Source organism: Salvelinus alpinus, chromosome 30, assembly GCF_045679555.1.
Source record: "Salvelinus alpinus chromosome 30, SLU_Salpinus.1, whole genome shotgun sequence".
Classification (NCBI taxonomy): Eukaryota; Metazoa; Chordata; class Actinopteri; order Salmoniformes; family Salmonidae; genus Salvelinus; species Salvelinus alpinus.
This window is the reverse complement of record NC_092115.1, coordinates 18525486-18581120: the sequence shown is the minus strand read 5'-3', so window position 1 is coordinate 18581120 and position 55635 is coordinate 18525486. Positions and strand designations below refer to the sequence as shown.

At 44.9% G+C, this 55635-nt stretch overlaps 1 protein-coding gene and 1 long non-coding RNA gene across 3 annotated transcripts; one reads left to right on the top strand and one right to left on the bottom strand.

Annotated features, from left to right (window-relative positions):
- Nucleotides 1–21243: 21243 nt before the first annotated feature.
- LOC139560413 (uncharacterized) lies at nucleotides 21244–21625 on the top strand. The gene is made up of 2 exons (XR_011671933.1): nucleotides 21244–21354; nucleotides 21457–21625. It is a non-coding gene; the product is annotated as an uncharacterized lncRNA (long non-coding RNA).
- Nucleotides 21626–26805: 5180 nt separating this feature from the next.
- On the bottom strand, nucleotides 26806–44437 carry LOC139559937 (cytochrome P450 7A1-like). 2 transcript variants are annotated; one of them, XM_071376415.1, is made up of 6 exons: nucleotides 44302–44437; nucleotides 29751–29991; nucleotides 29019–29623; nucleotides 28228–28358; nucleotides 27909–28087; nucleotides 26806–27792 (listed from the first exon to the last, which is right to left on the bottom strand). In XM_071376415.1, exons 1-6 carry the CDS (start codon nucleotides 44397–44399, stop codon nucleotides 27493–27495), a joined length of 1554 nt encoding a protein of 517 aa, XP_071232516.1. In that variant the 5' UTR covers nucleotides 44400–44437; the 3' UTR covers nucleotides 26806–27492. The 2 variants fall into 2 exon arrangements, with proteins under 2 accessions (XP_071232516.1, XP_071232518.1); XM_071376417.1 differs by lacking the exon at nucleotides 44302–44437 and adding an exon at nucleotides 30700–30940.
- Nucleotides 44438–55635: the final 11198 nt, after the last annotated feature.

Below are 55635 nucleotides of genomic sequence, written 5' to 3'. Positions count from 1 at the left end.
GAAATTGTACAAACCTTTAACAGGATATATATAGGAGCCATTCAAATAAACTGTGTGCATAATTCAGTGACAGACATACAGATCTGAGTTTGCCACTAGAGAGCAGTATAACCACACAAAGCACGTTGATTCAAAGAAATCCAGCCACACTGAGAAGGAAGGTTAGATTTGTATTGATTAGGATGGACTGATTAGCTCGGTTTTTGTCATTGCCTTTGGCCAGCCATGGATGTGCTCGTGTCCACTCTAAACACATGATTTGTTTCTCTTCAGATTCTTCAATTCATGCCATAATGAACCTGTCACAATATTCTGTACATTGTGAACTTGATGTTCAACAGAATATATGGCCATATAACATAGTGAAACAGACGTGCTATGGACAGAGAGAGACATGCCCCTGATATTCTGCATATCCTCTTCCTTGCACTTTCAGTTACTAGTTCCCTATGATGGAACCACATCATCTGTTTGGCCTAAAGCCTGCATCAAACCATGTGCCTCTTTGTGGACAGCAGGCTACACCACATCCAAGTCTAGCTGGACAGTATAGAGAGATTGAATGGGTGGCCTTCTAATTAAACTGCTGCAGCCTGGTCTCATAGACTAGATTCCTACTGTGTCATTGACTTGTTTATTGTTTACTCCATGTGTAACTCTGTGTTGTTGTCTGTTCACACTGCTATGCTTTATCTTGGCCAGGTCGCAGTTGTAAATGAGAACTTGTTCTCAACTAGCCTACCTGGTTAAATAAAGGTGTAATAAATAAAATAAAAAATAATAAAAGATGTAACATAGTAAATGTTAAAACGGGACACTCATATAAGTATGATATATTGTTACCTTTGGTATGGTTAAATAAGACAGAAGCTTACTTAAAGCTGCAATATGTCACTTTTTAGGTGACCACATTCACATAGAAATTAGTGTTATAGAGCTGTCATTCTCATTGAAAGCAAATTTAAGAAGCGGTATACAGTGCATTCGAAAAGTATTCAGACCCGTTTACTTTTTCCACATTTTGTTGTTACGTTACAGCCTTACTCTGAAATTGATTAAAATGTTTTTTCCCCTCATCAATCTACACACAATACCCCCTAATGACAAAGCAAAAACACTTTTTAATAAAAAAATGAAATATGACATTTACATAAGTATTCAGACCCTTTACTCAGTACTTTGTTGAAGTACCTTTGGCAGCGATTACAGCCTTGAGTCTTCTGGGTTTGACCCTACAAGCTTCGCACACCTGTATTCGGGGAGTTTCCATTCTTCTACGCAGAACCTCTCAAGCTCTGTCAGGTTGGATGGGGAGCATCGCTACACAGCTATTTTCAGGTCTCTCCAGAGATGTTTGATCAGGTCCGGGCTCTGGCCTGGTCAGTCAAGGACATTCAGATACTTTTTATTTTTACCCCTTTTTCTCCCCAATTGGTAGTTACAGTCTTGTACCATCGTTGCAACTCCCGTACGGAGTCGGGAGAGGTGAAGGTTGAGAGCCATGCATCCTCTTGACACATTGCTCGCTTAACCCGGAAGCCAGCCGCACCAATATGTCGGAGGAAATATCGTACAACAGGCGACTGAAATCAGCGTCCATGCGTCCGGCCCACCACAAGGAGTTGCTAGAGCCTGATGGGACAAGGACATCCCAGCCGGCCAAACCCTCCCCTAACCCGGACGACGCTGGGCCAATTGTGCGCCGCCTCATGGGTCTTCCGGTTGCGGCCGGCTGCAACACAGCCTGGATCTGTAATTTTGTAATTTTGTAATTTTTATTAGGATCCCCATTAGCTAATGCCATAACGCTAGCTAATCTTCCTGGGGTCCAAAACCAATTAACAAGACATTACAAACAACCACAATCAAGACTTCACAAACATTCAACAAGTAGACAATACAGATAATTAAAATACCTGACAGGAAACACATTTAACATTCAGTTGATGCTTTCTATTTGCTGTCCAGTCATATGGTCAATCACATTAGATGTTCTTTTATTTTTGTCTTGAAGGTGGATTTACTTTTTACCTCAGAAATATGGATTGGTAAAAAGTTCCATTCAGCTTTGGCTCTATATGAAACTGTAGATTTAAGGCGATTTGTCCTTGGCTTGAGTTGTTTTAGCTGCCCTGATTTTGCCTGTCTGGTTTGGTGGTTATGCGTGTTGCTAGTATGTACTAATTGGACTGAAAAATACTGTGTTTTTTTGAAAAATATAACATTCCTAATGAAAATCAGAAGACTGGATAGTAATTTGTTTTTAACATGAAGCCATGAGAGATTCTGATGCATTTGGATAATATTCATACAGTTAGAGCAATGAAGAGCTAATCTGGCAGCCCTGTTTTGAGCCATTTGGAGCTTTTTTATATCTTTCTTTGCTGCAGATGACCATATAACTGGACAGTACTCTAAGTGTGATAGGACCAGGGATTGAATCACCTGATTCACTGTGCTAGATGTGACATACTCTGAACATTTTCTTGTAACAGCAATTCCCTTACCCATCTTAATAACAATATTATCTATGTGTTCTGACCATGATAAAGCTGAGTCCGACATGACGCCTAGTAGTTTAGTTTTTTTTCACTTGCTCTACATGTATTCTTTTCATTGACAAATTCAATTGGGGGTCATCAGCAAGCATATATCTTGAACCAAATACAATAGATTTAGTTTTAGAAATGTTCAACACCAATTTGTTCATATCAACCCACTCAGACACCATTCTTAGTTCACTGCTCAGTAAATCTGTTAGCTCATTACATTCTGATGCTGCACTATACATTGTAGAGTCATCAGCATACATGACCACTCTTGCTTTGTTCATTACTGAAGGTAAATCATTAGTAAAAATAGAGTAGAGCAGTGGGCCTAGGCAGCTTCCTTGAGGAACACCACAATGTATATCTTTACTATTTGAAAAGCTACCATTAAAGAACACGTTTTGCCTTCTCCTGGATAGATACAGTAGCTTTCCATCCAGGATAGAGCTGCAGCCTTAAAACCATAACATTTGACTTTTCCTAGTAACAGTTCATGATCAATTACATCAAAAGCAGCACTGAAATCCAGCAACACTGCACCGACTAACTTCCTGTCATTCATACTCTTTAACCAATCATCTGTCATTTGTGCAAAGGCCGTATTCGTAGAATGCACTTCTTTGTATGCATGCTGGAATTTTTGTGTGTAATGATTGATGCCAAGTGTGCGTATTGATGGATCCCAGGATCGGTGGTTAGTATACCAGCGATGTTGAATGCCGGAGGGGAGGAGCGAGAGTAGACGTGACAGTTCCAAACGTCTTCCATTTAAGAATGATGGAGGCCACTGTGTTCTTGGGGACCTTCAATGCTGCAGAAATGTTTTGGTACCCATCCCCAGATCTGTGCTTCGACACAATCCTGTCTCAGAGCTCTACAAATAATTCTTTCGACCTTATGGCTTGGTTTTTGCTCTGACATGCACTGTCAACTGTGGGACCATATATAAAGACAGGTGTGTGCCTTTCCAAATCATGTCCAATCAATTTAATTTACCACAGGTGGACTCCAATCAAGTTGTAGAAACATCTCAAGGATGATCAATGGAAACAAGATGCACCTGAGCTCAATTTCGAGTCTCATAGCAAAGGGTCTGAATACTTATGTAAATAAGGTATTTCTGTTTTTTATTTTTAACAGATTTGCAAAAATGTCTAAAAACATGTTTGTCATTATAATATATTGTGTGTAGCTTGATGAAGACTTTTAAAAATGTAATACATTTTAGAATAAGGCTGTAACGTAACAAAATGTAGAAAAAGTCAAGGGGTCAGAATACTTTCTGAATGCACTTTATCTGTTCTATGTGCGCTATTTTTATTCTTCCCGTTCTTAAGTTTCATTTTTGCATCTTGTACTTTCGGTTTAGTACACCAGCTTCAAACAGCTGAAAATACAATATGTTTGGTTATTAGCAACCAGGAAATGGTGGAGCGACTTCTGCATTGTGCATTTAATCCAAAAAATTAACATGGGTGGGCGGGCAAATAACTTGAATGTCTAGAAACCCAAAGGTTGCGTGTTTGAATCTTATCACGGACAACTTTAACATTTTAGCTAATTAGCAACTTTTCAACTACTTACACATTTTTAGATACTTTGCAACTACTTAGCATGTTAGCTAACCTTTCCCCTAAGTCTAACCCTAATCTTAACCCTTTTAGCTAACTCTTCCCCAACCTTAACCCTAACCTTAACTCTTTAACCTAACTCCTAACCCTAACCTTAATCCTAACCCCTAACCCCTAGCCAAGCTAACGTTAGCCAGCTAGCTAACTTTAGCTCTAGCCACCTAGCCATCTAGCTAACAATAACCACAAAAAAAATGGAATTCGTAACATATCATACGTTTTGCAAATTTGTAAAATATTGTTGCAGCCCACTTTTGGAAGCGAACCACTCGATTTCGTCCCTACGTTATATCGGCATTGAACATGTCACCGTCCCTAAGAGAGGGGGTGACCTCGACAATTTATTGTTAAAATGAGAGTCTGCCTGGATCTTTCATTTACAGACCCTTGCTCCCTTTGGTCTCAATGTAGACTTGGTCTGAAACCATTCTTGTGAATATTGTGACTTTGCTATTCATTGTAAATGTTTGTAGGCCTATGTATCCAAATTGTATCTATTATCGTATGCTATCCATTCATGTTTTTGTATGTTCTTATATCTGAGAATGAATCAATGATATCAGGCCACACCCGGCCATGACTATAGACACCTGTGTCCTTCCAAACTACATAAACTAGTGACCCACAGTGTTAGTCATTATAGCCCGATGAAGACATCTTGTCTGTTGAAACGTTGGTTATTAGGTTATTCAATTATTGCATCTGAGCTCCTAGAGTGTGCGGCTCTCCTTTTCTTTTCCAAGTGTTCTACTCCGTTAGCCAGCACCTCACCTAAACTGGTGTGCGTTTCTTTCGCCTCTACATTTATCTACTTCCCCAGAGTAAGATGAACTCGTGGATACTATTTTTATGTATCTGTGTCTAGTAAGAAGGAAGTTATAGGTAGTTTCGTGAGCCAATGCCAACTAGCTTTAGCACATTGACTGGAAGTTTATGGGTATCTACTAGCGTGCTTACAGATACCCATAGACTTCCAGTCATTGCGCTAACGCTAGTTAGCAATTGCGCTAGCATTAGTTAGCAACTTCCTTTAAACTGCACGCAGAGACATACAGTAAAAATGGTATCCACAAGTTCATCTGACTCTGGGGAAGTAGATAAAGGGTCTCATTGCAAAAATTGTCATATTAAATGTGAGTGGAAAAGAAATGCATTGCACTATGATGACCACATTGGGGCTGGGGCATCTCCAGCAGTACGATTTCAGTTTGATTTCCGAAAAGTGCTGTAGCTTTCAAATGATATGTCACTTTCTATTTTCTGCCTGAAATTGAGGGAGTGGGTACCACTTATGATCCGTGGACCTGGTGCCGGGCCCAAAACAACCGCTCAGAGTTGAACAGGATATGTTCATGTTCCTTTTGGGAGAAAACATAATATGACAAAAGTATTTTTACATGCTGTTAGTGACAACGTGGTTAATGAATCATTGATTAAGGGGATGGTCCTTGGCTACCCTATAACTTCCTCCTACCCATTAAAGGGGTGCACACCTTATATTTCTGTAACGGTTTTCTTCGGGAGAAAGAGAGGAGGACCAAAGCGCAGCGTGATTAGTGTTCATCTTAATTTAATGAATATCAAAACTGAACACTACAAATTACAAAACAACAAATGTGAAAAACCGAAACAGTACTGTCTGGTGCAGACACACAAAGACAGAAAACAAACACCCACAAACCAAAAGACAAAACAGGCTACCTAAATATGGTTCCCAATCAGAGACAATGACAAACACCTGCCTCTGATTGAGAACCATATCAGGCCAAACGACAAACCCAACATAGACACACAAAACATAGATAACCCACCCAACTCACGCCCTGACCCCACTAAAACAAAGAAAATACAAAAGAACTATGGTCAGAACGTGACAGTACCCCCCCCCAAGGTGCGGACTCCGGCCGCAAAACCTGAACCTATAGGGGAGGGTCTGGGTGGGCATCTGTCCGCGGTGGCGGCTCTGGCGCTGGACGTGGACCCCACTCCACCATTGTCTTTGTCCGCTTTCTTAGCGTCCTTTGAGCGGCGACCTTCGCCGCCGACCTTGGCCTGGGAACCCTAATAAAGGACCCCACTGGACTGAGGAGCGCCTCTGGACTGAGGAAACTCCTCCGGACTGAGGGGCAGCTCATGACTGAGGGGCAGCTCATGACTGAGGGGTAGCTCATGACTGAGGGGTAGCTCATGACTGAGGGGTAGCTCATGACTGAGGGGTAGCTCATGACTGAGGGGTAGCTCATGACTGAGGGGTAACTCAGGACTGAGGGGCAACTCAGGACTGAGGGGCAACTCAGGACTGAGGGGCAACTCAGGACTGAGGGGCAACTCAGGACTGAGGGGCAACTCAGGACTGAGGGGCAACTCAGGACTGAAAGGCAGCTCCGGACTGAAGGGCAGCTCCGGACTGAAGGGCCGCCAGAGCCGCCCGCCAGTCAGGAGCCGCCAGAGCCGCCCACCAGTCAGGAGCTGCCCTTCAGTCCGGAGCTGCCCTTCAGTCCTGAGTTGCCCCTCAGTCCTGAGTTGCCCCTCAGTCCTGAGTTGCCCCTCAGTCCTGAGTTGCCCCTCAGTCCTGAGGGGCAACTCAGGACTGAGGGGCAACTCAGGACTGAGGGGCAACTCAGGACTGAGGGGCAACTCAGGACTGAGGGGCAACTCAGGACTGAAAGGCAGCTCCGGACTGAAGGGCAGCTCCGGACTGAAGGGCAGCTCCGGACTGAAGGGCAGCTCCTGACTGGTGGGCGGCTCTGGCGGCTCCTGACTGGCGGGTGGCCCTGGCGGCTCCTGACTGGCGAGCGGCTCCTGACTGGCGGGCGGCTCTGGCGGCTCCTGACTGGCGGGCGGCTCTGGCGGCTCCTGACTGGCGGGCGGCTCTGGCGGCTCCTGACTGGCGGGCGGCTCTGGCGGCTCCTGACTGGCGGGCGGCTCTGGCGGCTCCTGACTGGCGGGCGGCTCTGGCGGCTCCTGACTGGCGGGCGGTTCTAGCGGCTCCTGACTGGCGGGCGGTTCTAGCGGCTCCTGACTGACGTACAGCTCTAGCGGCTCCTGACTGACGGACGGCTCTAGCGGCTCAGGACAGATGGGCGGCTCTGACGGCTCAGGACAGACGGGCGACTCTGACGGCGCTGGACAGACGGGCGGCTCAGGCGGCGCTGGACAGACGGGCAGCTCAGGCGGCGCTGGACAGACGGGCAGCTCAGGCGGCGCTGGACAGACGGGCAGCTCAGGCGGCGCTGGACAGACGGGCAGCTCAGGCGGCGCTGGACAGACGGGCAGCTCAGGCGGCGTTGGACAGACGGGCAGCTCTGGCCTGCTGAGGCGCACAGTAGGCCTAGTGCGTGGTGCCGGAACAGGTGGTACCGGGCAGGGAACACGCACTCCAGGGCGAGTGCGGGGAGCAGGAACAGAGGGTACTGGACCCTGGAGACGCACTGGATGCCTGGTGTGTGGTACCGGCACTGGTGGTACCGGGCTGAGGACACGCACCTCAGGGCGAGTGCGAGGAGGAGGAACAGGGCGTACTGGACTCTGGAGACGCACAGGAAGCCTGTTGCGTGGTGTTGGCACTGGTGGTACTGGGCTGGTGCGAGGAGGTGGCACCGGATAGACCGGACCGTGAAGGCGCACAGGAGGTCTCGAGCAACCAAGCCTGCCCAACCTTACCTGGTTGAATGCTCCCCGTAGCCAGGCCAGTGCGGCGAGGTGGAATAGCCCGCACTGGGCTGTGCTGGCGAACCGGGGACACCATGCGTAAGGCTGGTGCCATGTACACCGGCCCGAGGAGACGCACTGGAGACCAGATGCGCTGAGCCGGCTTCATGGCACCTGGCTCGGCCGATACGAGGAGCTGGGATGTATCACACCGGGCTAAGCACGCGTACTGGGGACACCGTGCGCTCCACCACATAACACGGTGCCTGACCAGTACGACGCCCTCTCTCTCCACGGTAAGCACGGGGAGTTGGCTCAGGTCTCCTACCTGGCTTAACACCACTCCCCGTGTTCCCCCCCCAAGAAATTGTTGGGGCTGCCTCTCGGGCTTCCTTGCCAGCCATGTTCCCTCGTAACGCCGGTTCCCTTTAGCTGCTGCCTCCGCTCTCCTGGCTGCCTCCACCTGTTCCCATGGCAGGCGATCCCTTCCAGCCAGAATCTCCTCCCATGTGTAACATCCCTTGCCGTTTAGAATGTCCTCCCATGTCCATTCCTCTTCAGATTTCGCCCGCTGCTGCCGCTACCGCTGCAGCCCGTTACCACGCTGCTTGGTCCTTTTTTGGTGGGTGTTTCTGTAACGGTTGTCGTCTGGAGGAGAAGAGGACCAAGGTGCAGCGTGATTAGTGTTCATCTTAATTTAATGAATATCAAAACTGAACACTACAAATTACAAAACAACAAATGTGAAAAACCGAAACAGTACTGTCTGGTGCAGACACACAAAGACAGAAAACAAACACCCACAAACCAAAAGACAAAACAGGCTACCTAAATATGGTTCCCAATCAGAGACAATGACAAACACCTGCCTCTGATTGAGAACCATATCAGGCCAAACGACAAACCCAACATAGAAACACAAAACATAGATAACCCACCCAACTCACTCCCTGACCACACTAAAACAAAGAAAATACAAAATAACTATGGTCAGAACGTGACAATTTCACCTTTTTTTAACCAGGTACCAGTTAAGAACAAGTTCTCATTTACAACCGTGACCTGGCCAAGATAAAGCAAAGCAGCGCGACAAAAAACAACAACACAGAGTTACACATGGGATAAACAAAAGTACAGTCAATAACAATACAAAAATCTATTTACAGTGTGTGCAATGGAGTAAGGAGGTAAGGCATTAAATAGACAATAGTAGCGAAGTAATTACAATTTAGCAAATTAACACTGGAGTGATAGATGTGCAGATGATGATGTGCAAGTAGAAATACTGGTGTGCAAAAGAGCAAAAAAAGGAAAATAAAAACAATATGGGGAGGAGGTAGGTAGTTGGATGGGCTATTTATAGATGGGCTGTGTACAGCTGCAGTGATCGGTGAGCTGCTTTAAGCTGATGCTTAAAGTTAGTGAGGGAGATAAAAGTCTCCAACTTCAGCGATTTTTGCAAATCGTTCCAGTCATTGGCAGCAGAGAATTGGAAGGAGAGGCGGCCAAAGGAGGTGTTGGCTTTGGGGATGACCAGTGAGATATAACTTCTGGAGCATGTGCAACGGGTGGGTGTTGTTATGGTGACCAGTGAGCTGAGATAAGGCGGAGCTTTACCTAGCAAAGACTTACAGATGACCTGGAGCCAGTGGGTCTGGCGACGAATATGTAGCGAGGGCCAGCCGACGAGAGCATACAGGTCGCAGTGGTGGGTGGTAAATGGGGCTTTGGTGACAAAACGGATGGCACTGTGATAGACTGTATCCAGTTTGCTGAGCAGAGTGTTGGAGGCTATTTTGTAAATTACATCACCGAAGTCGAGGATCGGTAGGATAGTCAGTTTTACGAGGTTATGTTTGGCAGCGTGAGTGAAGGAGGCTTTGTTGCGAATAGGAAGCCGATTCTAGATTTCCTTTTGGATTGGAGATGCTTAATATGAGTCTGGAAGGAGAGTTTACAGTTTAGCCAGACACCTAGGTATTTGTAGTTGTCCACATATTCAAAGTCAGAACCGTCCATAGTAGTGATGCTAGTCAGGCGGACGGGTGCGGGCAGCGATCGGTTGAAGAGCATGGATTTAGTTTTACTAGCGTTTAAGAGTAGTCGGAGGCCACGGAAGGAGTGTTGTATGGCATTGCAGCTCGTTTGGAGGTTTGTTAACACAGTGTCCAAAGAGGGGCCAGATGTATACATAATGGTGTCGTCTGTGTAGAGGTGGATCATGGAATCACCCGCAGCAAGAGCAAAATCATTGATGTGTACAGAGAAAAGGGTCGGCACGAGAATTGAACCATGTGGTACCCCCATAGAGACTGCCAGAGGTCCGGACAACAGGCCCTCCGATTTGACACACTGAACTCTATCAGAGAAGTAGTTGGTGAACCAGGCAAGGCAGTCATTTGAGAAACCAAGGCTGTTGAGTCTGCCGCTAAGAATGTGGTGATTGACAGAGTCGAAAGCCTTGGCCAGGTCGATGAAGATGGCTGCACAGTACTGTCTTTTATCAGTTATGATATCGTTTAGTACCTTGAGCGTGGCTGAGGTGCACCTGTGACCAGCTTGGAAACCAGATTGCACATCGGAGAAGGTACGGTGTGATTCGAAATGGTCAGTGATCTGTTTGTTAACTTGGCTTTCGAAGACTTTGGAAAGGCAGGGCAGGATGGATATAGGTCTGTAACAGTTTGGGTCTAGAGTGTCACCCCCTTTGAAGAGGGGGATGACCGCGGCAGCTTTCCAATCTTTAGGAATCTCGGACGATACGAAAGAGATGTTGAACAGACTAGTAATAGGGGATGCAACAATGGCGGCGGATAATTTTAGAAAGAGAGGGTCCAGATTGTCTAGCCCAGCTGATTTGTACGGGTCCAGGTTTTGCAGCTCTTTCAGAACATCTGCTATCTGGATTTGGGTGAAGGAGAAGCTGGGGAGGTTTGGGCAAGTAGCTGCGGGGGGTGCGGAGCTGTTGGCCGGGGCTGGGGTAGCCAGGAGGAAAGCACGACCAGCCGTAGAGAAATGCTTATTGAAATTCTCGACCTTGACCCCTTAACTAGGGGAATTCCATAATGTTTGAACTTTATTTCACCCAACAACAAAAGGAGGAAATTACTAGCTGTACAGAATTTATTCATAGCGTTTCAAATTTTGCCCCAGAGAAACCTCAAGTTCTAGCTAAATGAGCTCACATAGACACTCTCTCAGCTTGTGCTTGTGTCTCAGACCTCAACTCAATGACTGCATCTCTGCTCAAAGGGCACACTGTCTAGTGTTACTAAATAGCCCAGTCTAAAGTAAATAGGTTTACTTTAGACTGGAATAGTGGGAATGGTTAGCCTCATCTCAGATCTGTAGGCGGACCCCAATATATATATTTTTAAATAAATATGATTATTGTTATTATTTTGGGGGTTGGGGCACCCTGGAGGTAGGGGCCCTGCGCCAGATAGCAAAATATTTAGAATTACAGGAAATTACTTTTAAAACTGCAACATTTTCTCTCAGCCTCATGGCAAAATGTGTACTGCTGACAGTGACAGGTTTGAGTCTGAACTGTGGTGAACTCAACTGTCCTATTTCATAACCTTCGCTAACAACTCCTGCATCAGCTAGAGATAAGGAAACTTTTGCTCTCTGAAAAGCAAACATGGAATTCAACAGTAAGACCTACATTTCTAAGTAAATTCTGTCGTGCTTGGAGATTCTAGGATTTGCTTGTGCAACTAATTATTGGGATTTATCAAACTATCTTATGCAACATGTACATGCTTTTATTGATAAAGCAGAGCCATACTATATTTCTGCACTTGTGAACGAGCATTACAACCCTGCCTGAAAAATGTCATCCATTCACCTTTTATGGTAAAACAAAGCCCTCATTTGCTGGATGATTTGGAGATATTGAAACTGGGACATGGTAGTTTCTAAAAGAAAGCGCAATGGCAAATTTGATCACATTTATGTAGAGGTGTGGGCAGAATGTTTTACTCTTTTTCAGTGACTTAAAAAAAAAATGCATACCACCTTTACCTATAACGAGTGCCAAATACTGGCAGCACGTTCTGCAAGTTCGATTGCCTTTTCGAACAATTTAAAAGTAAATGCTACAGCACACTAATATGGAAAATATGAACTTGTTGTTCAATATTTTGTTTATCAATAGATTATTGTTACGAGATGTCGCCAAGCCAATAGATGGCTCTGCTGTTAAGTGTATCTGAGTGTGATACAATATAAAGTCAGCAAAAAAAGAAACATCCCTTTTTCAGGACCCTGTCTTTCAAAGATAATTTGTAAAAATCCAAATAACTTCACAGATCTTCATTGTAAAGGGTTTAAACACTGTTTCCCATGCTTGTTCAATGACCCATTAACAATTAATTAACATGCACCTGTGAAACGGTCGTTAAGACACTAACAGCTTATAGACGGTAGGCAATTAAGGTCACAGTTATGAAAACTTAGGATACTAAAGAGGCCTTTCTACTGACTCTGAAAAACACCAAAAGTAAGATGCCCAGGGTCCCTGCTCATCTACATGAACGTGCCTTAGGCATGCTGCAAGGAGGCATGAGGACTGCAGATGTGGCCAGGGAAATAAATTCCAATGTACGTACTGTGAGACGCCTAAGACAGCGCTACAGGGAGCTGATCGTCCTCGCAATGGCAGACCACGTGTAACAACACCTGCACAGGATCAGTACATCCGAACATCACACCTGCGGGACAGGTACAGGATGGCAACAACAACTCCCCGAGTTACACCAGGAACCCACAATCCCTCCATCTGTCACGCCCTGGCCGTAGAGAGGTTTTAATTCTCTATTTTGGTTAGGCCAGGGTGTGACTAGGGTGGGCATTCTAGTTTCTTTATTTCTATGTTTTCTGTTTCTATGTTTTGGCCGGGTATGGTTCTCAATCAGGGACAGCTGTCTATCGTTGTCTCTGATTGGGAATCATACTTAGGCAGCCTGTTTTTCCACCTTAGTTGTGGGTAGTTGTCTGTGTTAGTGGCCTGTATAGCCCTAGTCAGCTTCACATTTGTTTTTGTTGTTTTTGTTGGCGACATTTAAAATAAAAAGAAATGTACGCTGCACCTTGGTCCGGTCATTTCCCTGACGACGTTCGTGACACCATCAGTGTTCAGACTGTCCGCAATAGGCTGAGAGAGGCTGGACTGAGGGCTTGTAGGCCTGTTGTAAGGCAGGTCCTCACCAGACATCACCAGCAACAACGTTGTCTATGGGCACAAACCCACCGTCGCTGGACCAGATAGGACTGGCAAAAAGTGCTCTTCACTGACGAGCGTTACACCGAGGCCTGTACTCTGGAGCGGGATAGATTTGGAGGTGGAGGGTCCGTCATGGTCTGGGGCAGTGTGTCACAGCATCATCGAACTGAGCTTGTTGTCATTGCAGGCAATCTCAACGCTGTGCGTTACAGGGAAGACATCCTCCTCCGTCATGTGGTACCCTTCCTGCAGGCTCATCCTGACATGACCCTCCAGCATGACAATGCCACTAGCCATACTGCTCGTTCTGTGCGTGATTTCCTACAAGTCAGGAATGTTAGTGTTCTGCCATGGCCAGCGTAGAGCCCGGATCTCAATCCCGTTGAGCACGTCTGGGACCTGTTGGATCGAAGGGTGAGGGCTAGGGCCATTCCCCCCAGAAAGGTCCGGGAACTTGCAGGTGCCTTGGTGGAAGAGTGGGGTAACATCTCACAGCAAGAACTGGCAAATCTGGTGCAGTCCATGAGGAGGAGATTCACTGCAGTACTTAATGCAGCTGGTGGCCACACCAGATACTGACTATTGCTTTTGGTTTTGTTCCCCCCCTTTGTTCAGGGACACATTATTCAATTTCTGTTAGTCACACGTCTGTGGAACTTCAGTTTATGTCTCAGTTGTTGAATCTTGTTATGTTCATACAAATATTTACACATGTTAAGTTTGCTGAAAATATACGCAGTTGACAGTGAGACAACATTTCTTTTTTTGCTGAGTTTAGTACGAGCGAGCCAAGTAAGGCATTACTATGCACTGAAGGGAGCTGTATGCATGCTACTCAATGATGCTGAAGAAAATACTTTCTAATCAACATACATATTCCACTGAAGGGAAGGATCACAACGGCCATACATTCAATGGACAATGCAGACATCATCACGACAGTCACAAAGCCAACAACGTGGATCAGCAACATGGTTGTCATTGAAAAACCTGATAAACTAAGAATATACATGGACCCCAGTGCACTCAACAAAGCCTTACTGAGATCGCACTTCCAGATGCCCACAATAGAAGAGATTCTACCAGAGATATCCAACGCAAAGGTATTCTCAGTACTCAATGCCAAAGATGGATATTGGCAAGTCAAACTTGATGAAGTGAGCATCTATCTAACAACTGTCGGTAGGTATATCAAATCAAATCAAATGTATTTATTTAGCCCTTCTTACATCAGCTGATATCTCAAAGTGCTGTACAGAAACCCAGCCTAAAACTCCAAACAGCAAGCAATGCAGGTGTAGAAGCACGGTGGCTAGGAAAAACTCTGTAGAAAGGCCAAAACCTAGGAAGAAACCTAGAGAGGAACCAGGCTATGAGGGGTGGCCAGTCCTCTTCTGGCTGTGCCGGGTGGAGATTATAACAGAACATGGCCAAGATGTTCAAATGTTTATAAATGACCAACATGGTCAAAGAATAATAATCACAGTAGTTGTTGAGGGTGCAACAGGTCAGCACCTCAGGAGTAAATGTCAGTTGGCTTTTCATAGCCGATCATTGAGAGTATCTCTACCGCTCCTGCTATCTCTAGAGAGTTGAAAACAGCAGGTCTGGGACAGGTAGCATGTGAACAGCCAGTGAACAGGTCAGGGTTCCATAGTCGCAGGCAGAACAGTTGAAACTGGAGCAGCAGCATGGCCAGGTGGACTGGGGACAGCAAGGAGTCATCATGCCAGATAGAGGCATGGTCCTATGGCACAGGTCCTCTGAGAGAAAGAAAGAAAGAAAGAAAGAGAGAAAGAGAGAATTAGAGAGAGCATACTTAAATTCACACAGGACACCGGATAAGACAGTAGAAATACTCCAGATATAACAGACTGACCCTAGCCCCCCGACACATAAACTACTGCAGCATAAATACTGGAGGCTGAGACAGGAGGGGTCAGGAGACACTGTGGCCCCATCCGATGATACCCCGGACAGGGCCAAACAGGCAGGATATAACCCCACCCACTTTGCCAAAGCACAGCTCCCACACCACTAGAGGGATATCTTCAACCACCAACTTACCATCCTGAGACAAGGCTGAGTATAGCCCACAAAGATCTCCGCCACGGCACAACCCAAGGGGGGGCGCCAACCCAGACAGGAAGACCACGTCAGTGACTCAACCCACTCAAGTGACGCACCTCTCCTAGGGACGGCATGGAAGAGCACCAGTAAGCCAGTGACTCAGCCCCTGTAATAGGGTTAGAGGCAGAGAATCCCAGTGGAGAGAGGGGAACCGGCCAGGCAGAGACAGCAAGGGCGGTTCTTTGCTCCAGTGCCTTTCCGTTCACCTTCACACTCCTGGGCCAGACTACACTCAATCATAGGACCTACTGAAGAGATGAGTCTACAATAAAGACTTAGGTTGAGACCAACACAGACCATTCCATAAAAATTGAGCTCTATAGGAGAAATCCCTGCCTCCAGCTGTTTGCTTAGAAATTCTAGGGACAATTAGGAGGCCTGTGTCTTGTGACCGTAGCGTACGTGTAGGTATGTACGGCAGGAACAAATCAGAAAGATAGGTAGGAGCAAGCCCATGTAATGCTCTGTAGGTTAGCAGTAGAACCTTGAAATCAGCCCTAGCCTTAACAGGAAGCCAGTGTAGGGAGGATAGCACTGGAATAATAGGGTCACATTCTTTGGTTCTAGTCAGGATTCTAGCAGCTGTATTTAGCACTAACTGAAGTTTATTTTGTGCTTTTTCCGGGTAGCCGGAAAGTAGAGCATTGCAGTAGTCTAACCTAGAAGTGACAAAAGCATGGATACATTTTTCTGCATAATCTTTGTCCGGAAATTTCAGATTTTTGCAATGTTACGTAGATGGAAAAAAGCTGTCCTTTAAACAGTCTTGATATGTTCGTCAAAAGAGAGATCAGGGTCCAGAGTAACGCCGAGGTCCTTCACAGTTTTATTTGAGACAACTGTACAACCATCAAGATTAATTGTCAGATTCAACAGAAGATCTCTTTGTTTCTTGGGACCAGAAACAAGCATCTCTGTTTTGTCCGAGTTTAAAAGTAGAACATTTGCAGACATTCACTTCCTTATGTCTGAAACACAGGCTTCCAGCAAGGGCAATTTTGGGGCTTCACCATGTTTCATCGAAATGTACAGCTGTGTGTCATCCACATAGCAGTGAAAGTTAACATTATGTTTTCGAATGACATCCCCAAGAGGTCAAATATATAGTGAAAACAATAGTGGTCCTAAAACGGAACCTTGAGGAACACCGAAATTTACAGTTGATTTGTCAGAGGACAAACCATCCACAGAGACAAACTGTTTTCACTATATATTTTACCTCTTGGGGATGTCATTTCCGACAGATAAGATCTAAACCAGGCCAGAACTTGTCCATGTAGACCAATTTGGGTTTCCAATCTCTCCAAAAGAATGTGGTGATCGATGGTATCAAAAGCAACACTTAGGTCTATGAGCACGAGGACAGATGCAGAGCCTCGGTCTGACGCCATTAAAAGGTCATTTACCCCCTTCAGAAGTGCAGTCTCAGTGCTATGATGGGGTCTAAAACCAGACTGAAGCATTTCGTAAACATTGTTTGTCTTCAGGAAGGCAGTGAGTTGCTGCGCAACAGCTTTTTCAATTTCTTTGAGAGGAATGGGAGATTCGATATAGGCCGATCGTTTTTTTAATTTTCTGGGTCAAGGTTTGGCTTTTTCAAGAGAGGCTTTATTACTGCCACTTTTAGTGAGTTTGGTACACATCCGGTGGATAGAGAGCCGTCTATTATGTTCAACATAGGAGGGCCAAGCACAGGAAGCAGCTCATTCAGTAGTTTAGTAGGAATAGGGTCCAGTATGCAGCTTGAAGGTTTAGAGGCCATGATTATTTTTATCATCGTGTCAAGAGATATAGCACTAAAACACTTGAGTGTCTCCCTTGATCCTAGGTCCTGGCAGAGTTGTGCAGACTCAGGACAACTGAGCTTTGGAGGTACACGCAGATTTAAAGAGGAGTCCGTAATTTGCTTTCTAATGATCATGATCTTTTCCTCAAAGAAGTTCATGAATTTATCACTGCTGAAGTGAAAGCCATCCTCTCTTGGGGAATGCTGCTTTTTAGTTAGCTTTGCGGCAGTATCAAAAATGAATTTTGGATTGTTCTTATTTTCCTCAATTAAGTTGGAAAAATAGGATGATCGAGCAGCAGTGAGGGCTTTTCGATACTGCACAGTACTGTCTTTCCAAGCTAGTCGGAAGACTTCCAGTTTGGTGTGGCGCCATTTCCGTTCCAATTTTCTGGAAGCTTGCTTCAGAGCTTGGGTATTATTCCATGTGACATAACTAGGTCCAGAGTTTGACTGTGGCAGTGAGTAGCTCCGGAGACATGTTGGACAAAACCCACTGAGTCGATGATGGCTCCGAAAGCCTTTTGGAGTGGGTCTGTGGACTTTTCCATGTGAATATTAAAGTCACCAAAAATTAGAATAATATCTGCTATGACGACATGGTCCGATAGGAATTCAGGGAACTCAGTGAGGAACGCTGTATATGGCCCAAGAGGCCTGTAAACAGTAGCTATAAAAAGTGATTGAGTAGGCTGCATAGATTTCATGACTAGAAGCTCAAAAGACGAAAACATCGTTTTTTTGTTTGTAAATTGAAATTTGCTTTCGTAAATGTTAGCAACACCTCTGCCTTTTTGGGATGCGCGGGGGATATGGTCACTAGTGTAACCAGGAGGTGAGGGCTCATTTAACACAGTAAATTCATCAGGCTTAAGCCATGTTTCAGTCAGGCCAATCACATCAAGATTATGATCAGTGATTAGATCATTGACTATAGCTGCCTTGGAAGTGAGGGATCTAACATTAAGTAGCCCTATTTTGAGATGTGAGGTATCACAATCTCTTTCAATAATGGCAGGAATGGAGGAGGTCTTTATTCCAGTGAGATTGCTAAGGCGAATACCGCCATGTTTAGTTTTGCCCAACCTAGGTCGAGGCACAGACACGGTCTCAATGGGAATAGCTGAGCTGACTACACTGACTGTGCTAGTGGCAGACTCCACTAAGCTGGCAAGCCTGACAGCCGTCACTCCTCAACAGGCCAGGCTTGGTCCTGTTTGTGGGTGAGTCCCAGAAAGAGGGCCAATTATCTACAAATTCTATCTTTTGGTAGGGGCAGAAAACAGTTTTCAACCAGCGATTGAGTTGTGAGACTGCTGTAGAGCTCATCACTCCCCCTAACTGGGAGGGGGCCAGAGACAATTACTTGATGCCGACACATCTTTCTAGCTGATTTACACGCTGAAGCTATGTTGCGCTTGGTGACCTCTGACTGTTTCATCCTTACATCGTTGGTGCCGACGTGGATAACAATATCCCTATACTCTCTACACTCGCCAGTTTTAGCTTTAGCCAGCACCATCTTCAGATTAGCCTTAACGTCGGTAGCCCTGCCCCCTGGTAAACAGTGTATGATCGCTGGATGATTCATTCTAAGTCTAATACTGCAGGTAATGGAGTCACCAATGACTAGGGTTTTCAATTTGTCAGAGCTAATGGTGGGAGGATTCGGCGTCTCAGACCCCGTAACGGGAGGAGTAGAGACAAGAGAAGGCTCGGCCTCTGACTCCGACTCGCTGCTTAATGGGGAGAACCGGTTGAAAGTTTCTGTCGGCTGAATGAGCGACACCAGTTGAGTATTCCTACAGCATTTCCTTCCAGAAGCCATGAGAAAGTTGTCCGGCTGCGGGGACCGTGCGAGGGGATTTATACTACTATCTATACTTACTGGTGGCACAGACGCTGTTTCATCCTTTCCTACACTGAAATTACCCTTGCCTAACGATTGCGTCTGAAGCTGGGCTTGCAGCACAGCTATCCTCGCCGTAAGGCGATCGTTCTCCTGTATATTATGAGTACAGTGACTGCAATTAGAAGGCATCATGTTAATGTTACTACTTAGCTTTCTGGTGGAGGGCCTGACGAACCATGTCCAGAGATAGCATCCGGAGTGAAAAAGTTTAATGAAAAAAAAAGGTTGAGTGAGGGAAAAACTAAAAATATATACGATAATTATAAAGTAAAAACCGTAAAGTTGTCAGGTAGCAAAGTAAGGTTAGCAACAAAACGCACAGCAGCACGTAAACAAGTCTGCAAGTTGTGACCGGAAATGACAGAGACGAAAAAACGTGATGTGATGAAGATGGCTGACAATGCCATTTGGAATTAAGCCAGCAGCTGAATACCAGCGCAGACAGTGTGTAGCACTACAGGGACTTTAAGGAGTGAGTGTGATCGCAGATGACATTCTACTCTGTGGATGTGGTGACACACATGAAGAGGCGATGGCAGATCATGACAGAATCCTTACAGCTCTCCTGCAGACAGCAAGAGATGTCAACATGAAGCTGAACAAAAATAAACTCTGGTTAAAGCTGCCTAGTGTGACACACATGGCTCATCTTTTCACCGCAAAGGGCCTTCACCCTGACCCAGAGAAAATAACAGCCATTCAGAACATGGGTTAACACCGACCAACATCAAGTCACTACAGCGGATGTTGGGGTTAGTGAACTATCTTGAAAATTCATGCCCCGCCTATCTGATGTGTGCGAGTCGCTCAGAAGGCTGACTGACAAGGACATTGACTGGACATGGCTACCACAGCATGACACAGCCGTTGAGACTATCAAACAGTTAGTCACACAACACCCAGTGCTCAAATACTACGACCTGAGGGATGAAGTCACACTGCAGTGTGATGCCAGTGAGACAGGTTTGTATCCTGTTGCATTTTCCTCCAGAACATTGACTTAGACAGAACAATGACATGCACAGATTGAGAAAGAATGTCTATCCATTGTTTTTGCATGTGACAAGTTTGACCAGTATCTGCATGGCAGACAGTTCATCACAATACACAGCAACCACAAACTGCTTGAGACAATCTTCAAGAAATCCTTACTCACAGCACCCAAGCAACTGCAGAGAATGTTGCTAAGGCTACAAAGATACCAACTCCATGTGCAATACAAACAAGGAAAATAACTACATGTAGCTGACTTCCTGTCCAGAACAGCTCAATCAACCACAGAGCACAGACAAATGCAAACACCAGCCACGGTCTAGGCTATGGGCCTGGCCACAAATGAACTGGAACAGGCGGATTACACCAGTGATGTCAACATCACGATGAAGACAATAGAGTCAATCAAAGAACACTGTTCCCAGGACCCACTGTTTCAGGCTCTGTACGCACAAATCAACAACGGCTGGCCTGGAACCAAACAGGCTGTGAGTCACACACTGAAACATTTATGGATGTACAAAGAGGAGCTAACCACAGAAAATTGACTGATATTTAAAGGAAACAGGGTCTTCATCCCTGACATGTTACGCACTGACTTTCTACACAAAATACCCTCTGGCCACTCAGGCATAGAAAGGCACATGATGCTGTTTTCTGGCCAAGTATCACAGAGGACGTAAAGATCTTTATCAATGTGCCACCTGCAATGCAATCCAGAAGAGACAACAAAAGGAGACACTCATCTCCCACCAAATGCTTCCTCTCCAATGGTCCAAGATCGGGATGGACTTACTCACAGTCAACAAAAGCAACTACCTCCTCATGGTCGATTATTACTCAGACTAGTGGGAGCTCGATGAGCTGACTGACACCACATCAGACACCATCATTGAATGCTGCAAAAATCAGCTCAGCAGACATGGTGTTGCCCACACACATTTATCTGAGTAAATGTTCTTTATTTTTTATTTTTACAAAAATGTAAATGTTAATGCCATAGTTGTACATTTTCGGTCAAAATCACTAGAATAAATGTGCTTTAGCTGGCACCCTGTCCTGATAATGGCTACACTATCTAGCTACTTCCCTCTCCTTACTGCAGGACAGCAGTACTCTGTTTTAGTCGGCAAGCAGGAACAAAGGACACACGGTGCCCCGTGTTGTTGTGTTGCCAGATTGCAGTGCAAACTCTCCCCTTTGAGCAGTATACTGAATCACGGTGACATCTTGATGGTTTGTCACGAATCCCGCTTCCTGAGTCTGTTTTTGCTTGTGTTCTGTCCTGGAGTGTTTTTCCGGTGTCCTGGAACGCACCCTGTCTGGTTGCCGGGCGTCGTAGCTAGTTGGGAGATCTCTGATTACCCGCACCTGTATCCCATCAGCTATCTGCACACCTGGTCCTGATCATCACCTCTCCACTTCATAAGCTCTGACCTGACATCCATTCCCTGCCGGATCGTTAGCCATGAACAGTATGTTGTGCCAGTGTATCAGCCTCCAGTTTGATAGAGTTTGTTTTGTTGTATTGTACGTCTTGCTTGCCTTGAACTTACCTCCGTTTGTTCTGTCTACAGTCATTCACCCGGAACACTCACCCCATCCCTGCCTGGTCGTCGGTGGCTTCTGTTACTCCCTTGGATCTGCCTATTCACTCCCATCAACTCACCTCCGCTGCCTGCTCCGCCACCTGGATCTTTCTACCTCTACGTTTAAACTTGTAAATAAATACTCACCTTCGTCCTACTCTCCTTGTCCTGGTCTGCTTCTGGGTTCTATTTTAGAAAACCGTGACATGGTTACTATCAATATTACAAGTTAAGTGGGATGGAACAAATTGGCCACATTAGCTATCACCAGCAAAATGTGAAACAGCTGCCCAGTGCGAAGCAATAGTGGGAAGCATGTTGATACAACCTCGATACTTTAGATAATTGGCATGTCAAGGTGACATCCACATGGTGACCAATACTACAAATGATTTCTCCCTCGGCAATGAAAATAAACACCACTTTCTTTCATAAGTTTTAACTAGTGCCATGCTGTTGTTGTTGCCATCTAGTGTCGTAGCTGAATCAGAATTAGTTAGGTAACATAGATAAATAAGATGTTTTATTTACTTTCATAATATGCTTATGTGAGATACTTGTCATTCGAATGTCTCTTTTTGGACTATACTGTCGGCAGTTGCATTTTCCTTTCTTCTCTAGGGAAAAGTCACTTGGGGCCCAGAGAAGGGAGAGGTCAGGCTTGTCTTTTACATGTCTGGTAATATGCAGAATATCAGAATGGAACATTGTCTTCATATGTGAACAGGTTTGAACATTGTCTTCATATGTGAATGTATCTGTTAAACCATGTGAAGGGCTCCACAATGTCTGTACTCCAGTCACTCCCTCCTCTTCCCATTGGGGGGAGGAGTATGGCAGTATCTGGAACCATTGTATTACCCCTCTGATGTTGAACTTATCTTGACCTAGTATATGACCTAGAGGCTCACTCCCCTCAATGAGCTTGTCCAGGGGTGGGGTGTATTTGAGATGGGAGTATCTAGAATTGACAATTGATATATGCCATTGGATGAGGTAATGTTTTGGTACTATGAAGTACCAAGAATGAGATTAGAACCTCGTCTTAGAGAGCAAACTGAACGATAATTTATAGCTAATGCTATCTGGCTATAGGATACTCCTCTCTCAAGTAAAAGGCCTTTGTGAAGTTTCTGAGATCTGTGGTTCGTCATGTAAGTTGAGAGGGGTGTATCTTGGCTATAAAATATCTTTGTAATCTCTTATAGGCACTCTCAGAGAATTCATTTATAGACACTGAATTGATCTGAGAGTCAAAGGGCTATGGTGAAGCTCATATGATTAAAGATGAAGTTTAAATATAACTCAGACTTGTGTGTGGTTTGTAAACTCTCATTTAGTAATACAGGAAATTACCACGACACTAGCCAGCATAAACTTGCTAGCTGGGAAGGGCTCATCAAGACAACTGACTGAACCAAATCCATTCGTCTCCACGCGAATTTGTATTGGCGAATCGCAACCAACTGAAAGTTACATGCACCACCATCTACTGTGTGTGATGCAGGTCACGGCCTCCCTATTAATCTATTTATCTTATCTATCCCTGCCTACTGTTCTAGAGTGTGAATTCATTACACTTTGTGACACAAAAGTGGAAGGGAAAAGGACGGGGAAGAAAAAATGCCCTACCAACTAACCCTACAGCTATTAAAACCTCACCACTATTCCACTACTTGGCCCTATCTGATCCTACTCCAGGCCAACAGCCTGGGAGGATGGGACACAATTGTTCAACACACCTTGTAACTCTTCCACAGTAAAATCTTGTACACCCAAGTACTTCTCTGCAGCTGACACCACAAAATCTATTTTCTATGAACGCTAAGAAACCAACCTTACTGAAGCACGTTATTCCTATCACTCTCTAATGGCCTCGGTCTACTCACTCGCCCTGGACCCATCTTCCTCTAATACTCTCTTCACTGGAAACCTCAACCTGCCTTTCTCTCACCAGAGACTTCTGATCTGCAGCACTACAGTTAACACACACAACTTTTCCCACGAAACTACACATTGCTTTTTCTCATGCTGTCCTGTACACTTCTCACGTCTAGGAATCTCCCTCCTACATACTGCTGCAATATAACCATAAGCTTGGCACCTAAAACACGGTAATGGGTTCAGGACAAAAGCTCTCACGGGATAACTGACACATCCTAGGCCATAATATAATATTGGAATTTAGGCGCAGTTTAGATTTTGGCCACTAGATGGCAGCAGTGCGTGTGCAACGTTTCAGATTGATCCAGTGAAGCATTGCAATACTGGACAATATTTTGTATCAAGTCTGCCCAAATGTGCAAAATTGGTCAATTGATACATGTTCAAGTACATACAAAAATGATATGGTAATACAACATTTAAGTTTACACACTCCCAGGAATGTCATACATGATATGATATGATTATGCACTAACTTTCACACATCTTGTCATGGATCCCTCTGGAACTGTGTCATTACGCACACCTGGTCCCCATTCCCACTGATTGTATTTGTATAAATGTGCCCTTTATTTCACCATTGGGCTGTCGATTATTGTTCCAATGTTCGTTGGTCGTGTGAGTACCTGTGCTGTGTTGTTTTGGCTTTTGTGCCATTGTGGAGTGCGCAGATGATTACGGGTCTCGTCCCGTGTGATAATCATTGTGCGCTAGTGTTATTTATTCGAGGTACTCCTCGCTCTTTTGTTTGGGTTTCAACTCTGTGTGTTGTATATGTGTGTTTGATCTTTGTCCCTGTGCCTTCACATTGCACGCTGTAATTTGGGGTAATAAAAACCCCTATTACGCATTCCTGCGCCTGTCTCCCGATCCCTTTATACCAACATGACACATCTAGATGGCCGGGCGAGGTAGGTGTGGAGCCAGAGAGAGCAGGGGTTCAAACTGTAGAACCCAGTTCCTACATTTGAATATATCAAACAAAACTATGCTACATTTTATCTCTGTGACCCTCAGGATGACAAATCAATGCAAGATTACTGAATGTAAGTACATTATTTACCTTCAGAGGTGAATGTATCAAACCAGTTGCCGTCATAAAAGTTTTTTGTTGTTGTGCACTCTCCTCAAACAATAGCATGGTATTTTTTTCACTGTAATAGCTAGTGTAAATTGGACAGTGCAGTTAGATTAACAAGAATTTAAGATTTCTACACATATAAGACATGTCTATGTCCTGGAAAGTTTGCTGTTACTTACAACATCATGCTAGTCACATTAGCGTACGTTAGTTCAACTGTCCCGGTATAGGGACACCGATCCCATAGAGGATACCACAGAGAGAACATCATATATATTATGTGATCAAATCAAGCTGAGATAAAAAATAATAATAAATAAAACAAACAGATTAAAAAGGATCAAACGTATTAATTGTGCTGCAGTCATCATTAAGCCAGCTCAGCCCAGCTGTACCAACAGTAAGGCATGAATAATCATTCAATAACTACATTCCAGCTGTGAAAGACAATAGCTCACAAATGAACCCGTTGGCCTGTTGTAATGTTGGCGAGACAGCTGTGCTGACGGTTGCAGCCGGGGTGACAATGTATCAGTGACAGTGTACCTGTCGGTTCTCTTATCATCCTGGGGTTGATCTCTTGCACGGCTGGCACACATACACTGTCAGGATGGCACAGACGACAGCTGGCCTTGGATGGTTATGGCTAGTGGACTGTGTCCTTGTTGTAGACACCACCTCTGATAGCTAGATATGGATCCATAAATCAATATGTGAATCCGTTGATCCATAAATCTATGTAAAACTCTATGTTTTATGATCTGATAAGTTACTTCAGGGCACTTTGAGCCAGGAGAGATTGACAAGCATGTTATTAATATTAGCTCTGTGTACATCCAAGGGACAGCTGTGCTGCCCTGTTCTGAGCCAATTGCAATTTTCCTAAGTCCTTTTTTGTGGCACTTGACCACACGACTGAACAGTAGTCAAGTTGTAACAAAACTAGGGCCTGTAGGACCTGCCTTGTTGATAGTGTTGTTAAGAAGGCAGAGCATTGCTTTATTATAGACAGACTTCTCCCCATTTAGCTACTACTGTATCAATATGTTTTGACCATGACAGTTTACAATCTAGGGTTACTCCAAGCAGTTTAGTCATCTCAACTTGCTCAATTTCCACATTATTTATTACAAGATGTAGTTGAGGTTTAGGGTTTAGTGAATGTTTTGTCCCAAATATTATGCTTTTAGTTTTAGAAATATTTAGGGCTAACTTATTCCTTGCCACCCACTCTGAAACTAACTGCAGCTCTTTGTTGAGTGTTGCAGTCATTTCAGTCACTGTAGTAGCTGATGTGTATAGTGTGGAGTCATCCGCATACATAAACACTCTGGCTTTACTCAAAGTCAGTGGCATGTCGTTAGTTGAAATGGAAAAAAGCAAGGGGCCTAAACAGCTACCCTGGGGAATTCCTGATTCTACCTGGATTATATTTGAGAGGCATCCATTAAAACACCCTCTCTGTTCTGTTTGACAAGTAACTCTTTATCCACATTATAGCAGGTGGTGTGAAGCCATAACACATACGTTTTTCCAGAAGCAGACTATGATCGATAATGTCAAAACTGCACTGAAGTCTAACAAGACAGTCCCCACAATCATTTGATCATCAATTTCTCTCAGCCAATCATCAGTCATTTATGTAAGTGCTTGTTGAGTGTCCTTCCCTATAAGCGTGCTGAAAGTCTGTCGTCAATTTGTTTACTGTGAAAGAGCATTATATCTGGTCAAACACAATTTTTTCCAGAAGTTTACTAAGGGTTGGTAACAGGCTGATTGGTCGGCTATTGGAGCCAGTTAAGGGGGCTTTAGTATTCTTGGGTAGCGGAATGACTTTAGCGTCCCTCCAGGCCTGAGGGCACACACTTTCTAGTAGGCTTAAATTGAAGATGTGACAAATAGGAGTGGCAATATTGCCTGCTATTATCCTCAGTCATTTTCCATCCAGATTGTCAGACCCCGGTGGCTTATGGACCCTTATGGAGCACTTATGGACCTGAGATGGGAAAGGAAAGGGGGATACCTAGTCAGTTGTACAACTGAATGCATTCAACTGAAATGTGTCTTCCGCATTTAACCCAACCCCTCTGAATCAGACACCAGCACCTGGTGTACTACATCACCTTCCAATGTAGCAGAGAGAGCAAGCACAAGAGAGAGAGAGAGAAGAGAACGAGAGAGAGAGAGAGACCTTATTAGAGGTTTATTGAATGACCTATACCATGAGTGTGGCTTTTCTTTGTGTATGTTTGCGTGAGTAGTGATCAAAGTAATGACTGACTGGTAAATTAAGAAATTAATGGCACAATACATCATTGTAGAAATGTATTGCATTTATACTGGTTTTGTAAAGTAAACATCACATGCATTTTTATACTTGTTTTGTACGGTATATCACAGTAAACAATAATACAGATAATAAAATAATTTTATCCCAGCATAAGGAATACTTCAACGTAACTAGAATGTACATTACACTACTCAATCAGCGCAGTTAGAGTCATTCAACAGCACAGTAAATGGTTTACCAACTACTGATTGTGAAGGTCACAAACAGAAGCACAACTGAAATGTTGAATGATTTCACAGTTCAAAGATTGCGGTCGGCAATAGTGATACAGTAATGATGCTTACGTGGAAGATTCAGTAAATATTACTGATAACATTTATATGGAGTTCCATCAAAGTCACTTTTGAAACGGGACTCCTCCTAAAATGGCCTTTTCGCCAATGCTACCTTTCTGAGGCTAACAAAAACCTCTCTGTATCAACTTAAAAAATACATTACAACAATACATCGCAGCGTATTTAAATCCCACTGAGTACGGACGTCAATTCAACGTCTATTCCACGTTGGTTCAACGTAATTTCATTGAAATGATGTGGAAACAATGTTGATTCAACCAGTGTGTGCCCAGTGGGATCATTGTGGCTTAAATTCTTAAATATACAATATATACAATTCACATTATGGAGAAAGTAGATCAGTGGAGTCTGTCTTACTGAGTTTTCAGTTTATATCTAAAGTCAATATCATAGATGGGCTGCAGGATCCCCAGGCCTGCACGTGACTGGTCGAGAGGAGGCACTTTAACAGCTGAGTCTAGGAGCTCCATGTCGAAGTAGGAGAGTACCAGCGCTAGGAACTGCTTGATCTCATGCACTGCGAAGAAGCGCCCGGGGCACTTGGTCACCCCAGAGCCGAAAGGCATGTAAAAGTACCGCAGTTTGCGCCCCTCCCTGTAGAACGTCGTCTTCTCTTGGCCACTGTCATCCAGATATCTGTCGTATTTGTAGGTCTGCGGATTGACAGGTAGAGGAGTATTAGAAAAATCAAGTAAAACTGGCCCTAGTTAAGAGGCCTCCATACTAGACCCCCTTCACCTTTAAAAGAAAGAGCCTGAGCATCACTCACCAAGGGGTCCTCGTAAATTTCGGGGTCAAAGTGGAGCATCTGGGGGTAGAGGGCGATGACGTCATCTTTGCGGATGCGGTACGACTCCTGGTTGTCAAGGTGAAGCAGGAAGTCCTCTTTAGCCACTCGGACGTTCATTGAAGCACTTGACAGACGCATGGCCTCCTTAATGATGCTGTCTGTAGGGCAAGAAGACATTACTTTTGATAATCACATATTGAATGGACAACTAGACTTTGGTATCAAACATGGTTTAGTTACAATATTTATTAAATAATTTTGGCTTTATTTCACCAGGTGTATTGCAACTTTCCCTTACCTATTACAGGCATGTTGTCCAGGTCCTCCCGGGAGAGAGTGAGTTGTGGTTTGCTGTGGTCGACACGCTGACCTGAACTCTCCAGAATCTTCTTCACCTCCTCATTGGCTGCCTTCATAGCCTCTGGACTCCTGAAGACACAAGACAAGATAGGGTCAATAAAACCATCAAGTTCAGACTATACAGACTGATTAATCACAATATTCTCAACGTGCACTTTGGTAGAGGAGGATATGGTCATTCTATGCAGCTCTATGACATAAAGGGAATGCTATGTTTCTCCAACTGTATTTAATAAGTGGTTCTTGACACCTCTGTTATCGAAGAGTTACTTTGAGCCAGTGCTAAGCCGCAGTCAGAGCATTGTTGAGAAGGCGATGTACTGTACAGGACTGTTACAAAATACATTACTCTGGCCTAAACTCCACCACAATGAGCACAGCAGAATGTGCGTGTAGACCTAGAGAATCTGCCAGGACTGAATGGGATGCGTGAGATCCGAGGAGCATTAGTTCCGCTTTTTGTTGTTGTTGTAACTTGTTATTTGGATGCATCAGGATTGGGTGAAGCCGGTGGGGGTGTTCAACACATATGAACACAGAAGTTACTCACGCAGTTGACCACATTACGTAAGATTTTACTTCTGGGTTAACAGACTAAACTCTTTGTAACACTTTCTGGCCTACCTAGTCTGGCCTGACTAGTCTCACATGGAGTGAGCTTAGCCAAACGTATGACACAAGTCTATAGAAGAGACATTAAGGATGGGAATGAGACTAAGCCCTACATACCTGATCATGTAAAGCAGGCTCCAGAAAGTAGCAGGCAGTGTGTTGGCCTGCGAGGCCCACAGCAGTGCCACATGGGTGCGGGCCTTGCTCAGGTCATTGAAGGTGGACAACGTGTCGTTTAGAAGCATGCGCAATGAGATCAGGTCTGATATGTTCTGGCGTTTGCTTAAGTTCTCGGCCAGCATGGTCTTAGCCAGGTTCTCCCTGGCAGAGTAGGCGCTCTTGAACACGTGGATGGGCAAGCCGGCTACCAGAGCCGGGAAGATCTTGTCGAACTCCTTGAAGTTCTCTAGAGCATTAAGCACCAACGCCTTCTGGGCCTCCTGGCGCGCAGCATTCTTGTTGTTTCCCAGATCCTTGCCGAAGAGCGTCAGGTAGCCTGACTCGAACATGACCTTGTAGCAGAAGGCAAAGATGCCGTCCACGTCCCAGCGGTCCTTGCTGGGGCTGAGGGTGTCGGATTGCAGCATGACTGACTGTAGGTTCTCCATCATGGTCTCGATGAGTGAGGGGAGGGCTTCGCCCTGCAGGGTCTTCAAGAAGGTCTGGTGGAGGTTCTCTGTGGTGTAGCCGTGTCTGGGGTCCATGCTGTCATGGCCGAACGCCTGGGGGGAGACGGAGAGAGGTTTAAAATTATACTCTTGAAAGTCTGGATTGACAGACATAGATCTATGAACTCATTATCACCAAATGTTTAGTTGAACAACAATTCATAGGTAGGTTTGTCCTTACCTTGACCGAGGTAGAGAAGTGGAACTTCTTCCAGTCCAGATGCCTGCCTTGGCGGATGACGGCATGGTAGGAGAAAGGGTCGCACAGGAAGTGAAAGTATTTTCCAGCAATCTTGCAAGTGAAGATGTGGCCAAATTTCTTCTGTCGGCTCCGGAGAAACTCCAGGGGGTTTGCTCCAAACTGGAGGGCACAGCCGAGGTACGGGATCAAACCATTCTCCACCGGAGGCTCACCTGGTTGTCTGGAAGAGCAACAACACTCATGTAACATAATAACAACGAGAAAGCAATGCCCAAGCAAGCCAACAGAGATAGCTGTACATATGAAACACAAAGGTGATGTTTAGACATACAGTAAGAGATGTTAAAACACTTGACTTAAACAGCAAGAAAGTAACCCAAACAACAACATAGTAATGCATAAATAGGTGGGTGCTAAAACAAGATGTACTCAAACTACGAGGTCAATTCAAACAACGTTGAAAGTAATGAATCATATCCAGCAGAGTGAAACCCAATGACACTGCAGCAATCTAAGAATAACAATACTACTTATACATAACCATCTGGTTTTAAAGTACCACATGTCAAATACGTTGAATTATCTCCGGCTTTTTTGAAATGTGAACAACACTAAAGTCTCAACAAAAATGAAGAACCTGCCAAAGTGAACAAAACTTGAAAGCAATCTGAGTTTTAAGAGCAATGACAGGTGACACAAATGAAACCTCCAAGAAAGAAAACAATTAAAAGTCAGCTGCTCTTTAGTTTTCTTAAAAGAAATAGAACTACATAACCCACAGTCCACATCTCCCAAATCCTTACATTACTATTATTACAATGAGTTCCATTACATGATGTTATTGTCTACATTCCACATTTGATTTCTTATCTTTTAACATTTTACATGTAAAGGCAATTTACTATACAATGCATGTGTCTCTGTTTACCTCTTGCGGATCCCCAGAGCAAGCCACAGACAGCAGCAAAAACCAATCACCACTGCCCAAATCAAAGATATGGTGATGATCATGGTTGCTAAAGATGCTCCAAAAGGCTAGTGGCAAATGCCAGTGCAGAGAAAAGATCACAAGCTGCCTTAGAGAGGTCTAATGGTCAGGCTCAGTGTAGACTCCCTAGCAGAGAGAACACAGCTAGCTGACAGTAGAGGTTCTGGAGACTGAGTTTGTGGCATCCTTAGGTCTGAGGCAGCTATTTATATGGTGCTCCACACAAGCCACGGGATGGGAGATGAAGCAATAAAGCAGTGGCGATGAATGATTGGCAGGTGCAGCCAAGACACCGCCTTCCTGTTTTTGTTACATGTATATAACCTGTTACACTAGATGTCTCCAGGAAATCTATGGAAGTGTGTGTGTACAATGGCCTTGACTGTAGTCCATGGACAACACTACCTGAAGGACAGCAGACTGTATCTGATAGCACCACTGGGTTGGCAAATAGCTTTCAAGGTCTTTGACGCTTCTGTGTGTGTGTCTCTCTCTCTCTCTCTCTCTCTCTCTCTCTCTCTCTCTCTCTCTCTCTCTCTCTCTCTCTCTCTCTCTCTCTCTCTCTCTCTCTGTGAGTGCGTGTGTGCGCGCACAAGTGTTTGTGTGTCTTTGTGTGCATTTGTGTGTGTACAGTGCATTCAGAAAGTAATCAGACCCCGTGACATTTTCCACATTTTGTTACGTTACAGCCTTATTCTAAAATATATTAAATAGTTTATTTCCTCTCATCAATCTACACACAATACTCCTTAATGACAAAGCAAAAGCAGGTTTTTAGAAATCTTTGCAAATATATAAAAAATGAAATTACATTTACATAAGTATTCAGACCCTTTACTCAGTACTTTGTTGAAGCTCCTTTGGCAGCGAATACAGCCTCAAGTCTTCTTGGGTATGACGCTACAAGCTTGGCACACCTGTATTTGCGGAGTTTCTCCCATTCTTCTCTGCAAATCCTCTCAAGGTCTGTCACGTTGGATGGGGAGCTTCACTGCACAGCTATTATCAGGTCTCTCCAAATTTGTTTGATTGGGCTCAAGTCTGGGATCTGGCTGGGCCACTCAAGGACATTCAGAGACTTGTCCCGAAGCCACTCCTGCATTGTCTTGGCTGTGTGCTTACTTCACCCCAGTATGAGTTCCTGAGCGGTCTGGAGCAAGTTTTCATCAAGGATCTCTCTGTACTTTGCTCCGTTCATCTTTCCCTCAATCCTGACTAGTCTCCCATTCCCTGACTCTGAAAAACATCCCACAGCATGATCCTGCCACCACCATGCTTCACCACCGGGATGGTGCCAGGTTTCCTCCAGACATGACGCTTGGCATTCAGGCCAAAGAGTTACATTTTGGTTTCATCAGACCACAGAATCTTGTTTTTCATGGTCTGAGAGTCCTTTATGTGCCTTTTGGCAAACTTCAAGCGGGCTGTCAAGTGGCTTTTATTGAGGAGTGGCTTCCGTTTGGCCACTCTACCATAAAGACCTGATTGGTGGAGTGCTGCAGAGGAACTCTGGAGCTCTGTCAGAGTGACCATCGGGTTCTTGGTCACCTCCCTGAACAAGGCCCTTCTCCCCCGATTGTTCAGTTTGGCCGGGCGGCCAGCTCTAGGAAGAGTCTTGGTGGTTCCAAATTTCTTCCATTTAAGAAGGATGGAGGCCACTGTGTTCTTGGGGACCTTCAATGCTGCAGACATTTTTTGGTACCCTTCCCCAGATCTCTGCCTCGACACAATCCTAATCCGGAACTCTACGGACAATTCCTTTATATAGAACTTTATATAGACAGGTGTGTGCCTTTCCAAATCATGTCCAATCAATTTCATTTACCACAGGTGGACTCCTAACAAGTTGTAGAAACATCTCAAGGATGATCAGTGAAAACAGGATGCACCTGAGCTCAATTCTGAGTCTCATAACAAAGGGTCTGAATACTTATGCAAATAAGGTATTTCTGTTTTACATTTTTTATAAATTTTGAACTTGTAAGCAGGATTGTTGCATCTTTACACATACATTTTTACTCAGATACATTTGCCCTATATTCTCCTAACCACACGATGAAGCTCTGATAAAAATATGCAACTAAGATTTTCATCTATTTTCCTACATGTTTGCCTGACTACATACCCATTTTCTTCCCATCTCACCAAATGTAGCCCATAGGCATTCATCACATGCACAGCAGACAGCTGGCAGTTGAACATTAAATAATGAGAATCATTAATTAAAGAGGAAAAGTTGAAATTAACCCAGCGAAGAGGTGAAGATGTGGACAGGATGGAACATTGCAACACCTGTGATGGCATGTGCATGTTTTTGATTTAACTTGAAGATATTCGTTTATAAATTAAACATGTTGAGCACTGGTTCCGCTGCGTCTTGGTCCGATCCCTGCTACACCTCCTCTTCAGACGAAGAAGAGGAAGGCTGCCGTTACACCCTGGCGTCATGTCAACTCATAGTTTCAAGGTTAAGGTCTCGTTTATTCTTTGCGTTTTATCACTTGTAGTTGTCACGATTGTTGAAAAGAGTAGACCAAGGCGCAGCGTGAGTATAGTTCCACATATTTTTTATAAACTGAAAACTCACCAAAACAAAACAATAAAACACAAACGAACTGTGAAGCTATACAAAATAGTGCAGACAGGCAACTAAACATAGTCAAGATCCCACAAACACAAAAGGGAAATGGCTACCTAAATATGATCCCCAATCAGAGACAACGATAAACAGCTGTCTCTGATTGGGAACCATATCAGGCCAACATAGACATACAAAAACCCTAGATGACCCACCCTAGTCACTATCACGCCCCAACCACCACAGAGAAAAAACAGCTTACTATGGTCAGGGTGTGACAGTAGTCTTTCGGGTGAGGATTTTTTCAAAATTGTAGTGGTAAACTTTACATGTGAAACTTTGAAAACGTTCCTAATTAAATGCACAAAAAAATGATATTCAAATCAATAAATCAGATAAATCCATGACAAATTCTACCCTGGTGTTTAAACAAAATCATATCAAACCCTTTGTTTAGTTTTCGGCTTCTTTCTTCCTTTTTGTAACTAACTTCTTTCTTTAAATAACTTCAGAGGTACAACAGAGTTGTTAACCAAAAGCCCCTTGTGACCAGTGATGTGGTGACACTGCATCACCACTCTCCTTCCAGCCTGCCCTTTGAGTTTAGACTGTAGTAACCTTAATCCATCCACCTTCACACAGGTCACTCCTGGATAGAAGGTTACTCCTGTATCATGGGTGTGGTGGACGGTGGCTGGCTGTGTGGCTGATAGCTCTTATATCATTTACAGTCAAGACGTACAGCATTTCTTTTTTTGAGCTATCCCCTAATGTATCATGAAAACAAAATGGATAATGCAGCTGGGGGAATGCAAGAGCAACGAACGTTGTGCAGAGAACATGCTGCTGACGTGGGAGTCCTTTTACAGAATCACTGATGTGTCCTGTTTCCCTGACTGGTTTGGCTTATGGTTGTGAATCCTGTTCATGTTCCTATGAGGTTTGGGAGTGTGTTTACCGTCTGCTGATAAAGAGTTTTTGGCTAAAGCAGGCCCTTTTGACGGGATGTCTAGACCAGATGGTCAGATCTAGTGTGGCTCAGTTGGTATTGCATAGTAACAAAGTGTTGTGTGGTTTCGATTCCTACAGGGTACTAACTACTGTATGTTGCTCTGCTAAGGGTGTCTTCTCGTGATTAGAATGTCAGATGATGACATCAGTAATGGAAATGTGGAAGTGCCACAATTTGTGGCAATAATGCATTTATATACTACTCTGTAGAATAACTTGCCATTTTTACATTGATATGGTATTTTGTACAGTCAAAATAGTTTTCAATGGTTTGGCTTTAAAAATAGGGGCATGTTGAAGATGTCATAAAATATCACAAGATGTATGTCTTTGAGACTTTACAATAACTTCCACAAATAAGCATTAATAAACGATCAATAAACTATAACCAATGTGATTTATACAAATATACAATCATTTGAAAGCATTTAAAGCATACTCCATTTTCAAAATTTCACATACTATCAAACTTTCTATTTCCGCATACCCAAAATACCAAATATTTTTTTAATATCAAATTGGGATAACTTTCATGTCCGGTTTAAACCAGTATCCCATTGACAGAAGATCTTATCTGTGAATGGCACTTAAATCTGACTGTATGACGTTGCGTATGGTGAAATGAGCTTACTGCTGTGGTGATAAGAGAAGGGAACTGAAGGACAACTTCACTAGTTTGAATTATTAACACTTCCTCGCCAGGGCGTTAGCTTGACCTTTAAGCTAATTATGCAAACAAGTCTGAAGCAGAAGTCAATTAAAAATGATATCTTCTTTATAGAAAATGTATTATACCTAAGAAATCTACAAAGAATATCTTGTCTGGTAACTGAGCTAACCGGAAATATGTCTGGAGCAGTGAGCATCACAGACCTAACAATGAAAAATAAATGAATAACAACACTAAATGTTAATTTAAATGTATAATTAATTTAGTGTATACATCAAATATTTTCTATGTATGATTGATAAAGTAGCAGAGCATGTCATGAAAAGAACAGTCTGCCGGCAGTTTCTTTTAATCAGTTTCAATGATTTATGTATACAATTCTAAGATATTGTGCTGTATGTTATTAACCTTTTACTGCAGTGGACCAGATGGTCAGATCTAGTGTGGTCACACAGAGTGTTTCTTGTTAGTCTTAAACAAATCTACTTTGAAACAAAAGTATACACCTCACACATATGGTTGTGGGTAAAAAAAAAGAAGACACCTGTACCATGTCAGATCTAGAGTTGAAATGTATTACATTTTGAGTTTGCAACCCAATATTACACTTTATATATCACAGAAGACTGAAATGTAACAGAACCGGTTGATATAGAAACAACGGATTTTCGCCGGCTTTTTTGAAATAATGTTTATTAATTATGAAATTATGAAAAATATCAATAACACTCTACCCACGAGGCCACTAGGTCATTTGACTGCAGGAAAGGGCTACGTCTGCTTCCTTTCAATTATTTACATTATAGGGAGAATTCTACCACCTTGACATTGAACATTCTATCAGCTGCTTTGCCCCTCTTTTCTTACCCATAATGCTCTACTCTGTCTACCATATCTGTGTAGACCTGTAAGCAATAGCACTGCCATGGTAGCAAGGTAATGTCTCGTCCTTGGCCTCACCTGTTTGACAACACGATAATCCTGAATGGGATATAGATTTTTCTCTTCTGAGGCTGATAGGTTTCATTTGGGTTCTTATGTTCAAGGCCAAGTACTATTGATATATCTGGTACCAATAGATGTTACTTGGGAATTAAAATATGGATAGATCTGAGGTCCATTTCTATTTACAAGGTTGCAGAGATTAGAGGATTGGCCACCCTTCGGAGCCTGGTTCCGCTCTAGGTTTCTTCCTAGGTTCCTGCCTTGTGAGTTTTTGCGTCTGCCTTTTCATTGCTTGCTCTTTGGGGATTTAGGCTGGGTATCTGTAAAGCACTTTGTGACAACTGCTGATATAAAAATTACTTTATAAAATACATTTGATTGATAGATTTAGGGGGAACCAGTGTCATTCCAAAATCTTTGTACTGTAACTGTGTCAACTGGTAGACATATTACCCAGGTCCCAACATGAGTCTGATCCAACTACGGTTTCCAAGAAGAGTGACTAAGCACACATTCAACAACCTCCACCCGATCAATGGAACAAAAACACTCAAGGCAGAAAATGTATTATGTCTGTTAATCAAGGTACAATTTCCAAATTGCCAGAAGCTTATTAGCTTTCTGATTACTGGTGAGGTTAAAAAAAGATCACCCAATAATTCGGCAGTTCGATATGATGTGTCCCTTGTCGGGCTGCTATGGAACTTTGGTTCAGACTGCTGGTTGGATGGAGGGAGATAACCCTCTGCACTCTACGCCCCGATCAACAGTCACAGCGATAAGCAAGCAGCCAAGGGAACTGTTATGAAACAATACACATCACTATGAGGTCTAGGCCTACTAATTGAGAAGAGCGACTGAAGATTACTCCTTCATTACCCTTGGGGGGAATATTTCAGTGGTATTATACTGTATTTTGTTTTACTAGAGAAGGATGATTTGAGACAGTATTGATGTGGATACTTCATATTGAAGTTAGAGTTTACAGTAAATCATTACTAGTCCTGTAGCTGGTATATACAGTACCTAATATTTGTTAGGAAATTACTTGATAACGACATGACTACTTATTTGAACTTCCCGTTAGTAAGTACTGTAAGTACAGTCATAACCGAAATTATTGACGACCTTGATAAAGATGAGCAAAAAATAGAATTGCTCAGAGAAAGAGATTTTCTTTATCAAGTAATAATCATTTTTTCTCAAAAAGAGAGGGGTCAAAATGATTGGCACCCTTGTTTTCAATACACCTGCACCCTCCCCTTGTGTGGATAATGGCGCTGAACCTTTTTCTAAAATATTTTATGAGATTGGAGAACACATTGTGAGGGATCTTAGACCCTTCCTCCATACCTTCCTTCATACATCTTTCCAGATCTTTGATATCTTTCGTCTGTGCTTATGGACTGCCCTCTTCAATTCAAACCACAGCTTTCCATTAGAGCTCAAGTCCGGGGACTGAGATGGCCATTGCAAAATGTTGATTTTATGGTCAGGCTACTTTATGGTAATTATCGGAAATTAACAACATTTGTAACTGTCTTGGGTAATAATCATGCAATTACTGTGTTGTTACCATGTTGATCTTGTTACGTGATAATTTATGATTACATAAGATAAGCATATTCATATTTTCAGGAAGTTTGATTGAAGGGAAGACCTATGAGTTGTTCTCTGTTCCATTGAACAACCTCTATTTTGACCACACGACCCATGCCCAACCACAAAGACACACACACACACACACACACACACAAGGACACACACACAAGGACACACACACAAGGACACACACACACCTGTACCTTGACACATACACCAGATTATAGCTGTTGCCGTGGAGGATAATTGACCTTGACGGTAATGCTGATTGATAGATTTGAAGCTGTTGAGTTCTGTCAACTACACCTTTAGATATACTCCCTCTGGAATACAGTATAACTGTTCCGCAGGCAAAGGTTTGGAGAAGAAGACATTTCTTCATTGCCTGTTTCAGATATCTTTTTGGGTTTCGCTATGACAAGGGCGTAGAAGTCAAAGTCAATTCCTGGAGGGCTCCAGTGTCTTAGGATTTTCATTCATTATTTTAGTGTCTGATTAAGAGCAGGAAACCCAGGTGTGTAGACTTCCTAGCTAATCAATCACCTTGATCAGTTATGTGAAAACGAAGGAACAAATCAAATCAAATTAAATGTTGTGCAGAATACAACCTTATAGTCAAATGCTTACTTATAAGCCCTTAACCAACAATGCAGTTCAAGAAATAGAGTTAAGAAAATATTTACTAAACAAAATAAAGTAATAAAAAAAATATATATAATAATAATAACTAATAACAAGGTTATTTACAGGGGGTACCGGTACAGAGTCAACGTGCGGGAGTACAGGTTAGTCGAAGTAATTTGCACATGTAGGTAGGGGTAAAGTGACTGCATAGGTAATAACCAGTGAGTAGCAGCAATGTAAAAAATAAAAGGGGGGGGGGGGGGGTCAATGTAAATTGTTTGGGGTAGAAGCTGTTAAGGAGCCTTTTGGTCCTAGACTTGGCGCTCCGGTACCGCTTGCCGTTCAGTAGCAGAGAGAACAGTCTATGACTTGGGTGACTGGAGTCTTTGACAATTTTTTGGGCCTTACTCTGACACCGCCTAGTATGTAGGTCCTGGATGGCAGGAAGCTTGGCCCCAGTGATGTACTGGGCTGTACACACTACCCTCCTTACGGTCAGATACAGAGCAGTTGCCATACCAGGCGGTGATGCAACCGGTCAGAATGCTCTAAATGGTGCAGCTGTAGAACTTTTTGAGGATCTGGGGACCCATGCCAAATCTTTTCAGTCTCCTGAGGGGGCAAAGGTGTTGTCGTGCCCTCTTCATGACTGTCTTGGTGTGTTTGGACCATGATTGTTCGTTGGTGATGTGGACACCAAGGAACTTGAAACCCTCGACCCGCTCCACTACAGCCCTGTCGATGTTAATGGGGGCCTGTTCAGCCCGCTTTTTCCTGTAGTCCACGATCAGCTCCTTTGTCTTGCTCATATTGAGGGGGAGGTTGTTGTCCTGGCACCACACCTCCCTATAGGCTGTCTCATCGTTGTCGGTGATCATGCCTACCACTGTTGTGTCGTCAACAAACCTAATGATTGTGTTGGAGTCGTGTTTGGCCACGCAGTCGTGGGTGAACAGGGAGAACAGGGAGAACAGGAGGGGACTAAGCACCCACACCTGAGGGGCTCCAGTGTTGAGGATCAGCGTGGCAGATGTATTGTTGCCTACCCTTACCACCTGTGGCGGACTGTCAGGAAGTCCAGGATCCAGTTGCAGAGGGAGGTGTTGAACGCTGAGCTGAAGTCAATGAACAGCATTCTCACATAGGTGTTCCTTTTGTCCAGGTGGGAAAGGGCAGTGTGGAGTGCGATTTGAGATTGCGTCATATGTGGATCCTTATGGGGCGGTATGCGAATTGGTGTAGGTCTAGGGGTTCCGGGATGATGGTGTTGATGTGAGCCATGACCAGCCTTTCAAAGCACTTCATGGCCACCAACGTGAGTGCTACGGGGCGTTAATCATTTAGGCAGGTTACCTTTGCTTCCTTGGGCACAGGGACTATGGTGGTCTGCTTGAAACATGTAGGTATTACAGACTCAGTCAGGGGGAGAGGGTCAAAACAGCAGGTCCGGTACAAGGTAGCACATCTGGTGAACAGGTCAGGATCCATAGCCGCAGGCTGAACAGCAGAAACTGTCAGCTGCACTACCAGGTGGACTGGGGACGTGAACAGCCAGAAGTCGTCAGGCCAGGTAGTCTTGAGGCATGGTCCTAGGGCTCAGGTCCTCTGGGACGAGAGATGGGAGAATTAGAGGAAGCATACCTGAGATCACACAGGACACCATATAAGACAGGAGAATTACACCAGATAGGACCGACTGACACTATCCCCTCGGCACATAGACTATTGCAGCATAGATACTGGCGACTGCGATAGGTGGTATCGGGGGACACTGTTGCTCACTTCTTCCAGGGCAATCGGAGACACCATAGTTTCTCTATTGTCAGCCAGGGAGCGGAAAAGTCTTGTCTAAATCCATTTATAATTGTGCAAAATGCTAGTGCTTGGAAATACAATTTAAGGTTTGGAACGAATAGCCCTGCAGTGTCTTTCCCTTTCTGTAAATGTGTTAATTTAATCCGGGATTTCTTACCTTTCCAAATACATTTTAAAAACGCATTGTGGATTTTATTCTAATAGCCGGAAGGGGTAAATTCAACTGAAGCAATATAGATCCTTTTTTACAATATACATTCTGCCAGTTAGAGTAACTGGGATGTTAATCCATCTACCGAGGTCTGATATAATTGATTTGAGCATTCTGTTGAACTTTTTGGCAATGGTTTCATCTTGTAACGGCTGTCAATGTCGTTCTCCTCCTCAGACGAGGAGGAGCATGGATCGGACCAAGATGCGGAGTAGGAGGTATTCATGATTTTAATGGCAAACCAACAAACACTACAAATAAACAAAACAACAAACGTGACTAACCTGCAACAGTCCTGTGTGGCCCAAACGCTAACACAGGAAACAAACACCCACAAAACACCAGTGAAACCCTGGCTGCCTTAGTATGACTCTCAATCAGAGACAAACGATACACACCTGTCTCTAATTGAGAATCATACCAGGCCGAACACAAAACCCAACATAGAAATACAAAACATAGACTGCCCACCCAACACTCACGCCCTGACCAATAAAGACATACAAAACAAGAGAAAACAGGTCAGGAACGTGACATAACCCCCCCCCCCTTAAGGTGCAAACTTCGGGCGCACCAGCACAAAGTCTAGGGGAGGGTCTGGGTGGGCATCTGACCACGGTGGTGGCTCAGGCTCTGGGCGAGGTCCCCACCCCACCATAGTCACTCCCCGCTTCCGTATCCCCCTCCCAATGACCACCCTCCAACTCAACCCACCTAAATGAAGGGGCAGCATCGGGATAAGGGCCAGCACCGGGATAAGGGGCAGCAGCTCCGGGATAAGGGGCAGCAGCTCCGGGATAAGGGGCAGCAGCTCCGGGATAAGGGGCAGCAGCTCCGGGATAAGGGGCAGCTCCGGACTAAGTGGCAGCTCCGGACTGAGTGGCAGCTCATGACTGGGTGGCAGCTCATGACTGTAGGGCAGCTCATGACTGTAGGGCAGCTCATGACTGGAGGGCAGCTCATGACTGGAGGGCAGCTCATGACTGGAGGGCAGCTCATGACTGGAGGGCAGCTCATGACTGTAGGGCAGCTCATGACTGGAGGGCAGCTCATGACTGGAGGGCAGCTCATGACTGGAGGGCAGCTCATGACTGTAGGGCAGCTCATGACTGTAGGGCAGCTCATGACCGTAGGGCAGCTCATGACTGTCTGGCGTCTCTGGCAGCTCCTGACTGGCTGGCGTCTCTGGCAGCTCCTGACTGGCTGGCGTCTCTGGCAGCTCCTGACTGGCTGGCGTCTCTGGCAGCTCCTGACTGGCTGGCGTCTCTGGCAGCTCCTGACTGGCTGGCGTCTCTGGCAGCTCCTGACTGGTTGGCGGCTCTGGCAGCTCCTGACTGACGGACGGCTCTAGCGGCTCCTGACTGACGGACGGCTCTAACGGATCGGGACAGACGGGCGGCTCTAATGGCTCGTGGCAGACGGATGGCTCAGACGGCGCTTGGCAGACGGATGGCTCAGACGGCGCTGGGCAGACGGATGGCTCAGACGGCGTTGGGCAGACGGATGGCTCAGACGGCGTTGGGCAGACAGATGGCTCAGACGGCGTTGGGCAGACAGATGGCTCAGACGGCGTTGGGCAGACAGATGGCTCAGACGGCGTTGGGCAGACGGATGGCTCAGACGGCGTTGGGCAGACGGATGGCTCAGACGGCGCTGGGCAGACAGATGGCTCAGACGGCGTTGGGCAGCCGGGCAGTTCAGGCACCGCTGGGCAGACGGGCAGTTCAGGCACCGCTGGGCAGACGGCAGACTCTGGCCGGCTGAGACGCACAATAGGCCTGATGCGTGGTGCCGGAACTGGAGGTACCGGGCTGAGGGCACGCACCTCAGGGCGAGTGCGGGGAGGAGGAACAGGGCTCTGGAGATGCACTGGAAGCCTGGTGTGTGGTGTAGGCACTGGTGGTACTGGGCTGGGGCGGGAAGGTGGCGCCGGATATGCCGGACCGTGAAGGAGGACACGCGCTCTTGAGCACCGAGCCTCTCCAACCTTACCAGGTTGAATGGTCCCCGTAGCCCTGCCAGTGCGGCGAGGTGGAATAGCCCGCACTGGGCTATGCAGGCGAACCGGGGACACCACCTGTAAGGCTGGTGCCATGTACGCCGGCCCGAGGAGACGTACTGGAGGCCAGATACGTTGGGCCGGCTTCATGACATCCGGCTCGATGCCCAACCTAGCCCTCCCAGTGCGGCAAGGTGGAATAGCCCGCACTGGGCTAAGCACGCATACTGGGGACACCGTGCGCTTTACCGCATAACACGGTGTCTGACCAGTACGACGCCCTCTCACTCCACGGTAAGCCCGGGGAGTTGGCTCAGGTAACCAACCCGGCTTCGCCACACTCCCCTTTAGCCCCCCCCCCAAGAAATGTTTGGGTGAGCCTCTCGGGCTTCCAGCCTCTCTTACGTGCTGCCTCCTCATACCAGCGCTCCTGGGCTGTGGCTGCCTCCTTCTCCTCCCGAGAGCGGCGATTCTCTCCCACCTTAGCCCAGGGTCCTTCTCCGTTGAGTATTTGCTCCCATGTCCATTCCTCTTCTCTCCATTGCTTTTGTTCTTGCCGTCCTTCTCCAATCCGCTTGGTCCTGGTTTGGTGGGTGTTTCTGTAACGGCTGTCAATGTCGTTCTCCTCCTCAGACGAGGAGGAGCATGGATCGGACCAAGATGCGGAGTAGGAGGTATTCATGATTTTAATGGCAAACCAACAAACACTACAAATAAACAAAACAACAAACGTGACTAACCTGCAACAGTCCTGTGTGGCCCAAACGCTAACACAGGAAACAAACACCCACAAAACACCAGTGAAACCCTGGCTGCCTTAGTATGACTCTCAATCAGAGACAAACGATACACACCTGTCTCTAATTGAGAATCATACCAGGCCGAACACAAAACCCAACATAGAAATACAAAACATAGACTGCCCACCCAACACTCACGCCCTGACCAATAAAGACATACAAAACAAGAGAAAACAGGTCAGGAACGTGACACATCTAAAGGAAATATATCTATTCCTAAATATTTCAAAGGGGAAACGATTGAGATTCCATAAGTAGAGATGGGGTCCTCTGTCGGGTTATTCAGGGGTAGTAAGGCAGATTTGAGATGGGATCGCCTTGCCTGCTACTTCTAGTTATTCTGAAACGATTAGAGCAGGTATTGGCTGTTATTACTATTGCTGAGGGATTGGCATATAGTATTTTAATCATATTGAATAAGTCCCATATGTTCCAAAACCGACCAAAGATATGATCATTGTAGTCTATCAAAAGTTTTTTCTGCGTTGAGAGATAGAACTGCCCAAGGAGCTTTGGTTTCTGATGAATCATGTAAGATCCTGTATTTAGACGACAGAGGTTATCTGAGGATAACTTCTTATGGCTGAGATCCCGTTAACGGGATCGACTTGACAACAGCCAGTGAAACTGCAGGGCGCCAAATTCAAACAACAGAAATCTCATATATAAAATTCCTCAAACATACAAGTACTTAACACCATTTTAAAGATAAACTTGTTGTAAATCCAGCCACAGTGTCCGATTTCAAAAAGGCTTTACGACGAAAGCACACCAAACGATTATGTTAGGTCAGTATCTAGTCACAGAAAAACACAGCCATTTTCCCAGCCAAAGAGAGGAGTCACAAAAAGCAGAAATAGAGATCAAATTAATCACTAACCTTTGATGATCTTCATCAGATGACACTCATATGACTTCATGCTACACAATACATGTATGTTTTGTTCGATAAAGTTCATATTTATATCCAAAAATCTTAGTTTACATTGGCGCGTTATGTTCAGTAATGTTTGCCTCCAAAACATCTGGTGATTTTGCAGAGAACCACATCAATTTACAGAAATACTCATAATAAACATTGCTAAAAGATACAATTGTTATGCATGGAATTATAGATAAACTTCTCCTTAATGCAACCGCTGTGTCAGATTTCAAAAAAACTTTTGGGAAAAAGCACACCATGCTATAATCTGAGTACAGCGCTCAGAGCCCAAAGAAGCCATACAGATATCCGCCATGTTGTGGAGTCAACAGAAGCCAGAAATAGTATTATTAATATTCACTTACCTTTGGTCTTCATCAGAATGCACTCCCAGGAATCCCAGTTCCACAATAAATGTTTGTCTTGTTCGATAACGTCCATAATTTATGTCCAAATACCTCATTTTTGTTCACGCGTTTAGTACAGTAATCCAAATGCGCAGGCACTAGGTCCAGACAAAGTCAAAAAAATTCCATTACAGTTCGTAGAAACATGTCAAACGATGTTTTGAATCAATCTTTAGGATGTTTTTAACATAAATCTTCAATAATGTTTCAACCGGAGAATTCCTTTGTCTTCAGAAATGCGATGGAACGCAGGTCGCTCTCACGGGAGCGCGCGTGGTCAGCTCATGCCAGACCCCTGACTCAAAGAGCTCTTCTTCCCTCATTCTTCACAGTAGAAGCATCAAAGGAAGTGCAATATGACCCCAAAGACACTGTATATTGGATAGGCAAACCTACAAACCTCAGATTTCCCACTTCCTGGTTGGATTTTTTCTCAGGTTTTTGCCTGCCATATGAGTTTTGTTATACTCACAGAAATCATTCAAACAGTTTTAGAAACTTCAGAGTGTTTTCTATCCAAATATACTAATAATATGCATATCTTAGCTTCTGGGACTGAGTAGCAGGCAGTTTACTCTGGGCACCTTTTTAACAAACCCGCTTTGGTCTGAGTGTACCAACTTGGGTAATTAAGTTTCAAGATGGGACGAGAGAATTTTGGAAAATATATTTATATCTGTGTTTATCAAAGATAGGGGGTGACAGTGAGATCCCTGTATGGCATCCTTACCTTTTTTATTTTATTTACATCCCTTCCAAATAGAGTACCACAGTATGAGTCATAATACCCATAAATCTTAGTGGTCAAACAGGGAAATGGTTCCAAAAGTTTTTCCACCATTAATTTTTCCAATTTTTTCCCCCCGAACATTTAAAATAAGGGCTGTGTTCCGTGTAGGCTTACCCTGGCGTGAAGTTTTGATAACCGTGTAAATCTCTCGAGGACAAGAGGACTTTTCTTAATATATTCGCCTGTATGTACCCCCCAAAAATGAAATGTTAATTGGCTGCTAATGTAGCTATCATAAAGAACTACAAATGCCATGACGATCTGGACGAGACTGTCGATTCGAGGTAAAGGTAAGAATCTCTGGATAAACTATCCAATGTTGGCTAAATGTAGTAATTAATAAATTGGCAACATTTATTTAAATGGACAATTCTGAACTTTCCTGTACAAGTTTTAAATTGACACAATACCTGTTAACAAAGGTGTCAGCTATAGATAACGTGCAGGAGCTTGCAGGGATTTGTAGTTTTGCATGGTCTATTTTGATGCTAATTAGCATTTCAAATCTGAGAGTAAATAGAGGCGAATTTATTGATAAGTCACCTTGTCATCACGTCACGCCAGGGTAAGCCTACATGAAACAAAGCCCTTATTTTAAGTGTTTCTAAAGTCCCCGATTGGAACCATTTCCCTGTTTGACCGCTAGGTTTTATAGGTATTATGAAACCTTCACTGTGGGGCTCTATGAACCTTTGTGAAGGGCTGTGTTAATCATTTAGACTAATAGTTTACCTAATTGGTTCCCGAAATGTTAAATAGACCTCAGGAGAAATACTGTCCCTTTTACGTTATTGGAGAAAAACATGGGCTCCTAGCAAACCGGCTTCCTCATTTGATAGAAGAGGAGTTCTTAAATCTTTTTTACTCAATCTTACTTGGTGTGGATTTACAATCAGAGGTGTACATTTCTTTATAGAAACAGGAATCTTTGGTTGATAAATTTGGTTTCTGATAGTAATTCACCGGATTCATATTCAATGGTTTCCATATGCGCTAATTGATCATTACTGCAAAGCTTGTTAGCCAGTAGATGACAGGCAGCTCAATTCTGATATTTTTTTTCACAAATTGGTCTTTTGATCAATCAGATCATCTTTGAAAAATATATTTTGTGAAAAGATAGTGTGATTATTAACGCAGCCCTCAAGGACATACAGTGCATTCAGAAAGTATTCAGACCCCTTGACTTTTTCCACATTTTGTTACGTTACAGCCTTATTCTAAAATTGATTAAATTGTTCTTTTTCACCATCAATCTACACACAATACCACATAATGACAAGCAAAAAGTATCACATTTACATAAGTATTCATACCCTTTACTCAGTACTTTGTTGAAACACCTTTGACAACGATTACAGCTTCGAGTCTTCTTGGGTATGACACTACAAGCTTGAAACACCTGTATTTGGGAAGTTTCTCCCATTCTTCTTTGCAGATCCTCTCAAGGTTTGTCAGGTTGGATAGGGAGCGTCACTGCACAGCTATTTTCAGGTCTGTCCAGAGATATTCGATCGGGCTCTGGCTGGGTCCGGACTCTGGCTGGGCCACTAAAGGACATTCAGAGACTTGTCGCAAAGCCACTCCTGCATTGTCTTGGCTGTGTGCGTAGGGTTGTTGTCCTGCTGAAGGTGAACCTTCACCCCAGTCTGAGGTACTGAGTGTCCTGGAGAAGGTTTCATCAAGGATCTCTCTGTACTTTGCTCCGGTCATCTTTCCCTCAATCCTGACTAGTCTCCTAGTCCCGGCTGCTGAGGACATCCCCACAGCATGATGTTCCCACCACCATGCATCACCGTAGGGATGGTACTAGGTCTCCACAAGTGATGCTTGGCATTCAAGCCAAAGAGTTCAATCTTGGTTTCATCAGACCAGAGAATCTTGATCCTCATTGTCTGAGAGTCCTTTAGGTTCCTTTTGGCAAACTCCAAGTGGGCTGTCATGGGCCTTTTACTGTGGAGTGGCTTCCGTCTGGCCACTCTACCATGAAGGCCTGATTCGTGGAGTGCTGCAGAGATGGTTGTCCTTCTGGAAGGTTCTCCCATCTCCACAGAGGAACTCTGGAGCTCTGTCAGAGTGACCACCGGGTTCTTGGTCACCTACCTGACTAAGGCCTTTCTCCCTCGGTTGCTCAGTTTGGCCAGGCGGCCAGCTCTAGGAAGAGTCTTAGTGGTTCCAAACTGATTCCATTTAAGAATGATGGAGGCCACTGTGTTCTTGGGGACCTTCAATGCTGCAGAAATTTTTTTGGTACCCTTCCCCAGATCTCTGCCTCGACACAATCCTGTCTCGGAGCTCTACGGACAATTCCTTCGACCTCATGGCTTGGTTTTTGCTCTGACATGCACTGTCAACTGTGGGACCTTAAATAGACAGGTGTGCGCCTTTCCAAATCATGTCCAATCAATTGAATTTACCACAGGTGGACTCCAATCAATTTGTAGAAACATCACAAGAATGATCAATGGAAACAGGATGCACCTGAGCTCAATTTCAAGTCTCATAGCAAAGGGTCTGAATACTTATGTAAATAAGGTATTTCTGTTTTTATTTTTAATACATTTGTAAAAATGTCTAAACCTGTTTTCGCTTTGTCATTATGGGGTATTGTATGTAGATTGATGAGGAAAACAATTAATTCAATACATTTTAGAACAAGGCTGTAACAAAATGTGGAAAGAGTCAAGGGGTCTGAATAGTTTCCGAATGCACTGTATGAAAGCTATGAGATGCCCCATGCAGGTGATAAACCATTGTTCTTCCACCCTGGACCTGGTGACCCATAAGGTGTGCAGGCTTTTGTTCTAGACTCATTCTAACACACCAACCATTAAGCTCTTGAATATTTGAATCAGGTATGTTACTACAATGTAATGTACAATGAGGTGTTTTGTATTACAATGTAATGACACGCTTTGCATTTAGTTTCCTTATTATGTAATCAAATTAGATTATGGTTGTCCCTAGGACTAGTCTGGAGGAAAATAACAGTACAATACATTTAGAGTATGTATAGTATTTATTTATTTACTCAACTTTCTTGATAGAGCTCTTTATTATAATATCCCCCTAGAGTCGATTGATGCGCCCGCAAGTCACACGTGATGTCATTTTGAATATTGAATAGCAGCTCCGCGTGTTTATGCTAGAGACTTTCTTGCAGTGCCTGCAGCTCATTCCCCTCTTTCCGCTGATATAAAGCGCCTATCCCATAACATGGGACTTGTGAAAGCAGTATTTTATACACATGAGAGGATCCAGACAAGAAAATCAACTGTAAAACCAGAATAATTAGTCACCAACATCGAGCAGCACTTTAGCAGCACTCACTTGTTTTGCTTGTTTTGCTTGTTTTGCTCACTTGTTTTGCTCTACGACGCACACAAGCTTCTAGCCCAAAGGTCGGCAGATGACAATATTGAGTCGTGTCATCTTACCGTCCAAATGCATTGAATGCAGCCGGCAATACATTCGTATCCCTCATGGGCGGGTTCGTACTTAAAACATTCTCCATTCAGGCTGCACAGGCTTTGTTTTCCTCTAACTTTATTTATGTGAGAACGCTGAAATAAAACTGGGAAAATATGCACTCTTTCTTCATGAAACACCATTTTCCGCCACCATGCTAGAGTGGCTAAATGCTAATCCCGGATTTTGTGTATCGTATTAAACCAATCATATTGAAACTATCAGACCAGGGTGTCAGGACCCGGTTACGAACTCGGGTCTCCGGTGAGAGAAACAGTCACTTAGCAAACTGAGCCACTAATAGTTTGCCTCATCTTCTGGGTTCTGCCGACACAGCAGTACTTGAGACGGTGTTTTAATAAAGTAAAAAGGAAAGTTCTTCAGGCAAAAATATAAATCCACAACGTCAAAAGAAATTCCAAGAGAAAAAGGTAATCCTCCAAGTCAAAAGGTGGTAGGTACAGCAGAAAAAAGCCTCAAAAGATAATCAAAAATAAATAAACGAGATCAAAAACAGAGTACCACAAGAGAGTCCAACTGGAGCAACAAATGTTAACAGCATCGCTAGGGCTGGGTGCTAACATTCAAACACAGGCAAAGAACTGAGGAAAACTAAGGGTTTAAATACATTCAAGGGAAACGAGGCACAGGTGCAAATAATAACTGGAAACAAGGGAAAACAAAAGGGTCAAAAAAAGCACAATGGGGGCATCTAGTGGCCAAAACCGGAACAATCCTGGCCAAATCCTGACAGAATCCCCCCCCCCTAGGAACGGCTCCTGACGTTCCTACCAGCTTTCTCGGGGTGGAGGGCCCTGAACTGAAGAATGAGGTCAGGGTCCAGTATGTCTTTGGCAGGAACCCAGGAGCGCCCCTCAGCCTTCCCAGTCCACCAGATACTGCCAGGACCGCTGCACCCGGCGGGAATCCAGTATCCGATGGACGGTATAAGCAGGCTGGCCTCCGATGACACAGGGCGGAGGGGGAGGTCTGCCTGCCGGGACAAGGGGAGAAAAAACAACAGGTTTTAATAAGGAAATGTGAAACGTGGGTTTAATCTTAAGGGATCTGGGTAAGTGCAGGCGATATGTAACGGGGTTCACTCTCCTGGCAACCTTAAAGGGACCGATGTATGTCTGGGACAGCTTGCGAGACTCCACCCGTAGCTGTACGTTTTTTGTGGAGAGCCAGACTCTCTGGCCGGGGCACAGGGTAGGCCCGGGACGGCGACGTCTGTTGGCTTGTCGTTGGTACCGCTGTGAGGAACGCAGAAGATTAAGACGGGTCTTCCTCCATGTAAGCCGACAGCGTCTGATGAACTTCAAGGCTGAAGGCACTCCGACTTCTGCCTCCTGGTCCGGGAACAATGGAGGGGCATAGCCAAACTAACTCTCGTGCGGGGACATACCAGTGGAGGAGGAGCGCAAGGTGTTGTGCGCGTACTCGGCCCAAACAATGAAGGACGACCATGTGGACGGGTTGTTGGAGGCCATACATCTGAGGGCGGTTTCCAGCTCTTGATTCATCCTCTCGGTTTGGCCGTTGGACTCCGGGTGGTACCCTGAAGATAGACTGGCAGTGGCCCCTATGAGTTGGCAGAAGGCCTTCCAAAACCTTGAGGCGAACTCGGGACCTCTGTCGGAAACCATATCTTGAGGAATGCTGAAGACTCGGAACACATGGTTAATTACCAACTCAGCCGTTTCCTTGGCAGAAGGTAACTTAGTCAAGGGGACGAACCTGGCAGCCTTAGAAAACCTGTCGATGATGACTAGGATAGTAGTATTACCATGGGACGGAGGAAGGCCAGTAATAAAGTCCAACGAGATATGGGACCAGGCTCGGTGGGGAATAGATAAAGGGTGAAGGAGTCCTTGAAGGCGGAGGTGAGAAGATTTGCCCTGGCAGCACACGGGACAGGCCTTGACGAAAGTGGCAACGTCTTCTTTTATGGTGGGCCACCAGAACTTTCGCTGGATGAACTCCAAGGTGCGACCTACGCCCGGGTGACAGGTGAGGCGAGAGGAGTGCCCCCACAGAAGGACCTGGGTCCTCGCTGCCTTGGGGACAAACAACCGATTGGCAGGACTTCCTTTCGGACCCGGTTCGATAGCTTGAGCTCGTCTCAAGGTATCCTCAACTTGCCACGAGATCGGGGCCACAATCTTAGCGGCAGGAAGGACAGGCATGTCAGTATCTTCTCGAATGGCAGGAGCGTAGACTCGGGACAAGGCGTCCGGTTTGAGATTCTTCGACCCGGGCCGATAGGTGAGGATAAACTGGAATCGATTGAAGAAAAGAGACCATCGAGCTTGTCTGGAGTTCAACCGCTTCGCCTGCTGGATATACTCAAGATTTTTGTGGTCCGTAAGCACTTGAAACGGTTGAGAAGCCCCCTCGAGCCAATGTCTCCATTCCTTCAATGCCATCTTAACCGCTAGGAGTTCACGATCCCCCACATCGTAGTTCCTCTCGGCCGAGGTAAGCCGGTGTGAGAAGAAGGCGCAAGGGAGGAGCTTCTTGTCTTCACCCCTCTGAGACAGGACAGCTCCAACACCAACCTCTGATGCGTCTACCTCCACCACAAAAGGTTCATCCGCAGTCGGTAGTGTCAGGATGGGAGCAGAGAGGATGCGCTGCTTGAGTCCTTGGAAGGCCGTCTCAGCTTATTTTCCCCACAGAAACCTTGCGTTGCCACCCTTGGTTAAAGCTGAGAGAGGGGCTGCCACCAAGCTGAAGTTCTTGATGAACTTGCGGTAAAAGTTTGTGAAGCCCAGGAAACGCTGAACTTCCTTAACGGACTTGGGGGTGGGCCAATCCGCTACCGCCCCTACCTTCTTGGAGTCCATTTGGACTCGACCGGGTTCCACTACAAATCCCAGGAATTGTACTCGGGAGGAATGGAATTCACATTTTTCCGGCTTAACGTACAAATGGCTGTCTAGGAGGCGTTTGAGTACTTGTCTGACATGCTTTGTGTGTTCTTGAAGGGAGCTCGAAAAGATGAGGATGTCATCCAAGTAAATGAACACGAAGATGTTAAGCATATCCCTAAGCACATCGTTTATGAGCGCTTGGAACACAGTCGGGGCGTTGGTCAGGCCGAAGGGCATCACCAAGTATTCGTAGTGACCAGTAGGCGTGTTGAAAGCGGTCTTCCACTCGTCACCGTGTCTGACCCGCACAAGAAGGTATGCGTTCCGCAGGTCAAGCTTAGTGAAGACAACTGCTTCCTGGAGCAGCTCAAATGCTGTGGCCATAAGGGGTAGCGGTTACGGACGGTTATGGCATTGAGTCCCCGGTAGTCGATGCAAGGACGTAATCCACCGTCTTTTTTGGCCACAAAGAAAAACCCTGCTCCCGCGGGCGAGGTGGACGGACGAATGAGGCCTGCTGCCAGAGCGTCCTTGATGTAGGTATCCATAGCAGCTCGTTCGGGAGGAGATAGGGAAAGATCCGACCCCTGGTCGATGAGGCAATCGTAAGGTCTATGGGGAGGTAGCATGGTGGCCCTCTGTTTGAGGTCATGGTAACACTCAGGAACTCGGGACAGGTCGATGGATTCTAGAGACTCGGGAGGAGAACTCGGGGAACTCGGGAAGATACAAGTGGCTTGGCACGTAGGACCCCACTGCTTGACAGTGCCCACAGACCAGTCGATGTGAGGCTTATGGCTGTGAAGCCAGGGGTAGCCAAGGACGAGAGGAAACTCGGAACAGTGGATCAGATGAAAGTTCATCACTTCCTGGTGTTGGGAAACTGAAAGTCGCAAGGGGGTAGTGACGCGGGTGACAAGTCCAGATCCCAGAGGGCTTCCATCCAACGTAGTAACCCTCATGGAGTCCCTTAGAGGTTCAGAGGGGACGCCATTCTCCTTCGCCCAGATACCATCCATGAAGTTTCCTGCGGCTCCAGAGTCTACCAAGGCTTGAAGGGGAAGCTCGTGGTTGTCCCAGGAAAGGGTGACTGGAATGAGCAGACGGGAGTTGGACGGATGGGAGGAGGTTATGTTTCCCGTTACAGTCCCCCCAGGCCTGCACGGGACAGTGCGTTTCCCTGGAGCCCGGGACACGTGGAGCGGAAATGGCCCGGTTTGCCGCAATATAGACAGCATCGCTCCCTCATCCGGCGGTCTCTCTCAGCCTGGGAGATGCGTCCAATCTGCATGGGTTCCGGTGAAGCCAGCGAGGATATAGGTGGGGACTCGGCGCTGGGACCGATAGGAGCTAGGGTGAGCGGTCTACGGTTGAGTTCTCTCTCTCTCAGACGCTGGTCTATGCGTGAAGCCAACTTGATAAGGGACTCGAGGTTGTCCGGTGGTTCCCGAGTGGCCAGTTCATCTTGGATGGTGTCGGAAAGACCCTTCAGAAAGCACACTGTGAGCGCCTTGTTGTTCCAGCCACTCGCTGCTGCCACCGTGCGGAACTGGATGGCATAGTCTGTCACGCTGCGCCGACCTTGGCGGAGAGTCAGGAGCTGTTTGGCTGAGTCAGGGCCGCTGGTAGGACCTTGAAACACTCGCTTGTTTTCCTCAGCAAAGGCAGAGTAGCTGGCACAGCAGGGACTTTGGGCATCCCACACAGCAGTAGCCCAGGCCAGGGCTTTTTCCGACAGCAGGGTAATGATATATGCGATCTTGGACCGGTCAGTGGGAAACGACGAGGGTTGCAGCTCGAAGGAGAGAGAACATTGGGTGAAAAAACCCTTACAAGCACTCGGATCACCTGAGAACCGTTGGGGAGGCGGAAGACGAGGTTCAGCCAGGGGGTTAACTTCCACGGGCACTTGAATCTGAGGTGCGGGAGCGGTTGCCGGGGGAAGTCGATCAGATATCTGCTTTATGGAAGTCAGCATCTCCGACAGAAGTTGAGAATGTCTAGCCATTAAGGCATCTTGCTGAACCAGAGCGGCTTCGTGGCGATGGACAGTCCCCTCGTGGTGGGACAGCGTGGCAAAAAGGTCCTGGGAACTGGCTGCCTCTGGCTTCATTTGGCTCTGTGTTTGTCAGGACCCGGTTACCAACTCGGGTCTCCGGTGAGAGAAACAGTCACTTAGCAAACTGAGCCACTAATAGTCGGCAGAACCCAGAAGATGAGGCAGACACAGCAGTACTTGAGACGGTGTTTTAATAAAGTAAAAAGGAAAGTTCTTCAAGCAAAAATATAAATCCACAATGTCAAAAGAAATTCCAAGAGAAAAAGGTAATCCTCCAAGTCAAAAGGTGGTAGGTACAGCAGAAAAAAGCCTCAAAAGATAATCAAAAATAAATAAACCAGAACAAAAACAGAGTACCACAAGAGAGTCCAACTGGAGCAACAAATGTTAACAGCATCGCTAGGGCTGGGTGCTAACATTCAAACACAGAGCAAAGAACTGAGGAAGCACAATGGGGGCATCTAGTGGCCAAAACCGGAACAATCCTGGCCAAATCTTGACACAGGGGTTCCGTTTCATCAACAATGCATTTGGACGGTAAAATAACACGACTCAATATTGCCATCTGCCGGCTATTGGGCTAAGAAGCATCAGAGGAGTCCTTCACTGTAAAAATTTTACAAAAGTGAATGGTGTACAGTATGAAAAGTGCAATAACCAAAGTCCCTAAATATGAGTCTACAAAAAAAATCCCAGTGTTTTATTATATCTCCTAGATATAGGACAGACGCTTCAATTCCTTAAAATTAATGTTTTGACAGTCTGTTTTGCCATTTATGAATGTGTTATTCAGTGAGATTCTATGGGCTATAGCAGTAAAGGCCAAACTCTATATTTGATGAAATCATTTTTCAATATATTTTTTTTAACCATTGGGTTAAAAAAAAAGTAAACTAAAATATCTTAATGAACCATGGTATGACCGTCTTAAAACAATTCCATATGTTAGCTTAGTAAATATCGCAAACCAAGGGCTTAGTTAGAACAGTTAGTAACACAACGTTACCCTTTTCAAAATAAGCATACTCTCAAAATCAAAAATACGCACTCTTCTGATATTTGGGATTCGTACCAATGGTATTATCAAAAGCCTGGATTAGCACATTCATTCAATGTAATGGACCACCTGTTACAGAGGCTGTAGGATGACATTCCTTGTAGCTGCTGATCTGAAGTCAGTATCTCATTTCCTTCCCTAACGGTTATGGCTAGGATTTGGGGATGGTTAGCTGACCCTACATCAGTGCTAAAAGCAACTTTAGCCGGGAGAGTGTCATTCAGGGCCTCTGGGTTGGATTGTCATGTTAGACTTGTTTTTTCTTTGTGTGTGTGCTGCCCTCTTCTGGTGAAATAGTCCTGAACTCCACGAAGATACAGCACACAGAGGACTTGCAGCCTATCCATCCAGGTATCCCAACAAGGACAGAGAAGAGTACAGCAGTGAAACCCCCTGAATTACGTTTCATTCTGTGTGCTGAAAGTTAACATCGCTGTACTCTAAACATTGTATAGCCGTCCCAATGTTGTTTATTTGTCCATCAGTGTAATGTCAGACAGTCATCATGACCTTCAAGTTTAAAGAAAATGTCCTTAAAGTCAGAATCAAAGTACTGTTGTCTATATTAAAAAAATACTTACCAAATAAACAGTAGCTACAATTACTAAATTTCTTGTAGACGATTAATCTCTGATTAATTATTTCGTCTCAAATTAATTAATTTATTGCACTGATCCATTGCTCATAGTTATCATGCCAAAATTGGCACTTAGTCAACTCAATATGTTATCAAACTGAGGATGTCAAAATAATACACCATTTGGGTGCTTGTTGATACAGTCCAATGATATCTTGTTGCTATAAGCTTTGCAGAGTATAGGGTTGGACTCTGGACAGAGATCAATGTGGATTTAGGCTTCTATTCTTGCCAACCAGTACACACCTGATTCAACTAATCAACAAATCATGGACTTCAATCAAGACATTATTAGTTGAATCAGGTGTATTATTGCTTGGTTAATAAAATAAAAACCTGCACCACATGGGCTCTCTGTGGATAAGAAGCCATGCACAAAGACCACAACACACACAACTTTCAATG

Excerpts from the sequence above, each read along its gene's own strand:
- LOC139559937 (XM_071376415.1), bottom strand. The coding sequence starts at position 44,399 with ATGAGGTATTTGGACATAAATTATGGACGTTATCGAACAAGACAAACA. Across the intron at positions 29,992-44,301 it reads CATTCTGATGAAGACCAAAG|ACAACCAGGTGAGCCTCCGG; the intron begins GTAAGTGAATAT and ends TTGCTCTTCCAG. Across the intron at positions 28,088-28,227 it reads GGACAACATGCCTGTAATAG|ACAGCATCATTAAGGAGGCC; the intron begins GTAAGGGAAAGT and ends CTTGCCCTACAG.